This window comes from Lucilia sericata, unplaced genomic scaffold, assembly GCF_015586225.1.
Source record: "Lucilia sericata isolate MDLA Ls3-8-SP2 unplaced genomic scaffold, ASM1558622v1 Contig000718F_arrow, whole genome shotgun sequence".
NCBI lineage: Eukaryota > Metazoa > Arthropoda > Insecta > Diptera > Calliphoridae > Lucilia > Lucilia sericata.
The window spans coordinates 172,501-234,625 of record NW_023994719.1 but is presented as its reverse complement, the minus strand read 5'-3'; the positions used below and the strand labels follow the sequence as shown (position 1 = coordinate 234,625).

General features: G+C 32.2%; 1 protein-coding gene across 1 annotated transcript; it reads left to right on the top strand.

The window, feature by feature from the left end:
* Positions 1 to 15,863: 15,863 nt before the first annotated feature.
* On the top strand, positions 15,864 to 34,138 carry LOC119607612. Its single transcript, XM_037961599.1, has 2 exons — positions 15,864 to 18,383; positions 32,390 to 34,138. Exons 1-2 carry the CDS (start codon positions 16,355 to 16,357, stop codon positions 33,316 to 33,318), a joined length of 2,958 nt encoding a protein of 985 aa, XP_037817527.1. The 5' UTR covers positions 15,864 to 16,354; the 3' UTR covers positions 33,319 to 34,138.
* Positions 34,139 to 62,125: the final 27,987 nt, after the last annotated feature.

Sequence of the window (62,125 nt, the reverse complement as noted above, 5' to 3'; positions counted from 1 at the left end):
GTCTAGTCTATAGTCCAGTCTATAGTCAGTCTATAGTCTAATCCAATAGTCTAGTCTATAGTCTAGTCTATAGTCTAGTCTATAGTCTAGTCTATAGTCTAGTCTATAGTCTAGTCTATATAGTCTAGTCTATAGTCTAGTCTATAGTAGTCTATAGTCTAGTCTATAGTCTAGTCTGTAGTCTAGTCTATAGTCTAGTCTATAGTCTAGTCTATAGTCTAGTCTATAGTCTAGTCTATAGTCTAGTCTATAGTCTAGTCTGTAGTCTAGTCTATAGTCTAGTCTATAGTCTAGTCTGTAGTCTAGTCTATAGTCTAGTCTATAGTCTATCTATAGTCTATCTATAGTCTAGTCTATAGTCTAGTCTATAGTCTAGTCTATAGTCTAGTCTATAGTCTAGTCTGTAGTCTAGTCTATAGTCTAGTCTATAGTCTAGTCTATAGTCTAGTCTATAGTCTAGTCTATAGTCTAGTCTATAGTCTAGTCTATAGTCTAGTCTATAGTCTAGTCTATAGTCTAGTCTATAGTCTAGTCTATAGTCTAGTCTATAGTCTAGTCTATAGTCTAGTCTATAGTCTAGTCTATAGTCTAGTCTATAGTCTAGTCTATAGTCTAGTCTATAGTCTAGTTATAGTCTAGTCTATAGTCTAGTCTAGTCTATAGTCTAGTCTATAGTCTAGTCTATAGTCTAGTCTATAGTCTAGTCTATAGTCTAGTCTATAGTCTAGTCTATAGTCTAGTCTATTGTCTAGTCTATAATCTAGTCTATAGTCTAGTCTATAGTTTAGTATAGTCTAGATTATAGTCTAGACTATAGTCAAGTCTATAGTTTAGTCTAGTATAGTCTAGTCTATATTATAGTGTATAGTCTAGTCTATAGTCAAGTCTATAGTTTAGTCTAGTATAGTCTAGTCTATATTCTAGTGTATAGTCTAGTGTATAGTCTAGTCTATAGTCTAGTCTATAGTCTAGTCTATAGTCAAGTCTATAGTCAAGTCTATAGTCAAGTCTATAGTCTAGTCTAGTCTAGTCTAGTCTAGTTTAGTCTAGTCTAGTCTAGTCTAGTCTAGTCTAGTCTAGTCTAGTCTAGTCTAGTCTAGTCTAGTCTAGTCTAGTCTAGTCTAGTCTAGTCTAGTCTAGTCTAGTCTAGTCTAGTATAGTATAGTCTAGTCTAGTCTAGTCTAGTCTAGTCTAGTCTAGTCTACAGTCTAGTCTATAGTCTAGTCTATAGTCTAGGCTATAGTCTAGTCTATAGTCTAGTTTATAGTCTAGTCTACAGTCTAGTCTATAGTCTAGTCTATAGTCTATAGTCTAGTCTATAGTCTATAGTCTAGTCTATAGTCTAGTCTATAGTCTGGTCTATAGTCTAGTCTATAGTCTAGTCTATAGTCTAGTCTATAGTCTAGTCTATAGTCTTATCTATAGTCTAGTCTATAGTCTGGCTAGGTAAGCTGTTCCAAATATTACATCCTTAACGCATATTTAACACAAAATGGTAAGGTGCCACGCTCAGGATACTTAGTTTCTCATCATCATCATAATGATTCCACATTCATAAAATATACTATATAAGGTTTTTGTCACCAAAATTTTCCAAGTAAAGTAGGGCACAATATGTATGATAATGGCCAGTTTCTCCTAACCGTAACATTAGTTCACCTTTACGTATGATTATTGTAATATTTATCATACGCTATGCTATAAAGAATACTATCTTTGTAAGAAATCATAGATTAGAGAGTTACATTCGGCTTTGCGTAGTCTTAAATAATCTTCGCATTTAGTCTACAGTCTAGTATATAGTGAAGTCTATATTGGCTCGAAATTAGATCTAAGTGTTTTGGAAATTGCACACATATGTATAATGTTATATTATATTTCATTGAGCTCTATAGAAGGGTTTTCTGTCAATGTTTTCCATAAAGTATGCATTCCCTTTTCAACCTTTCCTAAACTCAGAGGTACATTCATTCTAGGTATAATGAAGTTACATATTTATATATACTAGAGTTCGCCCAGCGGTCGAAATTCGACCAGAACTTATGCTGGAAAAAATGCATAAATATGCTAAAATAAAACCCTTTTTTATAGTTCAAATCTGCGGTAAAAAATTTACTTTATTGATATCAAAGTGTATAATATGCTATTATTAATGTTTTCTTTTAGAAAATGTGATGGGTTTTTGGTAAAAGTCCCATCAGAAGTTTAAAACCTCAATTGTCAAAATTAGTTATAAAACTTGTTTTACAAAAGTATTTCAACTATTTTAAAAATAATAAATAACGAACATTTCTTCTATCGACTTATTATCCCCTACATTTTTACGCTACGTTCACAATGCTGGATTACTCTACTGTACACACCATTAAAGATATGTTAGCTGTTCAAAATACAGAGTGGAAATGTTCTAAATAATTTGTCAAAACAATAAAAATATTTAAAATAAATAATGTCTTATCTAATTATAAATAAATTTTATTTAGATGTCATTAGTAGTCCTTCCATCAAGTATATGCTGTATAAATTCTCCTTTATAACACTCGACAAAGACTTCAGCAGACCTACATTTATTAAATAAACGATAAATTGCTAAGTACGGTTAAACACTCTTCATCCCAAAAGACATGATTTATATTTAGCAGTTTTATCTATTTGTATATAGCATATAACCATCACCTATTCAACTTACAGTTTTCACTTTACACTACTATTTCCTAATTGGTTAGAATAACCCAAAAAAGAAGAATATCATCAAATCCACGCTGTGCTAAACCTGCATATAAGCGATATACCTATCCATTTATTGCGGTGTATCATGTACCGGCATGACGAACTAAACTTTACTTACATATATTTTATACAGGCTTTTTTATTACTTACTGACACTGAATCAATTCGTTAATCCATCATTTAAATCTTCCAAATCAAAACTAATAATTATGTATCAATACATAACTTTTGACATTCTTATAGTTTTCCGATCTTTGTTTTTAAAATATTCTACGGTCGTTAAAAAGTTAGGGAATTGAAAATTCGTTAATGTAACCGATATTTGTCATTACTTTACGATATCAATACTTAAAATTAAAACAATTACTGAATTCCGGTACTGATGTCCTACCAATATTTTTCCAGGTCAAACACCAATATCAGTACATTTTTTGGCATATCTTGAGGTGTCCCCAAGCATTATTTACACATGTTTTTATATTCGCAGTTCGTTGTTTCCTCAGGAAAGTCCTTCAATTTAATTATTTTGAAAAGTTTAAATAACGAAAAACCTTCAATCGAAAACTCTAAATATAAAACTGAAGTCCTACTTCTTATAAAAATATTCGATTTGGTAACAATCGTAACGATGTTATAACAAAATAGATCATTATCTCATTCACAATTTAGCACTTTACACAAAAATATAAAACAATAAAATCCTGTTTTCGCATTGCCTGAGCCTGTTTACATACTTATTTGTTTACAAAAATCTTATTAAAAGCAACAAAAACAAATATCATGCAAAATATAAAAAGAAAACAGCAACAGAGAAGTTAAACGTTTCTGCACTCTCCTCTCTTTTTTTCAAAAAGCCGTGTTGTTTACTTTTTTGTTTTGTTTCATGCTTTGTTTGTTTGTTTTTAATTTCAAGAATACGTACGTGTGACTATTGTTTCTATGTATTAGTAACAACTTTAAACGCTTATAGCTCCTAAAATTCTGAACCGATCTCATTAATATATATATTGTGCACATCTGTGAACAAATACCTTTAAAATGATATATTTTTTGCCAAGATCAGATGTATACGGTAAGAGTAAAAGGGGTCACAAAAAATCGTCTTGCCTATTAATTATATAGATATTATTATTAAATTCCCCACTATAATATGTTAACTGTAATTCACTATAGAAAATAAAATTTAGATATTTAATTTAAATCTAATATTATAGATAATACAATTTTTATATATGTATCTTCCTCCATATCATTTCCTGTATCATAAAGCTCTATATTTATTAGCAATTATTTGTTAAAATATGCCATTTTATTTATTCCCTAATAAAAAATCATAAAAATAAACTTTTAAAATCCATTTTTCTGACAGCATTAAAATAAAATCAACAAATTTATGTGTACTTTACACAAACAAAAAGTAAACATAAACAATAATCAAATTAATATAAAATAAAAATTTACTCCTCAATAAATGGTGTCATTTACACTATATTTGAGCTAAAAGGCAAATACTTCCTTGTAATAGAAACAAAATGGAAAAACTCATACAATAAATTTTAAAATTAATTTTAAATGAAAATTCTTTTTATTTTATTTTTGTTTTTGTTTACTTCTATCAACAAACAATTTATTTGTATTATGTACAATACATTTGTAAGTGAACAATGATATATCAAAAACATACACATACATGCTTATACATATATTTTAAAAAAGCACTTATATCCTACAACACATAGAGAAAGCCCTGCGGTTTGTGCTAACTGTTCTGATATATGTAACTAAGAATTAGGGTCAAATATTTCAGTTCAAAAACCTAGCAAGCGATTTTGCAATATATTTCATATGAAAGTTAAACAAGTGCTATATTAACTCTTTAAGGTTCAGTATAAAAAAAATGGTTTAAAATTACATCTTTCTAGTTTACTAAAGAACACTAAAATAACTACTGACATGTCCTTATATTATTTACTAGAAGATCTTACAGTATGCATAAGGTAGATTACAAACTATTTGAATGGGATACACTGTCAAACCGAAAAACTGCAAGAATTTCTATCTCCACATCCTTATAAATACAATTATATTTCTATAAATAAGAAAAATAAACAAACACACACAAAGCAGCATTCACATACAATTTACACACTTATATACAGAAAAGAATTCAAATGCAAGAATAAACTTTTTAAATAAAAAGAAAGAAAATAAAGAACAAAATATAAAGCAAATATACAACAGAACTCAAGAATCAAGTTAGATATGAAAAAAAAAACATTGCAAGAAAAATTTACAACAGCAGCAACAAACAACAACCACAATAACAGCAACAATGATGACAACAATAAGTTTACAAGGAAGCAAACACACATAGAGAATTCTATAAGTACAACTCATGCTGGCTGATGACAATGATAATAGATACAAACTTCAAGAGGAAGTCTAATGGAAACTGAATTCACCAAAAAGAAAAGTGAAGAAATGTTAAAGAAAATTAAGAGGAAGAAAAAAACATATATTTACACTCACAGAGCAAAGGAACAAAAGGAATGAAAGGAACAACAGGAACAAAAAAGATGACAAACAAATAAATAAAAACCAGCTAAGAAACAAAAAAGACGAAGCCAAAAAATCACAATTACAACAATGAAGATGATGAAGACACAAGAGCAATATCAGTACTCGAAGAACAATTGCAAAACCAACAAATAGACAAATACTCTTAAGAGTAATAGTAAGAGGTTGAGGAAATAGGAACGTTAAATGAAATTTGATATATTCATTATTTTATAAACGGGAATTCAGCAGGAATCTGACTATAGTTCAGACTATGGTTAAACTATATTTTAGAAATATTTCAAACTGTAGTACAGATGTAGGCAAGCTCTGGCTAATTCAGACTATTATTAGACTAGACTATAGACTAGACTATAGACTAGACTATAGACTAGACTATAGACTAGACTATAGACTAGACTATAGACTAGACTATAGACTAGACTATAGACTAGACTATAGACTAGACTATAGACTAGACTATAGACTAGACTATAGACTAGACTATAGACTAGACTATAGACTAGACTATAGACTAGACTATAGACTAGACTATAGACTAGACTATAGACTAGACTATAGACTAGACTATAGACTAGACTATAGACTATAGACTAGACTATAACTAGACTATAGACTAGACTATAGACTAGACTATAGACTAGACTATAGACTAGACTATAGACTAGACTATAGACTAGACTATAGACTAGACTATAGACTAGACTATAGACTAGACTATAGACTAGACTATAGACTAGACTATAGACTAGACTATAGACTAGACTATAGACTAGACTATAGACTAGACTATAGACTAGACTATAGACTAGACTATAGACTAGACTATAGACTAGACTATAGACTAGACTATAGACTAGACTATAGACTAGACTATAAACTAGACTATAGACTAGACTATAGACTAGACTATAGACTAGACTATAGACTAGACTATAGACTAGACTATAGACTAGACTATAGACTAGACTAGGCTAGACTAGGCTAGACTATAGTCTAGTCTATAGTCTATAGTCTATATACTATAGTCTAGTCTATAGTCTATATACTATAGTCTAGTCTATAGTCTATAGACTATAGACTATATACTATATACTAATACTATATACTATATACTATATACTATATACTATATACTATATACTATATACTATATACTATATACTATATACTATATACTATATACTATATACTATATACTATATACTATATACTATATACTATATACTATATACTATACTATAACTATATACTATATACTATATACTATATACTATATACTATATACTATATACTATATACTATATACTATATACTATACTATATACTATATACATATACTATATACTATATATATACTATATACTATATACTATATACTATATACATATACTATCATACTATACACTATATACTATATACTATATACCATATACTACATACTATATACTATAGACTATTGACTATAGACCATAGACTAGACTAGACTGTAGACTAGTCTAGTCTGTTGATTGTATAGTACTGTTCATAATAAATTGTTCAGCTACTGTTTCTAAGGACTTCAAGAGAGTTTTGTTGAATTTTCTTAGAAAAGAAAAATAGCTACACAAAACACAGACATAGACATACTATGTATGTGTATTTATAGCATGGGTACGTTTGCAACTTTTAATTTGAGAAATAATAAGAAAAGTTAAAAATTGTTTATCATTTTACCCTGACACAAATACTTTTACAACTGGCAAAAGACAGTTCTTTCAAAAAAATTACATATACATAGATATACACACGTATGAACTTTTATATGTAGATGCATACATATACATACATTTATCCTAAACAATTTAGTATAGACTTAAAGCTGCTGGCAACACTGATTTCGATTAAGAAACAAACATTAAATGCTCCAAATTATTTTATGATCTTTATCAGGAAATTCAAAGAGTGATTTCATTTCAATGCAATAGAAATGTTAACAATGTGGTTTAATTTTCTACTTCATTGAATATCTAAAATTGTTTTTAAATCATTTTTTTTTTCTTGCTTTTCTTCTCAAGCCAATAATTGGCATAAGTTTAGAAGTATTCTTTGTAAATAGGATGTCAATTTTAGATATCGACTGAGGAATTCAACTTAAATTAAATAATAATTAAAGTGTATAATCTGGAAATATAAATACAATAAAGATGTTGTGTAACATTAAGAGATTTGTTTAGAAATTTTGTAAAAAAATTATTAAAATTATTTTTGATGATGAAGAATTCATTAAATATGGTGAATTTTGTATTAGAATATAAATAGATTAGACTATATATAGGACTAAACTACAGACTTGATAATGGTCCAGACTATAGAATATTTATATAATCACTAGGCTATAGCTGCTATATCAGTCTATGACCTAGGCTATATTCTAGTTTATAGTCTGCACTATGTTCTAGTTCGTTGTTTGGACTATATTCCATACTACATCTTGGATTATAGGTTAATCTATAGCCTAGTTAATATTCTAATCTATACTCGAGTTTAAAGATTAGTCTATGGATCAGATTATAGACTGGACTATAGTGAGGACTATAAACTAGACGAGTATATATTCCAAACGATAGACAAGACTTTGCTCGAGTTCATAAACAAGACAATAGTTTCGTACATTAACATATCTGTTCATTATTAAAATCACAAAAAGATATCAGAATCAAGCCGTCATTCGTGCACTTCCACATGTATGAACATAACACTGCTGTTGTTCTTTCCATTCCATACAAAATCAAATTCAAGTCTATAGAAAAGCATATAAATGTGTTGTTTTTTGTGTATATGTATGTATATGTATATAAAAAATGCAACGTCATAAACTTAATTTTTTTATGATTTTCATTAGAATATAAGATTGTATTGTGTATGTATTCACTTTTCGTCATCATCATTGTTTTTGTAACCATAAAATTTTTGTTATTTTTACATTATTCCTTCTTCTTTTTGTTCGTTCACTGAAAATAAAATTTTATGCGTTCCTGACATAATGATAGTTAATGTTAGATTGTTTGAATTTTTCCGTTATTCTAGCTGCAGAAACTCGTACAACAAAAAAAACTAAAGCAAGAATTTTTTCCGCATACTAAAGGGGAAATAGACTAGCAGATATGTGGTGTTAAAGGGTGTTTTTGTTAGGAGATACAATTTGTAATCAAAGTTTTGATTTTTATAAAATTTTGTTAAATTTGTAAATTTTGACAAAAAAAATTAAATTACGGTGTAATTATTATTACACTTATTAATAGTTCTTCTAACCCAACATTAACTATTCTATATAATCAAAATAGTTCTTTATCCAGTTTAATTTTAAAGTTTTTATACCAAAAACTTTATTTTCTTTAGAACAGCTGCCACAAAAAATACCCCCATGCTTATAATATTTGCGTACATACTTACAACTTACACTGTAGTTTTACATATAGCTTTTATGCATAATTTCCTTTCAAATAAAAACAAGAAACTATTTTGTTTTAGTTATTTTTTCTCAATTTCTTATACATTTTCTAACTCATGCATGAACAAATACAGACACACCCCAAAAGCAACTTTTACGAAGATCTCTTCAAAAGCTGTATAAACCCAGCAAAATTTTCTTGAATTAGTATGTTTCCACTGGTTTCCAATATTACTTTCTGGCTTACCAGTTATGTAAAAATTTTGCTGGGAAATGTTAGTCTGAAGACTATACATAAAATTATATATAGAGCGTAGTCCATACTTTAAACAATTCTATAGATCAGATAGTAGACAATACTGTAGATCAATATATAATATATAGATATTATGTAGGACTATATTATAAGTTTGGAATAGAGTGCAGAAAGTATTCTCTGGTCACAAACATATTTCAAGGAACACAGGAGATTATAGTTCAGACTATAAATTGATCTACAGTTTGAACTACAGAATAGGCCAGAGTATAGTCCAGACTATAGTCAAGACTACGTATTGTCTAGTGGTAATTCTATATGCAAAAAAAAAAAAAAAACACGGCAGACAATAGGTCGGTGCGAAGGTCATGGATTCTATATAGAATATAATCCAGTCTATAGATAAGACTTTATTCTAGACAATAGATAAAAATATAGTTCAAAACATATACGAAATACTATAGTGAAGACTATCCAATGTCTAGTGATGTAGACCCACAAAAGAATGTATTTAAATTCTAAGACTATCTTGCAATGTTTGTCCGCCTATTCGTTCATACGTCTGTCAGCTCTGTTGAAATCAAGATAGATACCACAAGGGAGTAGCTAGACATTTATGTCGAGTGCTTTACGTGAACACCTGCCATGTTGCCCTATTTCACGTTGGCCTTTTTTAATCACTGGGTAAGCTTCTGTGACGACTCACTACCGCCCCATTGTGCTTCTTACACGTAGGTGGCAATTTACGTATATGGAATTTCCGGTCCAGTATACATGCACTTTGCTCAAGTACTTGAGCTATCTAATCTCTGATCATTGCTGCCCCATTGCTTAACTTCCAAGATGCAAAAACATCACTTACGTTTACAAGCAAATGGAATGGCCTCTGTTGAGTCGGCAACACTGTTCTGTTATGAACAGTGTTTACTCTGAACATACCTGGACAAGTAAGGAAAATTCACTTGCATAAGACACCTTTCATCCATCACCACTCAACCCCGCACACTTCTCATTTATCCGACACACTTATAAGCGAAACACAGACTCACTCTAGGTATACGGGCGGATGAGTTCAGTATACCCCTAAATGTGTGTGAGTTAGACAGTTGAAAATTTGCATAAATATTCTCTATCGATAAGGTTTGTTCGGTATGGAAAATAAGCAATATCGGTCTATGATTTTACCTAGCCTCCTTCGTGACAAAATTTTGCACAACTTAGTTTTATGCAACCAAATATTAAATGCATGGTGAAGACCGGATCATAGTACACCCTACCTCCCATATAAGGTCCCTTTCAGAAAATCACTTTAATTCTCATAACTAGCTTAATTATCTCCCATATAAGGCCCCTCAGAAAATCACTTTACCGTTCATAATTGACCCATGCTCCCATATAAGGCCGACCTCACTCGCATAATAATACGAAATTTGATATGACAAAATTTGTCATAATTGATCTAACCACCCAATTATGGTATTAAAATAAAATTCGACAAAAAGTTAATTTTGAAAACATTATTCACTCTTTTAAATTTTTTAGAGATTGCTTCATAACTGAATCAAGCTTCCATTAAACTTCTAAGTTCTAAGATCATCCCGATATTAGGGGATATATATATATATATATATATATATATATATATATATATATATATATAGGAACAAAATAACAAAATTAACCCTTTAAGGCACTTGGAACTTGGAGCTCTCAGCTGCATAATTTTCGATCAGTTTCCAATAATAAACAAGTATGAATTTATAGTAGCTCATGGCCATATGAACATATGATACCCTACACCAGTGCTTATGTTACATATCCGATCATTACAAAAATCAGCAGTATCATTGAGACTTATATAAAACTAAGTTTTGCTGATTTTTGGAGTGATACGTGGACATTTAACATATTTATGAGCTCAAAAGCCATGTCTGACAAACAGACAGACAGACAGATAGACAGACGGACAAACATCAGCACAAATGCATTATACCCTACCCACTATACTAGTGTAGGGTATAAACTTTTTATGTTAATCATAAATACACTCAAATAACTATTGCAGACCGAAAACAAAAATAGACAGACGTTTTATGTAAGTAAAATTCTATCAGGGCATAACTAAATACTTGATATTAAGAAAATGTTCATTGAAAAAGAAAGTGTAATCGAAATTTACAACTTCCTACAATGATATACTCGATACATATTCTCGATTTATCCCCAGCGAATTCTACAATAACTTTTCAGTCTACTGACGTTCATATCCATATACTTAAAGCACTAATACAATCAAATATTTTGCCATACCTTATTTCTAAACTCATGTAATAATTCCCCAAACCTCTAATTTATACACAAGAGTAATACCAGCGAAAAGAATGTAAGAGTACACACATACTTATACATGAATTTGTTTACTTTATGTATGTGTGTATTTTAGTAACGTTAAAATAATAAAGTGAAGATCTAACAAATACAACAACAAAGTTTTGTTTTAACTTTTTTTTCCTTCAAAACAAACAACAACTAAAATCTACTCATAGTTTCTTTTACTACTAATCAAACGCATGCAAAAGCATATTTCGAACGAAAACTTTTAATGGCATTTAAATGTTGCGAAGAAATAAAAAATACTTTATACAAAACGAAATGTTTTGAATTTCTTCTTTATCTACTGCCATTGCTGTTTTGGCTTGTATATATGTCTGGATTGCTACGTACATACATTTCATATTTTGTATATAGATATTACTGCAACCTTTTCCTCAACTTCTTTAAAAGTTGTTAATGTTGCAAGTTTTCTTGCATGAGCAACTTTTTCTATGGTTCTGTAAATAAAAAATAAAACTAGAAAATTATATACTTATGTAAGTATGTAGGTATATGAAACAACAATGTAACTGCGTAGCATTTGTTATTTGTTAACTAAATAAAAAAAAGGTTGTTAAACATTTTGTTCTTACTTTAATGTTGAAACGTACAAAATAATGCGTTTACATTTACAATAATCTGAAATAAAAATGTTAAGTACTAATTATTGATTTTCTTTAAGACCCTATAAGTAGTTAGTAATTTTTTTCTAACATTTACCTTGCCAGTTGACCTTATTATAGAGAGGGTGAAAAAGTTTAGTAAAATTTTATGTACAGTAAGGTGTATGTTACAATAGGAAAAATGTTGGGTTAGGTTGTTGAGTTTAGAGGCCATTTGGCTGTGAAGAGATTAAATTTAATATTAAAGGTACATATGTACTTATTAATTATAGCAAAAAGACCTAGAAAAAAACACGATAATGACTAGTACTTATATCACTACTTACTTTTCAATGACCACTACTAATAGGTTTTCTTCTATTTGGCGCACAATAAAAAAACTTAGTAGTGGTGTTGTAAGACAGTGAACTAACGAAGAGGAAGCCTAGATTCGTACTCTGTGTGATCGATTTTGTTTGTTTTTAAAACAAAGCAAAACTATTTTTTAACTCCCTTTTTGTAAGTACTTATTTAAGTAGTGATTTGTAAGCGTGCGTGTTAAGTACTTGACTCCAATGTCATTACCGTATTAAAATAATGAGTTAAAATACTAATGAATAAGTAGTCAAAAGCGGTTTTCTAGTTTTTAAACATATTATATAGACAGACAGAAAGACAGACAGACAGACAGACAGACAGACAGACAGACAGACAGGCAGACATACAGACAGATAGACAGATAGACAGATAGACAGAAAGACAGACAGACAGACAGACAGACAGACAGACAGACAGACAGACAGACAGACAAACAGACAAACAGACAGACAGACAGACAAACAGACAGACAGACAGACAGACAGATAGACAGACAGATAGACACACAGTTTTTGCTGAGATGTTGTGAATAAGACACCTAACTAACGAACAAGAGGCCCAGGTTCATATTCTGTGGGAACAATTTATTTGTATGTATGTACATACTGACAGACATACAGATTACATACAGGCAGACAGACAGACAGACAGACAGACTGCTTTTTTAACATATTACTTTTCAATATAAGTTTTTGCTGGGATGTTGTGAGTAAGACACCTAACTAACAAACAAGAGGTCCAGGTTCATATTCTGTGGGAACAATTTATTTGTGCGTAATACAAACTCCCTATTAGTAAGTACTTATTTAAGTTCGCTTAGGTAAGTGAATTAACTCCAATGTCATTACTGGGTTAAAATGCTAATAAAGAAATAGTTCAAAAGGTTTTTAGGCTTTTTAAATCTATTAGAAGTTCCATTGTGTTATACTTTTTTCAAAAGTAAAAATTAAACTTGTTTTTATAACATAAAACAACATGAATCCCATTGGCCTAGGTAATTGCTAATAACAATATTTTTCAAATAATAAAAACTAACCAACCACCATGTTTAAAAAAGTTTAAAAATATTATTTTATATTAATTTAAGATATAGAAGTTTAAAGTCTACTTGTTCTTTCTACCAATATTTGGCAGCTTAAATTGCCTTGGAGCGTATTAAAGTGTTGGTTGGTGTCGTTGTTAAAGTTGCTTAGAAAGTTTTGTCAAATTTCCCCCAGGATAGTTGACGGACTTTCATAATGTTATTGTCGTTCACTTAAAAAAGTTTCTATTTAGCACACGTTTCAATTGTTCTTGAAAGTAAATGTATATACAATATTACATTTTGTGCCAGCACTGCTCTCTGTAGCCAGTAAGACTCATAGAATTCTCGTTTACTAAAAGTTTAAACATTGACAAACAATTTTTCAACAAAAAAATTTTGTTTTCTTTATTGAGCACTTAAGCATAAAGTGACATTATATCTTAATTGTATCAATAGAAATTAAAATTGTTTCTCAAAAAGCAGGAAAAGTATGTATAAAAGTGCTTTAGTGTTAAAAAGACAATTTTTCGTAAAGAAAAATAAATAATTAGGTGTTAAATTTGTCTCATTATATTTAACTTATATTTTGTTTAAAAAAAATTATCAGCAATTTCAAAAGTTTAAGATTTTCTACAGCATTTATCTCTTAGAGGCAAACAAAATTCTTGGAAATTCTAATTACATGTCACTTGTTGTACAAAGTTTCATTGCGGGGTATAAGTTTAGTTTAAGAATAAAATATATATGTAAGTTAGTGATAATATTTTAGAGAATAAAATTAGCTTTATTTATGATGTAAAAGTAAAATTAAAGTAAATTTTAACATTACAAACATATAATAAAGCAACTGTACATAACTGTTGCTATTTCCTTTGACTATTCAAACAGGGAGCTGTGACTAATGTATTATCAGCAAAAGCTTGGTAATAACTTATACTTAATCAAAAACCATCAACTTCTAGTAATAATATATAATCTGATATATACACAGCAAAATTGTAGCAATGATTTGTACTTAAATAAGAACTTAACTTTCAATGACTACAACATACAGTTTGCATTACTTTCAAGTGCTTTAGACATGACTTACGCTGTTGAGAGTACGACAGCGGACCAATGAACGCAATACCAAATTTATTATACTTGTCTGCTATCTCTTTTTATATTAAACAAGTAAGAATTTATAGTGGGCATGGTCGACCATATGATACCCTACACCAGCATAGCGTGCGTACAAGGTTTATATGGACATACAGACAGACAAACGAACATAGCTAAATCGTCTCGGAAAGAGATTCTGAGCCGATTGCTGTAGTATAAGGTGGGTGTAGGATCAATATTTTTGGGTGTTACAATCATCATCACTAACGCTTTATACCCTCCGCACTATAATAGTGTAGGGTATAAAAACAATATAGTTATGTACATGTAATGACTTATTTAAGCACTTATTTGGACCTAGAGTGTTGAAAATAAATTAGACTGTACTATAGTGTATACTATATTCTGGATTATAGTATATCCTATAGTATAGTCCATAATGTAGACTTTCACCTGGACTATAGTCTAGTCTGTAGTGTAGACTGTCGTCTGGAGTTTACTATAAGCTGGACTATAGTGGAGTATAGGGTAGTCTTTTGTCTGGACTATAATATAGTATATAGTATAGACTACAATCTGGAATAAAGTCTAGTCTATAGAGTCGACTATAGTCTATGGACTATAACTTATATCTATAGATTGTAGTTTGGACTATAGTCTTGTAGTCTGTAGTCTCTACTATAGTGTAGACTATAGTCTGAACTATATTATAGTACATATTCAAGTATATAGTCTAGTGTAAAGTTCAGACCACTTTCTGAACTATACAACTGACTATAATTTACTCTATAGGGCACTATAGTCTGCGATATAGTCCATAGTATAGACTACAGTCGGGACTATAGTCTATATTGTATACTGTAGTCTGGAGAATAGACTTGCAGACTATAGTCAGGATTATAGTCTTATTAGTCTGGGCTATTGTTTAGTCTATATTGTAGACTGTCTCTAGTATTAATGAACTATAGTATAGTCAATAGTCCAAAAAAAAAAGAAAAAAAAATTTATACGATTTTCAACTTTTTTCTACTTTTAAACGCTTAAAAAGTTTTTGAGAATTCTCTATAGCTTTTTCCAACCTGACTTAAGCCAAAATTTTAATTAAATCTTTCAAATTTATTAAAAGCTAGCAACAAAACAAGCAATTTATGTACATTAGGGTTAACCTTACAATGTCCAACGAAAATTAAATTTGACAGCTTTCCAAAAGAAGTAACCTAAAACTGCCCATTCTTCCTAACAAGACTTTCTATTTTAACAAGACTTCCTATTTTAATCCAAAACCTTTAATATACATATCTTGTGAACCAGCCTAATAAATATGTATTCACACAAAACAATAAACCAACAACCATAAACTAACAAAAGCTCATATTTTAATTTCATTTTAGCCTGGTGATATGTGTGTTGTGCTTCTGTCATTGTGCCAACAATAAACTTGGAAAAGAAAACGACCCACAAAAAAAGCCAGAGCAACACACTGTGGAAGCCACTAGTGCGACAATATAAAATTGTGTGCAATTTGTAATAAGTGGGAGAAATCACAAAAAAATATCAACCAGTACAAAACAACGCAACATAACTTGCAGCGACAAAATTTCTATGAAGCGAATAACAAATCAACCTAGAAAATATATAGCAACAGCAACAACTGCAAGGGACAGAAACAAGATACAACGATTAAATGAAAATACAGCAGCAGCAGCAGACGACAAAAATATTGCTAACACAACAACATCAACTTCTACAACAGTTAACAGGAGCAGTTGCCAGAGTCAGAGCAGCTACTCTACAAGTCCAATTACGTGTCGTGCAACGGTGGCCAAAATTGTCAACGTGACTGATGTGAGCATAGAAGTGATAAAGGCTCAGAGGAAAACATGAAAAACAAGAGCAATAAAATACAGCTTAAACAACAACAACAACGGCAACATCAACAACCTCAACTACAGCAAACAAGAACTAAAACGGAACAATTTGAAAGCATAGGACGTAGAAAGAAAAGAAAAATCATCACTAAAGAGCGATACGGTCAGCAGCGTCAGCAGGAAAAACAGTCGTGCAGAATATTTGTCAAAAGAAAACAGCAGCAGCAGCAGCAGGAAGAGAAAGAGGAACAGCAACGACAATATACATTAGAATTATTTCGATTTGTACAGTTTTTACCATTTTTCAAATATAATTCCACGTTATTGTTGTTGTGCCAGTTAATACTTTTCACTTTCCTCAGCAATATGCCCGCGCAAGCCTCCGCTGATTGGCTAATGGATTGCGGTGACTGTCACTGCAAATGGAATTCGGGCAAAAAGACAGCAGATTGCAAGAACTTAACACTTACCGGTGTGCCGGAAAACCTTAGTAATGAGGTGCAAGTACTGGACTTATCACTCAATCGTATTGTATATCTGGAGGAGAATTCATTTCTCAATGCTGACCTCACCAATCTTCATAAATTGTATATACGCAATAGTTCTTTACAGCACATTGATCCGCGCAGTTTTACCCAACTAGAAATACTAATTGAACTCGATGTCTCAAATAATTTGTTGCGCTTGTTGCAGGCCAATTTGTTTGCCCGTTTGGTCAAGGTGAGAGCCATAATCTTGAATGGCAATCAACTGGAGTCTTTGGGCGATGGCATATTTCAAAATCTCAAATATCTGCATAAAGTGGAACTGAAAGACAATCGTTTAGTCAAGATTGCCACTCAGGTGTTTGTGAATGTGCCGCTGCTGTCGCAGATCTATTTGAACAATAATCGTTTGAGTTTTTTACGCAAAGAGAGCTTTGAGTCTGTTAAGCGTTTGACGGCTTTGTCGTTGGATGGTAATCCCTGGAACTGCACCTGCGAGTTGCAAATCTTTCGTGATTTTGTGCTGCGACGTAATCTCTATACCCCACCCACCGCCTGCTACTATCCCAGTTCTTTGCGCGGTATGCTTTGGATAGAAGATCAACCCGAAGCCTTTGCCTGTAAGCCACGCATCATTTTCCCCGCCAAAGGAGCTTCCATAAATACCTCCAAAGAAAATGTTACTTTAGTGTGTAGGGTGCATGCTTCGGCCAATACACACATCTCCTGGGATTATGGCAGTAAACCCGTGTATAAAACCGGTACCAGTCAATTGGCTCCACCGCCTCAACAACAACTGCAACAGCGCGTACATATACAAATTATTCAGGACGATTTATCCAAAGAAAAGGAGTTTGGTCGCAATGTCTATATATCACGCCTCACCATCATGGGTGCTGAAAAGTCAGATGAAGGCACTTACACTTGTATTGCTGAAAACGCCGGTGGTAAAGATAGTGTACAAATGACTTTACTCATACAAAAGGCTGGAGCACGCGACATGTTGCAGGGTAACTTAGCAGCCGTTATATCCCTAATGGCTTTGGGTTTACTCAGTGTATCCGTGTTTCTGGCCATGGTTACCTGTTGCATATACAAACGTTTTATAGCCTCTGCCTCGGCACATCAGCATCGTCATCATCATCTTGACTTAAGTGGCACTGATCCCCTGACCGCCCATGGCACTGTAGTGGCTAATCATGGTACAACCACAATGGCCGGCAATACAGATGTAATGTTGGGTGTTGTCGATGATACGTTGAAGTATAAGAAACATCATCATCATCATCTGCAACAGACTACAATAAATGGGGGCACAACTTTGATTAAGGATAAATATAGTGAACTTATAAAACATAATGGTGGTGGAGGTGTGGGAATTGGTAGCGTTGGTGATGATAGCATGGGTTCAGGCAATTCACCTTTAATGGAGCAAGATGGTAGTAGTGGTGGTGGTGGCGGTGGCAATGGTGGTAGTGGGATTGTGGGTGGCAAAATAAACTGTGATGTACAAATGGGTCATATGGAAAAGAAATATTACGAGCAGAGTAATGATGGTAAGTTAAATATACATAAGTAGATGTTTTATATATACATATATATACACGCATATATATGTATGCATGATTGTAAGGATATATTTGAATATGATATTGAAATAAATTGTTAAAGTTGAGATTTTTATATTTTTTACACTCTGCTTAATAATACAGAGGTACATACATAAGTAGTTTAGACCCTCCATTTGCCGTTCTAAGTGTACTTATGTCAACAGAGAGGTGAAATTATCAATTAAAGATTTTTTAAAGGAAAAATGAAATCTTTATCTAATTGACCCAATCTTGTGTATCCTCTGGTACCATACAGAACTAATCTGTAATTGTAAAAAATTTTATTAAATCTTTAGTGACACCTCTTTAAGCAGACTGTCTAAATGTCTATGTATATATATTTGGGGACTTCATGTCAAGGGATCCAACTTTTGAATCCGATGTCTTCCAATCTGGATGAAATTTACTAGTTTAGTTAGTAGTTTTTAACAAGATCTGTGAGAGTTACAATGGGTCAAAGTTACAATGGGTCAAAGTTTGCCTATTTATACCCACCATCAAAAAGATGGGGGTATATTGATTTTGTCAACCCTTTTGTAACACTTTGAAATATTTTTCATGGATCCACAAAAGTATATATATTCTGAGTTCTTATTAAATTCTAAGACGATCTAGCCATGTCCGTCCGTCTGTCTGTTGACACAAATATTCTCTATAGGTAAGGGGTGTTTGGTATTGAAAATGGGCCATATCGGACTACGTTTTCGGATAGTTCCCATACAAGTGGACCCCCGAAAAACAGCCTTAACGGGTATATATGATTTAAAAGTGTTACTATAGCGATGAAATTCAACATAAATTAATTTCATATGAGCCAAAATCTCCTTAAAAAACTTTTTGATGATCGGTCCATAATTGACGCTACCCTCAATATAAGCTCCCCGAACGCTATTGAAAATGTTTGAAATCGGTCCATTATTTCACCTAGCCCCAAACAATCGGACCCCCCGAATAAGGCTTTTTACCTCATAATTATGTTAAATGATCTACTATCCCTACAAAAATTGGCAAAATTTAGTTTTATATATATCATAATAATTCTAGTGATTTTCGTAAAGATCGGGCATTATTTGACCCTAGCCTCCATATAAAGTCCCCTTCTGAAAATGACTTGAATGTACACAATTCACTTATAAACACTAGTAAATCTATGAAATTTGGCTCAAATAAGTTTCATATAAACATAAATTCTGACAATAAATTTTATAAGGATCGGCCCAAGTTTTGTAATAACCCCCTTCCGATTTGGGCCTTTTAGCTCATAACTTTTTCAAATATACTACTATCACTCCAAAAATCAGCACAACAAAGTTTGATATAATTATAAATAACACTGTCGATTTTTATAATGATCGGGCATTATTTGAGCCCATCCCCCATGCAAAGTCCCCTTCAGAAAATGACTTAAATGTCTACAATTCACTTATAAACACTAGTATCACGATGAAATTTAGCACAAATAAGTTTTATATAACGATAAATCTTATGCTTATGTTTGTAACACTCAAAAATATTTGTCTTTAAGTATACCAGTCGGTTCAGAATCACTTTCACTTCGATTAAACTATGTCCGCCTTTGTGGCCGTGTAAACCTTGTGTGCATGCAACAGCTCGCAATTTTGAATATAATTTGTTAAAATGGGTCACATACTATTCTCTGGATCCAATGACGAAGGCTGTTGATAATGTTTGAAATCGGTCTTTTATTTCTCTTAGTCAGCATACAATCGTACATGAACAGACATTATTTCGAACCTATATAAGATTCAACATAAATGCTTCATTATTGAAATGAATCACATATAATATTCGCAATTGGTGTAGGGTATCATATGGTCTGCCAAGCCCAACTATAATTTCTTATTTGTTTTTTTAACTCTCGTACTTTAACATTTCTTTAACAAAGCAATCCAAAGTACTCAACCACTTTAATAATATCCCATTAATCCGTACATAACCGACCAACCTAGTTATGTCTACGTAAACAAAATCTTTATTAATAACTTTAATTTAAAAAGAAACAGAAAAAAACAAAAAAAGAAAAAAATATTTTCCTTACAGATACAATGATAACAACCATTTATTTTCCTTAAAGCTTTCATAAAAATGCCTCCAAAAGAATGGCAGGCAACTGAAGCAGCAGCAAAATCAACGCCAGGTATGTCTGGCTGTTGTGTTAAATACTGCAATTAATTTTTACCCATGAACAATTATTGAAATGGAAACAGTTTTTATGTTGCTGCTACTTTAACGTCTTTTTTTTTCAGCAATGTATTGTTTTTTATTTCCCATTAATTTTGTTTCCCTTGTCTTGTATTGTATATTTTCTGCGGCGCAAAAAAAAAGAGAAAAACTGTTAAATGTCGAGAACATTAATATTGCTCGTCATTGTCGTTTTTTTCTTTTCATATATCAAACAATTTTCTTTCGTTGTGTTTTACTTTTCGAAATATTAAGACAAAGAAGGAAGACCTTTTCGGGAAATTTCATTTAAGCCATGGGCAGAGCACTCAATGAGTTTCTTTTTGTTTCAATTTTGTTTTCCATTTTTTTGCAATTGCCTCACGGCCATCAATGATGTTAAATATTTATTGTTTTCCATTTTAAGAGCCTAGCCCGAGTACTTGTTCAATGAAATGTGTATTGCCTTTATGTTATTATTATCTTTTTGTTTCCAGCTACCAACTCCCACTTGGTTTTATCGAAAAATATTATCAAAGTCATTGTATGAAGAGCTAGATTTTCTCTTATCTTATTGGTAACGATGGCTTTTTCTTGACATGTGATATGCTTCTTTTTAGATCTTAGAAGTAATTGTATGAAAGAGATTTTTATAATTTGCATTTTTTACTTCTGGCTGTTTTGTAAACAAACATTTTAAGGAAGTATTGTGTGATTTTATATATGTGGGATACATAGGTATAAGTGATTGGAATGCATATTATAAGTTCAGTAATTATTCTTGATTTTTTCTCATACAAAAACCGTGTGTGTCTAATTTATTAATAAGATACACACATACATATGTATATTAGGGTGTCCCGTGTACCACTTTTTTTAAGAAATATGTACCTCTCAAACTATGCATATTGATGTACTAAACGAGAACGAGAAAAATACAAAAATTTTTTGATAAGATCCTTAAATCCTGATCTTAGTACAATATGGTCTTTTTCAACCACTGGGTGAGCTCTTGCAACGACTCAGTACCAGAGTAAGTAATTTTTGCACTCGTGAATATTATTTTATTTATTTCTCTCGTTATACAGCTCATTTTCACGAGAATTTATTTTATACTCGCGAGAAGTATTTTTATTTCAACTCTTAATTTTTTATGTTCACTTCAAGAGCGATATCTATGTATTTTGATTTTTTAATTCATCTCACGAGAGATATCAAAATGAATAGAATTTGAGTGAAACTTACATACAAAAAATGTGTGTAAAAAACAAAAAATGTATGAAAGAAATGTGCATGTGTGTGAGGTCGTAAAAAACGAAAAAAGATGAGCGTGTGTGTGTGCATGCTTGTGCGAAGAACTTTATATACAGTATTATAAAACTCCCGATAAATTCATTTGTACTCGTTTCATAAGAGAAATGTATTTTCCGCTCTATAAATTTAAATATTTCTCGTGAGATTTAAATTTAAACTGAAGAGAAAAACAGATATATTCACAATAAAGTAAATAATTTATTTCGCTCGAAATAATATCTCTCTCGAGAGAGATCAATTTGAACGCTCTCCTTACTCTGCTCAGTACAGTATACATATGTACACTTTGCTCGAGCTATCTAATCTGTTGCCATAGTAGTTCCGTTGGGGAATTACAGGTGTCATGAGCAAGCTCAATCTAACCCCGACAAAGGAAAATGCAATCACTGGTTAGAGTCAATAGAAGGGGCATCCTGTTGGGGAATTGTGGGGGTCATGAGCGAGCTCAATCTAACCGCGACAAAGGAAAAGGCAATCACTGGTTTGAGTCAATAGAAGGGGCGGACCCAACATCAGATAAAAATGACCTATTGATGTTATGAGGAATGCTCTGTCCCTACAAACATTCTCATCATCTAAAGACTCACACCAGTGCATTCCTGGAGCTTATATGTCGTTCAACTACACTACTGAGATGGCTTTTGTTGATTCGGCAACATCACATAGGGGACGAAATTGGTAGTTCGAAAACTTGGATCTATATTTAATTAACAGACCTAGTTTAGCATGTTTAGAGTAAACTCCAACACACTCAATCATGAAGGAAAATCAACTCCACAAGGCATCAACCTGATTCAAACGACACTTCAATCATCACTACATTCCTCCTTCCGACATATCAATAGATACAACTCAGCATCCCTCTCGTCCGTCAGATACAAGTATCCGATGGTACATCTCATTCCAACACATACCAATCTTTGCATTATCAGCACAATTCCAACATTTTATTAATCCACAGCCTTACTCTGTGGTAACAGAAACTTATCCCGAAAATTTATATTTCACCGTGCATCAATCTTTTAACCATGCATCCCCTTCCTGCGAGTTTAGGTTTAAACCACAGCCACTACGTGGATCCCGAAGAAACCTCAACCAACTGACCAGCCAGAACACTGTTATGCGGGCAACTGGCCACCTGTAGTACCAGATTATGTGGTGCTTTGGTTAGTCCCCATGTTAAATCATGCCAAGGACTAGCCGAGGAGTGAAGTGACATCACCAGACTGCAGACTAGAGGTACTGGTATCATCTCTTTACTCCGGGATTGTAATACACCAAGATAAGGGTCTTTCATCAAGGAAACATACACCGGGGGGACTGTGTTTCTCGGGACACTCTAATGAACATATATTTAATTAATATTTTAGAAGGTGTTGAAACGATTCCTCTTCTGCCTCGTCCAAAGAACTGCTTTAGTAGCTATAACGTAGGTAGCCCACACGTTCCGACATATCTCCCATCATACATTCTCCAGTAATTATACCCGTGAAAAGCCTTATCGTGTTTATACTAAAAGACAAGAGTGCCCTAGTCCTATCCTTTGTCAGAGTGGGCCAGAGCAGTCCCGATTATAATCAAATTACGACAAGTGGTGATATTTCACCACCTGGGAGTGTTAATATCCCTTTATTCAAGATCTAAGTCTAGGGGCGACCCTTTGGTTAAGCATTCATTAGATATTTAATTGCCCCGAATGCACTCATATTCTGGAACCCATATCAACTCAACGTTATGTAGTGTCAGTTGTGCCAATGATTGCGTACCATTGAGATGACATTTCGACCTTATATTGCAGTTAAGAGCCTTGATTGATACAAAGGTCTTAACTCGAACTTGTCGGTATTCTGGTCTTAAATGACCTATTTAGTGCACATAATATGTAGTCCGTTTCATGCCCCATGATTGGCCTGCCTATCTTTTGTAGGATGGCGATAAAGATTCAGTCCGTTCGACTATTTAAGTCGTAGAACAGATTTAGCAGAAATACATTTGACTCTAGACTAGCCTGAGAGGTGGAGCTCACAGAATCAGTGATTGCAAGACATGCTAATATTTGTACCTTGTTTATAATAGATAACTAAGTCTTGGTATTCACCGCTCTCCACCAAACAACATCCACGTAGGTCATAATTGGTCTTATAACTTCTGTGTGCATCCTATGTACAATATATGGTTTAAGACCCCATCTTTTCCCAAAGGTTTTCTTACATATATAGAATGCTTTCTTCATTCGACTCTCAGCATTACCTTCCCACGTGAGCTTAGAGTCTAAAATAACTCCAAAATATTTGGCTTCGCTTGAGGTATTCAGAATGGTGCCATCTAAACGTAGAGGTCTAAATTCTTGGATTTTATACCTCCTGGTAAAAAGAATCAGTTCGGTTTTGGCAGGGTTAACACCTAGATCGTTTTCCCTGGCCCAACCACAGACTAACTTGTTTTAATAAAAACCTAAAACAAAATTACCCACCAAATTTTGTTTTTTTCTTGGAAATCAGCTAAGTTAAAGTTAAACTTCAATAAACTCTCAATATTTGCCCTCTGTGATTCTGTTTATATTTCCGTCAAAATATTGATTGATTACATTTACATATTTCCTTTTTAATGACTACGCAACTCATAAATTTTTATTGTTGAGATAAAAAAAAAACAATTTCCAAGAAAAATATTATGCTCATATACACTTCCTATCTTGTGATTACATGCCTTAAAGGCCTGCATATAAAAAAAAAACGCAAAATTTTGTCAGAGAATAAAAAAAAAGAAGAAAACAAAAACATAAATCCTGTTATTTAAGCCATTTATTACCTGATATTTATTATTTGCTTTACTTATTTACGTGCCTTTCATTGACTTTTTTACTCAGTTATATGTATTTTCTTTATACCCTACACAACATTGTAGGGTATATACCCTGTCCGTCCGTCTAACCGTTCCTGCATGTAAACCTTATAACCAAACTACGGGTGGCACTTTTGAAGATGATACAATGAAATTTAGTACATGATCTTTTATTGTACCAGGGACGAAACTTATTGATAATGGTTAAAATCGGTCCATTATTTCACCTAGTTCCTATACAGCTAAAGCCTCCGAAAAGGATTTTTAAGCATATAATTATGTTTAATATACATTTATGGCGACAAAAGCTTTACAACTAAGTCGACCATGCCGGACTATAATTTCTTACTTGTTTTTGTGTGTGTGTTTGTTTAAGAGAAGAATTAAATTTAATGCCATAAATAAAATTTACTGCCATTAAGTAATTTTTATTAAATGTTTGAAAAAGTGCGTTGATAACTTCCGCATGTTTGTTTTTACACAAGTCTGTTAAAGCAGACATGTATGTATGTATGTGTATAAAGGAAACGGTAGGCCCATCGCAATGCTTACTAATAATGAGGCCAAAACATTTGTATGTATTACAACAATAAACGCACTTTAAGCATAAAAAAGCAGTAAAAAAACAACAAATTTAAATCACTACATCAATCATTGTCTGTTGCTGGCACCCATAATAACTTTGCTTTAGTTTCTTTTTTTTTTCCTTTTGCACTTTTTTCTCTTCATTACATCAATTTTTTTTTTCGTTCCTTTATACATTATTCTATTTGTTCGGTTTTATTCCCATTTAATTTTATACTTTTTTTTTGCTTAATGGCCAGATAATGACTTCTTCCCTTTTAATGCTTTTGTTACATTTTGTTCCTTACAGTTTTTTTTTTCTTACAGCCCGCCCCGCTTATCACTTCATTTCAAGTTTCGTATTAATTAATATGTTTTCCCAGAAATGTGGTTGATTAATGTCCGCTTTTATTCGCTGTAAATTAAGTTAAAACAAAACTTTTTGTTAAAAATCATTAAAAATGTATGCGTTTACCAAGCGCTATTCTTTCTTTGAAAGGGTACATACGTATTTACGAGAAGTACTGTAATTTATTTGAATTGTATAATTAACGCTACTGACTGACAACTTTTAAAACCTTCTGGTTTGTGATTTTTGTTGATATATGGGTGTTATTGTGATTTAAGGGTGACACTTTTGTCTAGAAAGTTTTCCCACATGTGGTTTTTAATTAATTGTACTTTTCTCGTTAAGGTGGGTTTTTATTAAAATTATTTAAGGGATTTAAGGTAAATTATATTAGTTTTTTCATAGGGACACCTTAAAAGTTTTAAAAATTGCTTTTATATTATCGAGTTGATTAGCCATATCTACATCTACTTATGTATGTATGTATATACCCAACAAAAACCTGGTAATGACTTATAAGTTCTTTTATAACCAGTTACTTTTAATGATTACTACATCGCGTTTGTATTACATTTAAGCACTTTTATAATGACTTACATATAATCAGATACGTAAGTACTTTATTTTGAGTTTCGCCGTCTTATTTGCACATTTTATTGGATTGCGCCCTAGCAACTGTTTTTTACACATAGAAATATCGCTCACAGACCCCATAAAGTATATATATTCTGTGTCCTTGTAAAATTCTAAGACGACGTGTCCGTCTGTCTGTCCGTCCGTCTGTCTGTTGAAGGCACGATAGTGCCCAGAGGAGTGGACCTAGGAGGAGTTTTCCAAAATATTCCACATTGATCAAAAATGTTTGGTATTGAAAATGGGAAATATTGATCCACGCCTTCACATAGCCCCCATATAAGTGACCCCCGGAATATTGTTTAAATCGTCGTAAAAATGTTAATTGTTAAATGTAATGAAATTTCGCACAAAAACTATTCTGTAATGCATGGCTGACATTCCCCTATAACTGACACTACCCCCCAATAGAAGCCCCCCCTTCAGAAAATGATCACAATTGACCTAAAAGTACCAGTAGAGCAATGAAATTCAACGGAAGCAAGTTTTATAGGAACAAAAATCTTTCTACTTAATTTGATTAGGACCGGACCATGCCCTATGCCCCATATAAGGTCCCCTTCTGAAATTGACTTTAAATCTCATTATGACATAAAAAAAGGAGTACAGCGATAAAATTCGACATCAACAAGTTTTGTATGAAACAAAGTCACTCTATAACATTTTATGAAGATCGGTCCATAATCGACTTTACCCCCATATAAGGTTCCCTTCAGAAAAATACTTTAACACTCATTACTGGCTTAAAAAGCGATGAAATTTGATATAAATAAGTCTCATATGAGCCAAATTCTCTCTACTAAATTTTGTGTTGATGGGTTCATAATTGACCCTACCCTACTATGAGGTTCCCTTCAGAAAATGCTTTTAACGCTCATTACTGGCTTAAAAATATGAGTATAGCGATTAAATTTGACACAAGTAAGTCTCTTAGAAGCCAAAACCTCGTTATAAAACATTATATGGATCGGACCATAATGGACCTTTCCCCCCTATAAAGTTCCCTTCAGAAAATGACTTTAACGTTCATTATTGGCTTAAAAGTACTAGTATAGAGATGAAATTTGACATAAATAAGTTTCTTACGAGCCAAAACTTCTCTACTGGCTCTCTAGCAAATTTATTGATGATCGGTCCATAATTGACCCTATCCTACTTTATTGGAAACCAATAAAGTAATTTTTGCGCTTTTAGCAAAAAAATTTTTAGTATGTTACCTATAAAGTAACCACATACCAACTTCTTTTATAAATCCTGCTGTCATAAACATTGCTCATAATACTATTTGCAGTTTTTTACAAAAAGTATGTATGTAGTAGTTTAAAAAAATCTTTACAAATTAAATTTATGTTTAAAATTTTAATACAAGCTAAATCCCACAATAAATATATTAGAATATTTTATAATACATAATTTGAAGTCATGAAAAAAATTTACATATGTATGTATTTACATTGTTCATATACTTACATACATATAGAATGTGTATAGAATAAAAAATTTACTATAGGGGATACTTTTTTTTAAAGCCATAAACAATAATTAGTATTCTTGCTTTAGCAAATAAGAGAATTTTGTTTAAATAACATCAATTTTTCACAATTAGTTTAAGTTACATTACAATAACATTTCTTTTGCATATAAGTCAGATAGATAAAGATCAGGGGAAATGGCAAAGGAGAAAAGTAAATAACTATATCATACACAGGCCAACGAACGAGTGATTGTTCCAATTTTTGGAGATAAAGTAGTATATTTGACGTAGTTATTATTTTCAAAATATCTTGAAAATTACAGTCTGTAGCTTGCGTACAAAGTTTACATAGACAGTCAGCCAGCTATGGGGTTAGGGTCAAATGAGGACCTATCTTTATGAAGTTTGGCAAGGTCATCAAGGCTTGTATAAAACCTAGTAGTGATACAAGTATATTTAAATAATTTTAAACTCAAAAGCTCTTTTCGGGGGGTCATGTAAAATAAGGTAAAATAATTGACCGATTTTAACCATTTTCAATAGGCTTCGTCCAAAAAGCGAATGCGCCAGATTTCTTTCAATTGTATTGAAAATTGCGACACAGCCTGATGGACGGACAAGGCATACTTTAAAGTATAGGACGAATATTATTGTGCGTTACATACATCACCACAAACACAATATAGCCTCCTCAATAATGTGGTGTAGGGTATAAATAGAGATTTCTGCCTTAGTTCCTACACACCTCAAGGAGATTTAGTTTAGAATTCAACCTAGATTAGGTTGAATTCAACTAAACATAAAATATACATCCGAATTGGATTCAAAATTTACTCTGATTAAGTTGACTAGGAACCAATTTTATTGACTGGACAGTATTGAACATTCTTAGTGAATTTGGATGATTTTTTTTTGTCATTCCATTTGTAACACATCGAAATATTGGTCACAGACTCACAAAAGTATATATATTCTGGGTCCTTCTAAAATTCTAATAATAATCTAGCCATGTCTGTTCGTTGAAAGCACGATAGAGTCCGAACGAGAGGAGCTAAGAAGCTGAAATTTTGCATAAATATTTGCAGTTTGTTTGCTATTGAAAATGAGTCATATCGGTCCATGTTTTCGCATAGCCCCCATACAAGTGGCTCCCTGAAAAACTGTGTAAACAGTCATAGATGATTTAAAAACATAAGTATGTCAATGAAATTCTACAAAATTTAGTTTTATATGAGTCCTACCCTACCAAATTTTACGAGAATCGGCCCATAATTGACTCTACCCACCATATAAGATCCCCTTCAGAAAATTAATTTAACGCTCATCACTCTTTACCAACTTTTATGTGGATCGGCCCATAAATGACCCTACACTCATTCGAGTATAGCGATGAAATTCGGTACTCTAATATTTTTTTTTTTGGGATCGGCCCATAAATGACCCAAACCCCCATATTAGGTCCTCTTCTGAAAATGTCTATAACGCTCATTACTGGCTTAAAAATATGAAAATAGTGACGAAATTCGACAGACATAAGTTTTATGCCAGCTAAAATCTCTCTACCAAATTTAGTGAGGATCGGTCCATAATTGACCTTACCGCCCATACAAGATCCCCTTCAGTAAATTACTTTAACGCTCTTTACTCGATAAAAAATGTGAGCAATAAAATTTCACACAAGTAAGTTTCTCACAAGATCAAATCTATCTACCAAATTGTATGTGAATAGGTCCATAATTGATCGTACAACCCATATAAGGTCCCCTTCAGAAAATTACTTAAACGATCATTGCTGGCTTAGAAATACGAGTTATGAAATTCGACATAAGAAAGAAAAATGTTATAATAGGTCAATAACTGACCGTGTTCTTCAAATAAGGTCCTCTTCAGAAAATTTGATAGGAGGATTCAGAAAATTACGTGTACAGCAATGAAAATGGACATAAACAAGTTTATACTTAGGAATATAATTCTTCATTCTAAATTGAATGAGTACTGATCTATAACTGACCCACAGTGGTATAGGAAAAAAAAAAGGGGGAAATAATTCGGTAACTTCTAAATGGTTAATCCGATTTTGAAATTTGGTATGCACAAAGAGGAGGTGTTGTCGAGTTTAGGTTTTGAATTTGGACCTTATAGGGTCCTCAAATTAGGATACCTCGGCTATGTTAAATTTTTAAAACGATCCTATGCTAGGTAAATTTTCTAAAAGATCTTTTTTGATGGTGGGTATAAAAAATCCCAAAAATGGGATTTTTTGGTTTTTTGCCTATTATATCCATACCAGGGGCGGGGTTATCGAAACCCGTTACAAAATGATTAAGAACATATTGGGTCATATAAAACAGGTCACTATAATTTGATATCGACTATGCGATTTGAGAATTTTTGCTCAAAATTTAATTTTCCATAAAAAATAGGATTTTTTTGGATGGACCTGGTCCCCTTGGTATCAAAAATGTTTAGGTTTTGTTTCATTTATCGTATATTATGTAAAGTCAGCTTTCCAAAAAGTATAAATTCTATATACATCTTCTTAGAAACTTTTTAGATAACTTAAAAAGAAAAAGATACTTATTTTCCCAAAAAAATTACAAAAAATCGCCTTTTTTTAAATTAAAATGCCTATAACTTTGGACTCAGTCATGATTTTTACACTGCTGGATATATAAACTTGTTGTTAAGCGAATAAAAAAAAATGGCGAAAATCGGGAATATTTGGACCCGCTATTATCAAAAAACTAAAGTAAGGACGGTAAAAATTTTAAAATTTTAATTTTCTAATGCGAATATCTCCTAAACTATAAGAGATAATTTACTGCTACGACGACATTTTTATAGTGCTCGATGAGGAGATTCTATATACGATTTTTTTTAAATCGGAACTCAAATGAAGAAATAGGATCGTTTTAAAAATTTAACATAGCCGAGGTGTCCTAATTTGAGAACCCCCCGCCGGGCCCCTGGTTAGCCTATAAGGTCCAAATTCAAAACCTAAACTCGACGATACCTCTTCTTTGTGCATACCAAATTTCATCAAAATCGGATTAACCGTTTAGACGTTACCGAATTATTTCCCTCTTTTTTTTCCTATACCACTGTGTGACCCTAGCTCCTATAAAAGGTTCCATTCAGGAAGAAGTTTTGGTTATTAAAATACCAGTTTTAGTTAATTAAAAATACGAGTATAGCGATTAGTTCTATACAAAACATCATCCATGTAAGTATCGGTTCATAATTGACGCATATAAAGGTCCTCTTCAGCAAATTACTCATACGCTTAGGGTTGAAAAATTGAAAAAAAAATATTTTGTTTTTAAAAATTAATATTTTGTTAGTTTAAAAGAGCTCGGTCCACAATTGACTTAAGCCATATTACAAATATCTCCTTGATATTTATAGGGGAGCATTCCTTTTACGACATATGGTTTCATGGTGGGTATATGAGATTCGTCACAGCCGAATATAACACTCTCACTTGTTATTATCTAGTATGAGAGATGTACTACATGTATTTAAATTTTATCTCACTATTTGATAACAGTCTTTGTGGAGTAATTCATTTCAATTACTTTTGAAAATTCAATTAAATAAATGTCATATCTATTTTGACCTCAATAGACTATTAGATTTTTCTTGTTTAAATAATATAAACTCTGTACTAATTTTACATAAATCTAGATTTTTAATTATTTAGAAGAGCTTTCATTTTTTTTTATTAAAAATAAAAATATTAAAAAACTAACATGAGTTTCTTTGTACATTGTTTTAATATTTTTATTTACATTGTTTATTTATTCTAATATTTAGTATGATTATTTATTATTATTATTTCTTTTTTAACAACCCCAAAGGTAATTTTTATGTTGATTAGTTGGGGAATAAATTGCAAATATATGTTTATTTATTTGTCGACAACAAGAGAGTGATATTCTAATTTGTAAATATTTTAGAAGTTTATAAAAGAAATTAGTTTTGTTTTTTTTGTCAAAATAACTAAAAGCTGGTTTACTTCTTCTTGTTTTTTGGTAATTTTTCCAAATAGTTTTTGTTATTGCTCTTTTTCTCAGTCTTTTGTTATAATCCCCCTACTTTGGTTATTTGTCAGAAATATTAGAACAAATGTTAAAATTTATTTAGTACAATTTCAAAGTATCTTAAAATAATACTACTATTTATTTGCTTGAGTAACTAAAAGAATAATAGTAGTAATTTAAATAATAAATCATGTTTATACAAAAAACTGTTTCATATTTGCTGGTAAAAGTTTAGATGGAAACAAATATTTTTCAAAGCAATTTGTTGACAGACAAATATATGAGGTTTTAATTAATATTAATGGAATGTCTGGAATAATTTAAGAGAAATGTTATAATTTAAGGGGATTTTGAAAAAAAAGTTAGTTATTTTCTATTGTTTTTAGGGTTTGCAAGTATAATTTTTTAACAAGAAGTCCAATGTTCAGAAATTCACTACTTTATTCAGCTTTAATAAAGCTTAATATTAATAAATATAAATTGAGGTCAACACCAAACAAAAAATAATAATAATTTTGATATTTTTCATTTTCTCTTTTAATAATTGTTGCAGACATGCTCCATATAAAATATCCACATGGTCGAGCACAAGCGGAAGTCAATACAATGGCAGTAACGACAACAGGTCAACACACCAAAGGCCGTAACAGCAACAATATAAATGGCACAACTGTGGAGTTTCAGCCAGATTTGTTGCCAGCTTATGCAGGAAATAAAATCAACAGCAAACAGCAGCAGCAGTCACATCAGGGAGATCAACTGTATAGTCCGGTTATAACACCAGGTTCCACAACAATCAACAAGACAATAAATATGATGGAGGACCAACAACAACAGCAGCAACAACAACAAAACCATATAGTTACGGCCAATGCAACATTGCCAGTAAATGCAAGTAGTCGCAGCAAATACAATACCAGTGCTCAAGAGTATTTACAGGCCAGATTTGGTACGATTACTAAAAAACAAACAAAAAGTCAAGAAAAACTAAATACCATCAAACGCGAAACTCCTACCATAGCAGCCTTGGCCACGGGCACAAGTTCATTGACTGTAACACGATCTTCCCCCAGTGCGGAGGTGCTACAACAGGCGGCCAGTCGTCAAACTAAATCTTTATTTTTACCCCAGCGCACCGTTTGTAGTGCCACCACCACTGTCACACCCACCGATACAACCAACTCCTATGAATATCGTCAACCTCCACCACCACCCTACAATGCCACACATCGTACGGCTGGGAATTTGCTGTTGACAAGACGTACCAGCATAAATCAACATGACAACAACGAGGACAACAACAAGAACAGTAATACCAAGGATCAAGGCTATCGGGAATTGGGTGGGAGTAGTGCCGTCGGCATACCGCTCTATGAAACAGCTAGACAAACTATTGTTACTGCCTCACCTTCAATGAATTTTCCTACCACTATAACGGGCTACAATATGAATACTGCTTCACCAAGACGACAACTGCTGTGATAAATTTAAAAACAAAGTTTAAACACAAAATTAAAGAGAAAAGCAAAAACAAAAACGAAACTTGAATGAAAGAAATAAAGACTATAATTAGGTATGAATAGGAATACTTGATTATTATTTTTTTTGTTTTCATCTCATAGAAAGCCATAGGCAGACTAAGGACATAAAGTCACAGAGTCACTAAACCATACAAAACCAACAAACAGTCCTACAGCAACTGTTAATACAAAATAGTAGCAAAAAAAAAAAAAAAACTAGCAACTCCGAACTGAAAGTCAATAATTTAGTGACATTTATGGGCATATTTAGTAAAGCATCCTTTACAAATGTTGTTCTGTTTTATGTCATTCCAAATATACAACTACATGCCCCAGAGCATATCTCAGAGTAAGGGATTTAAAGTCATCTAAAAGCTACTGTTGTATGTATGACTGACTGTTGGTTGTTTCGTTAAATGGTTTTTTATTTAAATTTTTTTTTCTTCGGACACATGGTGTCCTGTAATATAATTTGTAAAGACAAAAATCCCATAATTGGATATTTACCATGTTACCATAGCGTTAACATGCCACATATCATGTGCAGTCTGTGTTGCTGTGGTAAATGTTTGCGGATAAAATAAAAATGGGCAGCTGGAAACTAATTGGTGATCTTTTTAGTATTGTATGTAGAACAAATAATATGTAATAAAAGATAACTGAAAAACCAACAGGAATGTAATGAAAATGAATATTTAAATAATTATATTAATAAAGAAACAAATAAAAAAATAAATAAATAATACAGTGTTGCATTATAAGCGATTCTTATTTAGTTAATATAATAAATATAGTAAACACAAAAAAAGTATATTATAAAAAATTAAATATTAATTGTTTTTACTTTCATCAGAAGGGTGTAAAGGTAAGATATTGTTTCCTGCATCGAATGTTTGCCAGAAACCAGTTTTGTTCATCAGTTTGGCCACAGAATGGAAATTGCTCATGCACGCGCCAAAAATGCAAATCTAGTTCTTTCTAATGCACCATGTCTCCTTTTTCTTTTCCTAACGTCAATAATAATTCTTCCATGTTCCTACAAAGAAAATAAAGGCAATTTTCATATCAAAAGGCGCTTTCATATCACACAGTTATGTACGACTAAAAAGAGTATAACAAATTTTAAATTTTTCGGAAACATTTTTAGATTTTGCAAAATTCAATAGAATTATACAATTTTACCGAAATATTTTTCTGTTATTCAAAAACTAGTAAGAGGCCTATGCGAGAACGTAGACCGATATTTCCATTTTCAATACTACAGTGACTTTACCTTAGAAACGGAATGGCAAAACAGAAAACATATTTTTTGCTGGTGCGCATATATAAGCAATACACTACGGCGTATGATGAATATTCCGACATTTATAATAAGTATGCGCTACCAGCAATACCTTCGGAATAAAACAAATACATAGTACGGTTTACACATTGTCCAAAAATCTCTGTAGGCCGTAGTATAGTCCGAATAGACCACATTAACTAACTAACTAACTAACTAACTAACTAACTAACTACTAACTACTAACTAACTAACTAACTAACTAACTAACTAACTAACTAACTAACTAACTAACTAACTAACTACTAACTAACTAACTAACTAACTAACTAACTAACTAACTAACTAACTAACTAACTAACTAACTAACTAACTAACTAACTAACTAACTAACTACTAACTAACTAACTAACTAACTAACTAACTAACTAACTAACTAACTAACTAACTAACTAACTACTAACTAACTAACTAACTAACTACTAACTAACTAACTAACTAACTAACTAACTAACTAACTAACTAACTAACTAACTAACTAACTAACTACTACTAACTAACTAACTAACTAACTAACTAACTAACTAACTAACTAACTAACTAACTAACTAACTAACTAACTAACTAACTAACTAACTACTAACTAACTACTAACTAACTAACTAACTAACTAACTACTAACTACTAACTAACTAACTAACTAACTAACTAACTAACTAACTAACTAACTAACTAACTAACTAACTAACTAACTAACTAACTAACTAACTAACTAACTAACTAACTAACTACTAACTAACTAACTAACTAACTAACTAACTAACTAACTAACTAACTAACTAACTAACTAAACTAACTAACTAACTAACTAACTAACTAACTAACTAACTAACTAACTAACGAACTACTAACTAACTAACTAACTACTACTAACTAACTACTAACTAACTAACTAACTAACTAACTAACTAACTAACTAACTAACTAACTACTACTAACTAACTAACTACTACTAACTAACTAACTAACTACTAACTACTACTAACTAACTAACTACTAACTAACTAACTAACTAACTAACTACTAACTAACTAACTAACTAAAGCTAACTAACTACCTAACTAACTAACTAACTAACTAACTAACTAACTACTAACTAACTACTAACTAACTAACTAACTAACTAACTAACTAACTAACTAACTACTAACTAACTAACTAACTAACTAACTAACTACTAACTAACTAACTAACTAACTAACTAACTAACTAACTAACCATCGTGTAATAAAAGGGCCAAATTTTTATTATACATACCCCTATTCTGTATAAAAGTGTGCCGAGGGACAGCCTTTTTAAAAATTTCATATAGGAATACCACTCAATCGATTTTTTGGGAATGGTCCTCAGTTCCCTAGCGATTGAAACTCCTGGTCTCAGTACCGCCATCAGAAAGGATGGTGGGTATAAACATAAATATTGGTCTAAGACTCAGATTATTATATATTATATATTCTTGATTCTCATTAGATTCTTAGACGACTTAGCCATGTCCGTCCGTTGGAAATACGATAGAGTCCGAACGGAAAAAGCTAGAAGGTTGAAATTTTCCACAAATACATTTTATTGATGCAAGTTATTTGGTATTGAAAAAGGGGAGTATCGGTGCACATTTTCACATAACCCCCATACAAGTGGCCCCGCCGTAAAACAGTTTTAACAGCCAAAATTGGATTAAAAATACACGTATAGCAATAAAATTCCACAAAAACAAGTCTTATACAATCTCTTTACCAAATTCTATGAGGTTCGGTCCATAATTGACCCTGCCCCCATATAAGGTCCCCTTCAGAAAATTACTTTAAAGCTCATTAGTGGCTTAAAGATACGAGTACAGCGATGAAATTCGACATGAACAAGTTTTGACCCTACCCTCCCATTAGAAAAAGGCTTTAACGCTCATTACTGGTTTAAAAATAGGAGTACAGCGACGATCTTCGACATACACAAGTTTTGTATAAACGAAAATCGTGCTGGAAAATTGTACAAAGATCGCGACATAATTGACCCTACTCCCCAAATAAAAGATTTATGAATTATAAAGTTATACACCAAATAAAAATTCAATATTAAATATTAAGCTAATTTAATTTTTTAAATTTAATTATATTATATAATGTCATACATATTTTCCTTATAAGCCGAAACACGAGAGAAGAATTAAAATGTTAAACCTTTTATTGTTTCCCGTCTTCTTTCAATGTTGATTATGCAAATTTCCATTATGAAATAATCATTTCTGTTGCTCTAGCTGAAATAATTTGAAATAAATTTAGCAATATTATGATAAGTATTGCAGGTATAACGAGTAAGAGTACTGAAATAAAATATCCTGATAGAAAGTAGAAGAAATATAATAAAAATAATATTTTTTAAATTCATATAAATTGTAGATTGAATGTAGAAGAAGTTGGTTGATTGCATGAGAATCAGATTGCAAAGAAAAGTAAATCTTTATGAAAGCAATTGTTTTCCACACAGTCACAGCAAAAGTTCAATGTGCAGAGAAGGAAATATTGCGCTGCTGTAGATGCCATACCGAACAATAGGCATGTATGGATGGCATGAATACTGAATTCTACACATTTCCTGTGTTTACTTTACAAACTAGATCAACGAAGCATTTGAGCACAAGAACATAATAATAGACATCATAGCAATGATGTCGTTTGAGACTTGAAGGTATTTATTCTATTAATTTAAAATAATGTTTGTTGTATAAGGAAAAATATATTATTTCTACGAATAAGGAATTAAATTTAAATAGAAGACAAATTAAGCTTATTTCTAAAGGATTTTGTTGTTTTATAATGAATTTCATTTAATTGATTTGACTATTGAACGAATTGAGCTCGAGAGGAAGTGGGATATTTTTCTAAATTATGTTTTATTGTTATTATATACGGATGTGTTTATAAGGATATTTTCATCTGGTTTAATTCTATAATAAAACAGCTTTGTAATTTCTTGTTGTTTTTTTTTTGGGGAAAAAAAGTTATTGACCAGTGTAACACATTTCCATGACATGAATAAGTTTTAATTAATTATAATTCATTCTTTTACCAACATGATTTTTTTTAATCAGAAAAACAAACAAATTTAAAGGAAAAAAGTCACAACTAAAGCTTTAACATACACACCATCAACTTTCATCAGCTGCAAGGCATTTGGCATACAACAAAAGGAAATCTACAACTTGAGAGGATTCTGAGGGAAAAAAAATTACAAACAAAAAACACAAATCAAATAGAAGAAGATGAATAGAGGAAAAGTAAAAACCTCAGTAACGCAGAGAAACACATTCATTTATACTCTTATTTGACTGAATAGAAACAAACGAACGAGCAAATGAATGAACGACTCGAATGAATGAAACTGACTGAAGGCCATCATGAATATTTGTATATATGTGTGAATCGTTGTTGTTCTTGCTGCAGGATTTTTCATGACAACCAACACTACCTGTCCTTGACATTCTGTCATTTAAGTTGATTGTCAATTCAACAACTGTATTAGAAGAAAATCATGTTTCATGCTATTCATTTTAACGAATACAATTTACTTAACATAAATAGTTAGGTATTTCGCTATAATGAGTATGGATTGATTTATTATGACATTTGTAACAAAATACTTAAATTCATCAACTTTGAATGATGTCGAGTTTAAATATTATTTCATTGAAATTGAAATATTACTCATACGTTTGGTGATTTCTTCCTTTAAATTTCATAGGAAAATACGAATTTAGACTTTTTAAATTGAAATGTTATTGGTGAAACTCTGCTGACTTACTATTGACACAGTCAACAGTACTGGTGACTGTTTATACCCCGGATAATGCTATTTATTGTCCGCATTTAACATTTGTATGTTATTGGAAATCTACTTCTGACGCTAATGTATTGACCACTTGTAGACATACTAATCACAAAAATAGCTTCAGACAGAAGCCAAATAAGATTTAATCTAAGACCGTATTGGACTTTAAGAGATCCATAACAGAAGCTCCTGGGCTAAGCTCTGTGTCATATAGATACCAGGTATTTTGGAGATAATTTACAATAAAACGTACTTGCTGTGAGGGGAAGAGAGCCTGAGGAAATTTATATGATGAATACAAGAACGTTCCAAGCAACGAAGTAGGATAACAAAAATCCTATAAGATGACCTCAACATGAGCTGAATAAGAAGGCTCCTCAGAATGAATAAGTCCATGATTAATATGATAGTACATATTCAAGGTGGACACGCAGGTTTGTGGAGACAAGAAGTCAAAGTGCTTTACAGGGTGAGCTTATTAGACAACTCACTACCGTTCTGCCGATCCATGTCATGCACTTTGCTCAAGTACTCTATCTATCTAATCTCTTGCCACAATAGCCCCTTAGCGAAATGACAGGCAATCACTAGTTTAAAGCCAATAGAAGAGGTGTACCCAACCTCAGGTGAATCGATGCTAAGAGGAATGCTCCATCCTTTAAACATTCTTATCATTTAAATACTCACCCCACTGCATTCATTAACCTCTAAAAGCCGCGCTATAAAACTGTTACCGAAACAAAAGAGCCGAGATAAAGTTAAAGCCGCAGCATGTATCCATATTTAATTGACAAGACTTATTTCAGTGGTCACAAGGACTTACTGTGTTACTGCCCAAGTATGGGGACATACTTGGGTCCAGTATATTGATCCCTTTGTGATACCTGAAACGAGAGAAAACGGTCTGCGTATTAGTACACTTCGACCTATTTACTTTGGTTTCCTAAAGCCTGGTTCGCTTTAGGAAACCAAAGTCGCACGAATATAGGAATCTATCGCACGAATATAGGAATCTATCTTTCGGATGTCGACCTCCGATAGATCCTTCGTGCAAGAAGGAGCTAGCTAGCAAATTAATTCTGTGATCTGCTAGGGCGGGGCAATGACAGAGAAAGTGAGTTATACTCTCTTCTTCTTCTTCCTGGCAGCTCCTGCAGAAGTCATTACTTGGTAAGTTTAGTCCTCTTTGCATGGAGCCCGAAAGGCCAGTGGACCACCGCCGTTAAGTTTCGTAGATTGACTCTCGGAATATGAGGAAGAGGAGCTTAGGATCTTTGTGGGTTGAATGATGGCCACATGATCCTTGCCTGTCTGCAGGTGGCCTCAGTCGAACATCTGCAATGAGCAAGCTCATATAGTTTTTCACGTGAGCAGCGTATGTTTAGTCCTCTTTGCATGGAGGACTGACCGAAAGGCCAGTGAACAGTCACCATCCCCGTTAAGTTCCGTAGATTGACTCTCGGAATATGAAGAAGGGCTTGGGATCTTTGTGGGTTGAATGATGGCCACATGATCCTCGCCTGTCTGCAGGTGGCCTCAGTCGAACATCTGCATTGCGCAAGCTCATATAGCGCGAAAGGGTCGGTGTGCTCTCTTGCAAGTGAGGAACCCAACTTCGCAAAAGAGTGCGCAATGGTATTTGTTGATGTCCCCGAATTCAGTACAGTCCTATTGTGGAATGTTTCGCCAAATGATTAAGGGATGCCCGACATTCTAGGACTAAGTTAGATGTTGTGTAGACACCACTTAGAATCTTAAGGGCTGCCTGGCTATCGGAATATATTCGAATATTAACACCGTATATTCGGTAAAACCTGACCCAGTTTGCAACCCGTTTTATGGCTGACAGTTCAGACTGAAGAACGCTACATTGGTTAGGTTGAAGGAAACTTCCGTTCCAGAGTGTGCTATGCATGGTGGTTTGGTTTGATTTTAAGCCATCGGTGAAGACCTTATACGATCCGTCATGGAGGATTATTTCTATCACATTTGGATCGTGTTGGATAGTCACTGAAAAGCTTCTGTCAAAATATGGTTTGGCGATGCAATAGTCAATTTTGTCAGGGATTTCTCTTAGACAACTGAGTATGGTAGAGTGTCGTGACTGAATCATATGCCAGATGCCAGTTTTGTTGAGTCTAATAGCCGCATGGAGGGCAACCTCTTGGGCCATAAGATCAATAGGTAGCCATCCCTTCATGACAAAGAGAGCCTTTGATGAGGTGGAGCGAGGGGCCCCCGTTATCAACAAACTTCCATCAAACGAGTTCATCATATAATAGTACTGTGTTAAGTTGAGAATCATCCTCATTTATCGGATACTTATATTCGAGAGTCCCTTCCCGCGATTTTGGGTTTAAACCTCATCCAGTACGTGGATCGTGAAGGAACCTCAACCATCTGACCAGCCTGGTCAAAGTTCTGCTGCTAACTCGACACTCATTCCAAGGAAAGACCGAGGTTACACTTGACCATCAACAGTTTATAGTTCCGGCGGACCTCTTTTCTGCGGTATTGCTATAACACTAAGATGGAGATTTCATTATTTCATAATTCCGGTATATTTATATCTCAAGCCATTGATTAATAAAACAATACTTTTGACAAAACTTTTCTCTTAAATCATAAGGCTAAAATATAAAAGAAACAATTTCTACTCCTTAAAAATGTCACTAAGTACGTCAATGAAATTTCTTTGTCTACAGAAGAGAAAAAAAAAACCAAACAAACGTATAGAATATATAGCAGAAGTGTATATAAATATCTATCCAAAAATAAAAGACAAATGAATATTGTTAAGCAGTAGATGACATTACAAATATTGAGCTGCGTTAACAAAAATTTGGAAAATTATTTTCTTTTAACATTCTTTGGCTTACTCTGCCAAAGGGGAAATGTGTATTTATTTATATTTTGTTTTTTTCCTTTAAGTATGAGTTGTGTTATAAATGAATACAAAAATTCGAACAGGGTCAAAAACCTAAAGAAAAAACTTCCGTTTAAGTTAAACCAAGGTATTTTTTTTTTTGTCAAAACTAATAAGTTTCATTAATTTTAATAAATTGTGTGAGGAATAAAGAACTACAATACTACAAAAAGTTGGAGGAAAAATTATTTATTTTTGCTTTGTAATAAATTTATAAATTGACTATTTATTATTAATATCTATATATGTATACATATATATAAAAATTAATATGTGTTTGTTTGTATGTTTGAACGTTATAGACTACTAAACGGCTGAAGCGATTTTCCTGCGTATTCCTGTATGTCTGGAATAGATAATCAGCTACTTTTTATTTTGAAATTTCAAGCAGGCGAGCAGCCACGCCTATATTAAGAAAAAAATAAATCTGTATCTTTGAGATAATATAACAGTTAGAGTCCTCAAATTTTGTCGGAGTCACTTTAGTGTCAATATGATTATTTAGCATTAGGGGGCGTGGCACCTCCCATATAAATTATATACAAAAAATCGTTTATCATGGAAACTATTACAGTTAAAATCTTAAAATTTTGCATGAATAACTTTAAAATTCATGTAAACATTTTGGGTAATAAACTGGCGGACTATCCATGAGGGGAGCGGCACCTCCCATATTAATTAAATTCGTATATCTGGAAAACTAATAGAACTAAATTCTATAATTAATAATATTCATCTGAACATTTAGGAGGAATAGAAGTGGACTTTCATCTGGGGGGCTTGGAGCCCCCATATGAATAACATAGACAAATTCGTATATCTGAGAAACTATTTGAGCTAGAATCTTCAAAATTTACTTGATGAACTTTGACATTCATCTGAAGATTTAAAGTATAACAAGTGGACTTTCAATGGGGGATTTGGCACCTCCCACATGAATTAAATACAAAATTTCGTTTATCTGAGAAACTAATAGAAATAGATTCTTCAAAATTTGCACAAATTACTTTAATATTCATTTGCACATTTAAGAGGAAAAGAGCGGACTTTCATCTATGAATAAAAAAGAAAAATTCGTATATCTAAGAAACTATTAGAGCTAGAATCTTCAAATTTTACTTGAAGAACTCTGACATTAATCTGAACATTTAGAGAATAACGGGCGGACTTTCAATGAGGGGCTTGGCACCACATATATGAATTAAATACAAAATTTCGTATATCTTGAAAACTGTTAGATTATTCAAATTTTTCATAGATAGATAGAACTTGCAATAATTTGCTTGGCATCTCTCATATGTAACATATTGTAAATCTGGAAAACTATTGTAGTTAGAATCTTCAAAATCGTTAAGTGGGTTCTTATACCCTACACCACTTTAGTGGGAGGGTATATTGAGTTTGTACTGATGTTTGTAATCAAACTACAGGTAGCAAGTTTGAAGATAATTAAATTTCACCTAGCCCCCATACAACTGAACCGGACTAATAGGGCTTTTAAGTTCATAATTATGTTTAATATACTCGTATCTTGACAAAAAGCTGCAAAACCAAGTTGTATACTAGCCTTGATGACCCTCATGAATTTTTTAATTATAGGGTCTCATTTGACCATAGCTCCTATTCAAAGCCCTCTTCAAAATTCGACTTAAATGTCCACAATTTTATTCAACAATAAATGGCTTAAGTATATCTGAGGCAAGGTACAATTCAACGTAAATGCTTTTATATGGTTGGCCTCGCCCGACTATAGTTTCTTACTTGTTTTTATTTATATTGCTTTTAAGGGTAGCAAAGCACACTGGGTATAGCTAGTTTATTAAAAAAATATAATACAAAACTGTTGAATCATGTTGGCCTTTTATTTTAATAATAAGTATGAAATTGCTTAAAATAAATTGTATAAATACTTTTTTCCCAATTATTGATTTTAATTACCATAAAATTATTCGATTGGTTTTGTTAAAATAATTTATACTATAATTTTATTAACTTTTCTACGAATATTATAATGATATATGAACAATTATCACAAATTTTATACTCACCATTAAAAAAGATGGGGGTATTTGTTTATGTCATTCCGTTTGTGGCTATAGACCCACAAAAGTATGTATATTCTGGGTCGACATGTTTGTCTGTCTGTCTGTCTGTCTGTCTGTCTGTCCGTCTGTCTGTTGAAATCACGATAGAGATCACACGGGAGGAGCTAGACAGTTGAAATTTTGCACAAATATTCTCTAGTGTCTTTACAAACAAATTAGTTTATAGATGAATGGTATTTATTTTCGTCATAACCGAATATAGTACTATTATATGTTTTCAACTCCAAAATCCGAAAAGTTTGAGAATTGCCCAGCAAAAACTGGGTAATGGCTTTCAATTGTAATTACTTACCTATCAATGTACTTTTCAATGACTACTACATATCGTTTGGATTACATAAAAGTAGTCTGATAATGTCTTACTAATAATATGTTATATAACTAATTTATAATTCATTAGTAAACTTGCCAGTAAAGATGTAGAAGCTGTATACGTATTTTCATGCGATTTATAATGACTACTTTTTCTAATTACTTGTAATCGTTTGTGGTAAGTACTTGCCTCCAATGACATCACCATGTTAAAATAATGACTTAAAATGCTATTGTGTAAGTGAATTTTAGCATTTTAATCCCTTACATGGTAATGAAAGTTTTTACTGGGTGCTTACATGTGCTTATATATACTATTCAAATATTTAAAAAAAATTTAAATATTTATTTATATTAAAATTCTTCATTACTGTATTACGCAGTTATAAACTTAACCACATTAATTCATTTCAATATACAATAATATAAATTTTTCACATTTTCCCCATTATTGACTTAAATTAGTAAAAGTAGCTTTAATACAGAACGTTGGCAAATAAATTGTGCTAAGTAGAATACAATTATAATTATTTTTTTATTTATATTATAATAACCTTTAATAGCTATTGATTGATGTGTTTTTTTTTAAATTGTTTGTTTATTTTTTTTGCAAATATATTAAGTCGTACTATTAAATTTGCAAAAATATTAAATTCAATATAGCGAAAAAATTCAATTCAATATTTAATGTAAATAAGAAGTAAAAACTAAAAACAAATCCAACCAAAACCTCACATTTTATTGGTAAATATAAACTTTTAATTGGAATTGTAGGTTTTCATTAAAAAAAAAATAACAACACATTGTTTGTGTGAGTAAATGTATATTTATTTTACATGCAAATAAATTTATTTTTATACATAAATTTAAAAAATGTTGATGAAGCAGTGATAGAGCAATTTGTAAACCAAAACACATAAGTGATGATTGTTCGGTTGTATAAAACACAGTGACATATTTGTGCTATATTTGACTATGTGGAATCTTAAACACCCTATATTCTGTTTGTAATATTCATAACTCTACATTAATAATAAACATTTTTGGTTAATTTTGTTAAGTTGCATTGTTTTCTTTTAACGCGAGTGTACTTTAAATACAGACATTCGGACATATAAATAAAAAACTACTCAGAATATAACCAGATTTTAAGATAATGGAGTTTAGTTGAATACTTGTCAAATGTTACATACAGAATGATAAACTTATATATTGTCCGTATATATATACACGTATCCTCTCTCACCACTAATGGTGGTAAAAACAATATTTTCATTATAATTTTTTACAACCTCCACCACAATTATAGGTGACACATATGTATTTTCATATTTCATACATATGTATGTATCCTTGAGACCTAATGAAGAATATATATATCGATTATCGATGTTAGAGTGCTTCATAATAATGAAGTTGCGAATTTTGACTATCTCCTCTATAATTTTTCTGTGGCTTGTAAAAATATGTCATGTAAAAAAATAACTGACAGAATAACCTTAACGAGTACCGAAATGGCTCTGAAGTTTTGATATGCATTTTCAAGGGCAAATATGGGTTTTTTCTCTTGCATATACATACAAATGAAATCCAGAATATAGTTTAAAAAGTCATAATTGTAATGAAATTTTGTAAAAGTTAGTTCATGTACCCAGAAATAATTTTGCAAAGTATGATGGCCATAGATCCCTGAATGATCCTACCCCCATAGAAAGAAACTTTCATAATATGAATTTTACGCGCTTTGCTGACTTAAAAATACTATTATATTAATGAAACAAACAGAAGAACAGAAATCTTCCTACCGAATTTCATGAGGATTGGCCTATATCCTACACCTACAGAAATGGCTCATTACTGATTTGAAAGATGGAAATAGTTCTGTGTATATATAAATCACTCAGCTACATTTTTTTTGCGTGTCAGACAATAATTGGCCATTATTTCCATATAAGATCCAAAAGTCAAGAAAATATATATATTTCATTATAATATAAAGATATCGTCAAGAATGTGTTTGATATTTAATTCACCCTGCTAAAGTTTTTCCGGATCGTTCCATAATTGGATATACCTTCTTAAACGCACATATATTCAGATCATTCCGCTGTTTTTTGGGGTCCACTTGTATGGGATGAAAACATAGACTTAGACTGATATTGTCCATTTTCAATACCAAACAAATCTCATCAATACGGAATACTCCTTGGCTTGCCATTTAGGTTAGGTTATGGTTGATCGTTAGCAAGCGAGTTCACTCGGAGGCCTTGTGGCCCATTGTGAGAGAGAATGGTTTCGCTTGATAATTTCGTTGACTACTTGGTTCGTTCGTTCTCCGTGAAAACCAGCCGATACTTCTAATAAAACCGATCATATTTATTAGTGACGCATCTCTGAGACAGCCCAGATCATGGAAAAGAGCTCTACCAAGAAAGAGTAGTCTATGCTCTTGATGCAAGGCTGTCCAAGTATATATGTATAGTCGAATTTTCGAGATTTAGTTCTCGGATTCTTCTCGCAGCCGTATAAATGGCAAATATCTCTGCCTGAAGGACCGTGCAGCTGTCAGCTAGTCGAAGAGACAGTAGAAGATTTCGTTTTTCGGAGAAGATTCCCGATCCCGTGCCCCTTTCTGTCTTTGAGCCATCAGTATAGATTGAGATAACGTCGTCTCTAACGACAGTGTTCGTGGCCCAATCATCCCTTGTCGGTATTCTGGTATTGAATGACATATTAAAATTCAGTGTATATAGAAGATAGTCTATTTCCTGCCCCATGATTGGCCTGCCTATCTTTCTGAGGGGAGGGGAGCTCAAACAGCCAGTGATTGCAAGACATGCTAATCTTTGTACCTTGTTTAGAATGGAGAGGTAAGTCTCCAGCTTTCCACCAAACAAGAGCTCTGTAGATTAAAATAGATCTTATCACCGCGGTGTACATCCAGAGCACAATGTATGGTTTAAGACCCAATCTTTTCCCAAAGCTTTTTCTACATATATAGAAGGCACATAATGCTTTCTTCATTCGACTCTCAGCATTACGTTTTCACGTAGGCTCTGCTTCATCTGAGAACCTTTCCACTATATTGTAACTGAAAGAGAGCTTGAGGTAGTGACGTATTCAATACAGTTGAAGTAGTACATAATTTGACGAATAAAGAGCATGGAAGAATAGGAAGAATATAATATTAGAATTCTTGCGAGGTTATATTGTACTATAAATAACAACTCTCAGTGAAATATCCTACATATCTGGTATATATAACTTGATTGAGTATTTTATAACATATCTGTTTTGCAGTCTTTGTTTTCAATATATTATTTTTGGGGAAGCATAAAATTAAATAATAAACCATTGTTTAAACATAATATGTCCACCCGTTGATCTGGCCAACAAATAGCTATATTTGGTTTGCTTCAAAGTACATATGTTAAAATATTTTATATCCTTCCTTTATTGAAACGACATGTTACGCATAAAAAACAGCATGTGGTAAAATGTGTAATGCGAATCTGCCCTTATCTGCCCTGTAGAACGCAATAGAGATTGAGAAAAGGTAATTTCGTTTTCGATTGTCCAGTGATTATTTGAAGGATTAGTTTTGGTTACTCTCTAAACTACTTGGGGATACATACATAATGATATTGCAATGAAACTCAAACAATTAAACTTATTAAATATTAATTTTATTGAAATGATATTACACATATTGACTGATAAGGCTGCTGGGTATTTTTTTATATACTCACTGCACTTTTTTAGCATATTTAAGTTTTTTTTTTCGCTGCAGAAAAAGGGATAATATTTATTTCGTTTTCATTTTATTATACTTTTTTTATGTACAACAATTTCATATAAATTTTTTATATAATACTTTACTATTCAATATTTATGTATATGCGTTCATGTTTTACAACATAATAAATGTTGAAATATTTTATACACATTTTGTACACACTTTTTTCTATATTAATAAAAGTTCTTTTTTTGTTGTACTATATAGTAAAGTAATTTTTTATGAATACAAGTAATGCAAGAGAGACACATATTTTGCTATAAATTTTTATGTATTTTTTACAGAAAATTAAATTTACAATAATATGTTTAAATTTTCAATTCAATTTCAAATAACTTACAAGTTTTGTTAGTTATGTTTTATTAACAGTTTTCGAATGAAAATTTTTGAAAAACAGCAATGGATCGACAAAAAAAAGTGTTAAATTTTTGGGCATTACTGTAATTATTTATTTAAAACAATACCAAATTTTCTTGCGGAAATTAAAAAAAAAAAAAACAAGTAAGAGTGCTATATTCGGCTATGCCGAATCTTATATACCCACCATCAAATCACTGCCATATAAATAAACATTGATATTTTTAATATTTTATTATTATGTATCGATATTAATGAGAACATCATTGTAATATTTTGAAGAGGTCCATTAATGGGGGTTTAACTATTTAACTATTTTCTCAGGGGAAATTTATATGGGGTGGTTATAATGGACTGATCCGCATACAAATTGGTAGAGAGATTTCGGTTCCTATAGTTCTTATCAGTGTCGAATTTCATTTACGCCAGTAATGAGCGTTTAAGTGATTTACTGATGGGGATCTTAAATGAAGGGTAGGGTCAATTATGGACCGATCCCCACAAAATTTTGTAGAGAGATGTTAGCTCATACAAAACTATATCGAATTTCATCGCTATAGTATCGGAGTAGGGTCAATTATGGACCGATCCACATAAAATTAGCTGGAAAAGTTTTGGCTCCTAAGGTACTTACTTACGTCAAATTTCTTCACTATACTCGTATTTTTACACCAATAATAAACGATAAGGTCATTTTCTGAAGGGGAACCTTATATGGGCGGGTAGGGGCAATTATGGACCGATCCACATAAAATTTGGTAGAGAGATTTTGGCTCATATAAAACTTACTTCTGTGAAATTTCATCGCTATACTCGTATTTTTAAGCCAGTAATGAGCGTTAAAGTAATTTTATGGAGAGGACCTTATATGGGCGGGTAGGATCAATTACGGACCGATCCAACATATAGTTGGTGGAGAGATATTGGCTTGCATGAAACCTACGTGTGTCAAATTTCATCGCTATGTTCGTATGTTTAAGCCAGTAATCAGCATTATAGTCATTTTCCAAAGGGGACCTTATACGGGGGGTAGGGCCAATTATGGACCAATCCACATAAAATTTGGTAGAGAGATTTTTGCTCATATAAAACTTACTTCTGTGAAATTTCATTGCTCTATTCTTATTTTTAAGCCAGTACTGATCGTTAAAGTAATTTTATGGAGGGGACCTTATATGGGGGGTAGGGTCAATTATAAACCGATTCACATGAAATTTGTTGGAGAGATTTTCACTCGCATGAAACTAACTTATGTCAAATTTCATCGCTATACTCGTATTTTTACGCCAATAATGAGCGTTAAAGTCATTTTCTGAAGGGGACTTTATATGGGGGGGTAGGGTCAATTATGGACCGATCCACATATAGTTTGGTGGAGAGATATTGGCTTGCATGAAACTTATGTGTGTCGAATTCCATCGCTATATTCGTATGTTTAAGCCAGTAATCAGAATTATAGTAATTTTCAAAATTGTGGTCCTATGTCCGACATAATTCAGAATTTTATTTCGGAGGTAAAAAAACTGACTTATGCGAAGTTTTGTGCCATTTGCTTCATAAACAACGAATTTGTGAATGTTTGAAGCTCTTTATACAATATTCCGGGGGGTACATTTGTATTGGGGCTATGTGAAATCGTTGATCGATTTTGCCCATTTTCAATACCAAATATTTCTGATCAATAAAAAATATTTTGGGAAAATTTCATCTCAATATCTCTTTTTTTGTGGACGCTATCGTGCCAACAACAGACAGACGGACAGACGGACGGACATAGCTAGATCGTCTTAGAATCTTACGAGGTCCCAGAATATATATACTTTATAGGGTCTGTGAACAATATTTCGATGTGTTACACACGTAAGGACAAAATCAATATACCCCCCATCTTTTTGATGGTGGGTATAAAAATATTTAAATAAAATTATTTTAAGTGTTTAATGATGTTGTATAGTCAATTAGTTTTTAATTAAAAATGTAAAAGGAAATAAATAAAAAACAAGTAAGAAATTATAGTCGGGCGAGGCCGACCATATAATACCCTACACCTTTGACAAAAATATAATGTGATTTAGTTGCCATAATAAAGCATTTAAGTTGAATTGTACCTTGCCGTAGATATACATACTTAAGCCGTTTATTGTTGAATAAAATTGTGGACATTTAAGTGAAATTTTGATGGGGGCTTTTCATAGGGGCTAGGGTCATATGAGAACCTATTATTATGGAATTCGTGGGGTCATCAAGTCTTGTATACAACTTGGTTATTGCAGCTTTTTGTCGAGATATGAGTATATTAAACATAATTATGAACTTAAAAGCCCTATTCGGCGGATTCAGTTGTATAAGGGCTAGGTGAAATAATGGACCGATGTAAACCATTTTCAACAGGCTTCATCTACGGTACCACAAAAGATCATGTGCCAAATTTCATTGAATTATCTCCAAAATTGCGACCTGTAGTTTGATTACAAGTTTTAAAAGCCCTACTCGGGGGTTCAGTTGTATGGGGGCTAGGTGAAATAATGGACCGATGGTAACCATTTTCAATAGGCTTCGTCTACGGTACCATAAAAGATCATGTGCCAAATTTCAATGAATTATCTCCAAAATTGCGACCTGTAGTTTGAATACAAGTTTTAAAAGCCCTTTTCGGGGGTTCAGTTGTATGGGGGCTAGGTGAAATAAAGGACCGATGGTAACCATTTTCAATAGGTTTCGTCTACGGTACCATAAAAAATCATGTGCCAAATTTCATTGAATTATCTCCAAAATTGCGACCTGTAGTTTGATTACAAGTTTTAAAAGCCCTATTCGAGGGGTTCAGTTGTATGGGGGCTAGGTGAAATAATGGACCGATGTAAACCATTTTCAACAAGCTTCATCTACGGTACCATAAAATATCATGTGCCAAATTTCATTGAATTATCTCCAAAATTGCGACCTGTAGTTTGAATACAAGTTTTAAAAGCCCTATTCGAGGGGTTCAGTTGTATGGGGGCTAGGTGAAATAATGGACCGATCTTAACCATTTTCAATAGGCTTCGTCCCTGGTACAATAGAAGATCATGTACCAAATTTCATTGAATTATCTTCAAAATTGCGACCTGTAGTTTGATTACAAGGTTTACATGGTCGGACGGACGGACGGACAGACGGACGGACATAGCTAAATCGACTCAGAAAATGATTCTGAGCCGATTGGTATACTTTAAGGTGGGTATAGGACCAATATTATTGTGCGTTACAAACATCAGCACAAACCCAATATACCCTCCCCACTAAAGTGGTGTAGGACCATCTTTTTGATGGTGGGTATAAAAATATTTAAATAAAATTATTTTAAGTGTTTAATGATGTTGTATAGTCAATTAGTTTTTAATTAAAAATGTAAAAGGAAATAAATAAAAAACAAGTAAGAAATTATAGTCGGGCGAGGCCGACCATATAATACCCTACACCTTTGACAAAAATATAATGTGATTTAGTTGCCATAATAAAGCATTTAAGTTGAATTGTACCTTGCCGTAGATATACATACTTAAGCCGTTTATTGTTGAATAAAATTGTGGACATTTAAGTGAAATTTTGATGGGGGCTTTTCATAGGGGCTAGGGTCATATGAGAACCTATTATTATGGAATTCGTGGGGTCATCAAGTCTTGTATACAACTTGGTTATTGCAGCTTTTTGTCGAGATATGAGTATATTAAACATAATTATGAACTTAAAAGCCCTATTCGGCGGATTCAGTTGTATAAGGGCTAGGTGAAATAATGGACCGATGTAAACCATTTTCAACAGGCTTCATCTACGGTACCACAAAAGATCATGTGCCAAATTTCATTGAATTATCTCCAAAATTGCGACCTGTAGTTTGATTACAAGTTTTAAAAGCCCTACTCGGGGGTTCAGTTGTATGGGGGCTAGGTGAAATAATGGACCGATGGTAACCATTTTCAATAGGCTTCGTCTACGGTACCATAAAAGATCATGTGCCAAATTTCAATGAATTATCTCCAAAATTGCGACCTGTAGTTTGAATACAAGTTTTAAAAGCCCTTTTCGGGGGTTCAGTTGTATGGGGGCTAGGTGAAATAAAGGACCGATGGTAACCATTTTCAATAGGTTTCGTCTACGGTACCATAAAAAATCATGTGCCAAATTTCATTGAATTATCTCCAAAATTGCGACCTGTAGTTTGATTACAAGTTTTAAAAGCCCTATTCGAGGGGTTCAGTTGTATGGGGGCTAGGTGAAATAATGGACCGATGTAAACCATTTTCAACAAGCTTCATCTACGGTACCATAAAATATCATGTGCCAAATTTCATTGAATTATCTCCAAAATTGCGACCTGTAGTTTGAATACAAGTTTTAAAAGCCCTATTCGAGGGGTTCAGTTGTATGGGGGCTAGGTGAAATAATGGACCGATCTTAACCATTTTCAATAGGCTTCGTCCCTGGTACAATAGAAGATCATGTACCAAATTTCATTGAATTATCTTCAAAATTGCGACCTGTAGTTTGATTACAAGGTTTACATGGTCGGACGGACGGACGGACAGACGGACGGACATAGCTAAATCGACTCAGAAAATGATTCTGAGCCGATTGGTATACTTTAAGGTGGGTATAGGACCAATATTATTGTGCGTTACAAACATCAGCACAAACCCAATATACCCTCCCCACTAAAGTGGTGTAGGGTATAACAAGTTAGAGTGCTATATTCGGCTATGCCGAATCTTAAATACCATCCAATTTTTGTTTCCGGAGTGAGGGTACTAACATTTATACATATATCGAAGTAATTTTGCTAAGGTCCAGAAACATATATATTAATAGGACAGTTCGAAAATATTTTTTAATGTCGAATTTTATTCGGATATAATCATTTAATAACAAATTAAGTGGTATTAAGTTAGTATTTTTCAGAAGTAAATCTTACATGGAAGCTAGGACAACTTATGGACCGATACGGAAAAAAATCCGTATAATGATTTATATATACAAAATACACATTTATGTCGAATTTTATACCGTTAATTTTGATTGTCAATGTACATATATGTATTTTTCGGAAATGGTCCTTATATGGAAGTTTTGATCAATTATGGAACAATCAGGAAAAAATTTCGTGGAGTGATTCATATGTACACAAAACATATTTGTGTCAAATTTTATCAAGATAGCTTTATTTAATAATGCTGCACATATGTGTGATTTTTCGAAGGGGACCTTAAATGGGAGCTACTACCAAGTATGGACCGATACGGAAAAAATTTTGTGGAATAATTTATATGCACACAAAACATATTCAAGGCATACCTTATCCCGATAGCTTTATTATTCAAAGAAATATATGCGTTTAAGTTTTCGTAAGTGGACCGTATATGGTAGCTATGACCAGTTACGGGCCTATCGTATAATGATTCATATATAAACAAAACAAATTTGTGTCGAGTTTTATCAAGATAGCTTTATTTGACAATGAAATATGTGCGTTAAAGTGATTTTCGGAAGTGGGTCTTATATGGGAACTTGACCAATAATACACCGATTCGAAAAAAATTTCGTAGAATGATTTGTATGTACACAAAACATATTCAACTCAAATTTTATTACGTTTATGCGTTTAGGTGATTTTCGGAAGTGGACCTTATATGGAGCTATGACCAATTGCGGACCGACTGAGATCTACGTTGGTAGCATGATTTCTGCTTATATTATATTTCCATGTACACAATTTTGTGTTGATACCGATTTATTTAAGGGAGTTATCAACGATAAACTGATACCTTTGTATGGGGGCTATGAAAATATTGGATCGATTGTAAAGATTTTGAACATAATTGATCACTGCCCTGAAAAAATAATGTGTGACAAATTCCATCGATATACCTTCGGTAGTTTCTGAGAAAACTTCAAAAGAATTAGGAAGAAAATATAATTTTTTTTGAGGTAGTCTGAAATTTTTACTCATAACTTTTTACGTTGTGAACCGATTTTACTGATTTTCAACACCAAACTGCTTAAGATAATAATAAATATTTTAGGTGAATTTGGTTGATTTTCTTTGCTTAGTTTTAACGTGAGCGTGTTTTACACAGACAGACGGACTTAGCTAAATCGACTCAGAATTTCATAAGGACCCAGAATATATATACTTTGTTGAGTCTTAGATAAATACTTCTTGGTGTTACATAAGGAACGACAAATTTATATATACCCTCTATCACTACTGATGTTGGTGGAGGGTATAACAAGTAAGAAAGTATAGTTTGGCGAGGACGACCATACACCACTGGATACACCAGTTCTAAATATTAAATTTGATTTATTTTTCATAATAAAGTATTTATATTGAATATCAGCTTGATTTCGATTTATTTAAGCAATTTGTTGACCAAAAACTAATTTTCTGAAGGATGCTTCATATGGGGGATAGGAGCAAATATGGACCGATCGCGTTAAAATACGCTGTATAGATTTATATTTATATAATATTTATCTGTGCTAAGTTTCATTGCAATATTAGTGTTAATAAGTGAATAGTGGATATTCATTCAAGTTACTTTCTGTAGGGGACTTTGTATGGGGGCTAGGGTTAAATAAGGCCTTGTCATTTCAAAATTCGACAAGGTCATCAAGGCTTGTATAAAACTTAGTTGTGCCACCTTTTATCGACATACATTTATATTTTACATAATTATGAGTCCATAAGCGCTTTTCGGGTGGTTCAGTTGTATGGGGGCTAGAGCCGATGTTTACCATTTTCAATAAGCTTCATCCTTGGGGCAAAAGAAACGTCGTATATGCCAAATTTCTTCAAATCTATCCTGAAAATTGCGATCTGTACTTTGATTATAACGTTTACATGGACACATGGACGGACGGTCGGACGTCGTTAAATCTACTCAGAAAGTGATTCTGAGTCAATCGGTATACCTTAAGGTGTGTATAATAAAAAATAAACTCCCATATTCATGAACAACATTTTATTTTATAAAAGGTTTATAAAACAAAATTTTCTTAAAAGTATAAATTTCGACATAAACAAGCTTTGTATAAACCAAAATATTTGTACAACATTTTATGAAGATCGGTTCATAGTTGACTTCAACCCCATATTAGGTCCTCTTCAGAAAATTACTTTAACGCTCAATGCTGGCTTAAAAATACGAGTACAACGATGATATTTGACATAAAGATGTTTGTATGAACCAAAATTGCTGTACAAAATTTGATAAGGATCGGCCCATAATTGGGCCTACACTCCATATACGGTTCCCTTCGGAAATCGGTCCCTAATTGACCTTTCCCCCATAAAACGTCACAGAAAATGGTCATCTTCTGAAAACAGTCTAAGTCTTCGAATATAACCCAGCTAGCATTTGGAAGATTGTTTGATGAATAATCAGTAAACTGAGTCATTTTTGACTCCTTTTGATGACCTAAAAGTGATTAATAAGTTGAAAAAAATGACTCGAAAATGATCCAGATATATGATTGAAATCTGATTTATTTGAATAACAATAACAAAATGTATGCCAAAAACTGTTTTCTGTTGTATTGTATTTATCTGTAACAAACATAAAAATTACTCAGAAAAGACTCAAAAATGACTATAATATGATTCGGAAATGACTCAAAAACGATCAGTTATTTGGCTCATTAAAGACTCAAAAAAGATTAAAAAAATGAGTCATAATTGATCAGAAGTGGGGCTCATAAATGACTAATTTAGAAGAGTCGCGGGTAGGGTACCATTTTCTCCCGACGAATGTATCATTTATGATCAGAAAATGAGCGCATATATTTTTCATTTTAATCGTGCAGAAGAGTCATATATAACTCGAATGTGATCAAAAATTTCAAAAAATGCTAGCTGGGAAGTGAAATGTATTGTGCAGTTCTCTGCTGTAGTTGTATTTGTAATGATGAAATGGAATAAATATTTCTTACTTCATGCCCCATTAATTTCAATTTATGTACAAATAATATGAAAAATTTCATTTTAAATATACTCATTACGAAGTTAGCCACTTCATACAAAAAAAAAAAAAATTAAATCAGAATCAATAATTAAATTAACGAAAACATTCTCAATTCAACTTATTTAACTTTAAGTTTTGTAAGCAATTGGAACTTTTATTATTGTATTTCTTATATGAGTAAAAGAAGGAAAAATATTAAAACTTTTCTTATTCACTTACTTTACGAGCACCTTTACCTTTCCAATATTTTCTCTTTTTTAATTCTTTGTTGCCGTTGCAAATATTTATGCATAATTTTCTTAACTTTATGCAATTAGCCATGCTTAAAAGATTTTATGCTACTGCTGCTGTTCGAGCCATCCTTGTCGCTGCTCGTAATAATGTTTGTCAACCACCTTAATTTTTCTTGGCTTATTATTGGTTAAATTACAGCAAAAACGAAAACTGAATGGCAGCTAAAGGAAACTGAGGAAAAAAGTTTTCTTTACTATTTTCTCTTCGTGTTTTTTGATTTTTGCATTAATTTAATGCAAAGTGCAAACATGGCCACGAAAGTGTTCAAGCACAAATGAAGTAGTTTTTTCGCCATTCACCTAGCAGAATTATCTGAGGAAACTTATGTACGCTACGATTGGAATGGGGTTGAACATTTTTTTTAATAGATGTTAATTTCATGACCTTCAGCTGTTTAAAAAGGAAAAATAGAAATGCAAAAATACTTTTATTATTTTACGTAAAATTTTGATTGCAATTAAGTAGAAAGTATTTTTTAGTTTGTCAAACATTTCAAATCAGTCATTTCAGAGAAAAGATTGAAGCAGAAAATTCTTAATATAATTTAAAACAAACATCTGACTATAGACAAACTGCAGATAATTTGTTTGAAACTTGCACCATAGATAATTTCAAACTAAAGACTGAACTGCAGAATACAGTATTTTCTGGACTGATAATTTTCTATACTATAGACTCGACTATAGTCTGGACTATAGACTCGACTATAGTCTGGACTATAGACTCGACTATAGTCTGGACTATGGAATCGACTGTAGTCTGGACTATAGAATCGACTATAAACTCGACCATAGTCTGGACTATAAATTTGACCATAGTCTGGACTATAGACTCGATTATAGTCTGTATTATAGACTCGACTATAGTCTGGACTTTAGACTCGACTATAGTCTGGACTTTAGACTCGACTATAGTCTGGACTATAGACTCGACTATAGTCTGGACTATAGACTCGACTATAGTCTGGACTATAGACTCGACTATAGTCTGGACTATAGACTCGACTATAGTCTGGACTATAGACTCGACTATAGTCTGGACTATAGACTCGACTATAGTCTGGACTATAGACTCGACTAAAGTCTGGACTATAGACTCGACTAAGTCTGGACTATAGACTCGACTATAGTCTGGACTATAGACTCGACTATAGTCTGGACTATAGACTCGACTATAGTCTGGACTATAGACTCGACTATAGTCTGGACTATAGACTCGACTATAGTCTGGACTATAGACTCGACTATAGTCTGGACTATAGACTCGACTATAGTCTGGACTATAGACTCGACTATAGTCTGGACTATAGACTCGACTATAGTCTGGACTATAGACTCGACTATAGTCTGGACTATAGACTCGACTATAGTCTGGACTATAGACTCGACTATAGTCTGGACTATAGACTCGACTATAGTCTGGACTATAGACTCGACTATAGTCTGGACTATAGACTCGACTATAGTCTGGACTATAGACTCGACTATAGTCTGGACTATAGACTCGACTATAGTCTGGACTATAGACTCGACTATAGTCTGGACTATAGACTCGACTATAGTCTGGACTATAGACTCGACTATAGTCTGGACTATAGACTCGACTATAGTCTGGACTATAGACTCGACTATAGTCTGGACTATAGACTCGACTATAGTCTGGACTATAGACTCGACTATAGTCTGGACTATAGACTCGACTATAGTCCGGACTATAGACTATAGACTCGACTATAGTCTGGACTATAGACTCGACTTTAGTATGGACTATAGACCCGACTATAGTCTGGACTGTAGACTCTATTATAGCTTGGACTCTAAACTCGAATATAGTTTGAGTATGGTCTGGACTATAGTGTGAACTATGGTCTGGACTATATGATATTTTCCTGTATTTCGTTGTAGTGGCTCATTCTGCACTAAAAATTTTAAAACATTATTTTCGTCTTTATTTCCTTATTACACTTGTTTTTGTATTTTTCTTCAAACTTTTACTTTTTAATATTTTTTTGTTAGTCATGCAGAGTGCAAGAAAAAGAAAAAAATTCTTTATAATTGAATTTCAGGGCAAATTCTATAATATTTTCTTTTTCTGAGCCAAATAAAAAGTTTTTTTTTTTTGTCTTGTTGCAACAGTTCTGGTCCTGCCACTATTTCCCCCAATTCGTTTATCTGTGTTTGTTACCTTATTTATTCATTCTTTATATTTTACAATTTAACAAGAAGAAATGAATTTACTTCCTTTGGTAGATGGTGTGGCCAACAGTATTCATCGTCGCCATCTTCATCATTCATATCACACCATTACGGCAATTGTTGAAGCGAAATCTGATGCAGCAACTGCAGAACAAACAATTTGCATCGTTATAGACTACAAAATGTATATGTGGGTGTTTGTCTTGCAGTGTATGATGACCAGGTTTGTTGCAGGGCCAAAGATTTTCCTGATTGTTGGCAGTTGTACAGTGGTTGATGCAAGTCTCCTATGGTATGTTGTTGCTTTAACAGTATTTTCGTTGAATTCCTGATATGGTATCACTGAAAAGATGTTTAAATTTTATGTTGTTGAGTACGATGTTGTTTAACAAAGCTATAAATATGTATGTATATATTTTTAAACCCTACAGCACTATAAGATAGTGCTGTACTCTGTACTGATGTTTGTAATATTAGAAAAATACTGACCTCGACTTCAAAGTAGTATGTATGCCAATTGGCTCATCGATGTTAACTTGTGGTCAAAAATATTAGGGTATTATATGGTCGATCATATACCATTACATTTTAATATTTGTAGTAGCTATTGCATTTGGCACAGTAAGAGGTAAAAACATATAAATGAGAAAATACTTTTTGAAATTCTTAAGTGCATACAAAGTATTTTTTATTTGCAATTAAATGACATTCACTAGTAGTAGCGCCAAGCTGTGACATAACGTGGAGGTTCAAGTGTAGAAAGTTTAAGCCAATTGTTCAATTCACAGTAAGTAATAATTTGTGTACAATATTCATTAGGGTGGTAACCAAATTTCCCTAAAACTTAAATATAAAATCCATGTATATGCTGTGATATGATAAGTTCAATTTAGAAGCTTTTTAAAGGTCGCGAAAAAACTTACTTTTTAATGTGATAAATCCTACTTCAAATCATAGTATTTGTTTTAAATTCTTCCCCTAATATTCATACATAATTTACTTTCATACTATTTTTCTGTTTTCCATTAAAGTTTTTACTTCTTTTTTTGTTGGTTCTTTGTTCGTGGCTCTTTTTTTCCCCCTTGTTTTTGGTGAAATGATTATAATGATGAGGCAAATAATTACTTTTTGTTTTAATAGTTTTCTGGTGTAGTTTGACACTTTGAGTTTTTTGGAATGACATTTGTAAGTGTATTGAGAGGTAGGGAATACATACAAACATATATTGCGCAGGTCTGTGGTTATAGAATTCATCCCTGAGGTATTAACACATGAGCTGTTAATTGTCAATCAATATTTTGAAAAAAACATAATATTAATTTACAAAGCTTTAAGCTTCTTGTGTTTCAAAACTGATATGTTTTCAACTTAAAATATCAATAAGTTAACAACAAGTCTTACCAAATACATCTGGCCAAATTATTTTCCAATCCATTACATATTTTTTGTAATTTGTTAGTCCCTGCTCTAAATTTTGAATAGATTTATAAAAAAACACCCCATATTTTTATACCATTTAAAAATAAATAAGTATTTTCTTAAACTTTATTTAACAAAAGTTTGTTATTTAATTTTGCAATATCATGCAGCGAGATGGAAAAAGAATTCAAAAGGAAATGTTGTAAGTGCAACCTCAAATGATAATGTATTGTATTATGGAGATTAATGTAACTTAATTTCTGTGTTTTAAATAAAATGAAAATCAATAGTATATTAAATTGAAAACAATCACTAATTTCTGCATTTAACTTATCTTTAACAAATTTTTTTCAGTCTCACATCTCAATGATACACAAGGAATGACAAATTTATATATACTCTCTATCTCCACTGATGGTGATAAAGGGTATAACAATCCAATAAAATTTAGCCTCTTTTACACATTCTGATCGAACTTTTTAAGAGAAAGTAAAAAAAAAAAACGATCTCTGCCGAAAATTTTAAGAATCTATCCAGAATTTTCTATAACCCCTCATAAAAATGTACATAAATATATATAGTAAATTGTAGTAATTTCATCCAGTTTCTTTACAAAAGTGTATTCCGAGATGTTTATAATTATTTCTATTGCCGTAAGAAAATCACTCGAACGTACATAAATACTTATGAGATAATTCTATCGATACAAAATTAACACAAATATTGCATTTTAATATAAACTTAAAGTAATAAGATACAGTACCCAGATCAGGTTTATTTTTGAAAATCGTCTAATATCGGTTACAATGAAAAATCCAAGTGATTACAGATTTTCATTATTTTTGCTATATCTCTTATAGTTTCTGATAAAAATGGGCTTTTATGTTTTCACTCAAAAAACCGATTTTCTGGGAGAAATCAAAGTCATTACAGGTTTTCATTGCTTTAGCTCTATCTCTTATAGTTTCTGAGGCTCCTATATTAAAAAAACCCCGCTTTTTAGCGAGAAATCCAAGTGACCACAGGTTTTCATAGTTTCAGTGAAAAATGGACTTTTATGTTTTCACTCAAAAACCGGTTTTCAGGGAGAAATCGAAGTGATCACAGATTTTCATTGCTCTTTCTCTATCTCTTATGGTTTCTGAGAAAAATGGACTTTTATGTTTTCACCCAATAAACCGATTTTCAGGGAGAAATCCAAGTGATCACAGATTTCCATTGCTCTTTCTCTATCTCTTATGGTTTCTGAGAAAAATGGACTTTTATGATTTCGCCCAAAAAACGATTTTCTGCGAGAAATCCAAGTGATCACAGATTTTCATTGGTTTTGCTCTATCTCTTATATTTTCGGAGAAAAATGGACTTTTATGTTTTCACTCAAAAAACCTGCTTTTCAGGGAGAAATTCAGGTATTTTTGCTAAGCCAAATATCTAAAAGAATTAAAAAAATTCACTTTAACTTAAATTTCTTTATCAATGATTTGAAGTTCATTAGCTTATATGAAGGTGGAGGATTTTTAAGTAGGCCTTCTATATGATTTATAGCACAAAGTTTAATTTTTCTAAATAGTTGCACTTTAAATTTTATTTAAGCAGTTTTTAGTTTTTTCTAAGCCAATTTAATCTATATAAATAATTAAAACCACTATTTAATGTTCATGCAATTTTAATTTATTATTCAAATAAAGTTTTTCCAAGTACATTTCCTCTAGGAATAAAAACACAAAAGAGTATATGTTAATTATTGTGGCTAATTTTATATAACATATTGTTTTATTTAATGTGATTAATTAAGCTGTGAATGATTTGATTGAATTAGTTTTTTTAAATTGCATATTTTTTGCTACTCACTAATTAGTATGTGCATTTTAAATTAGTCTCAGCTGGAAAAAATGATTGGCATATTAAGGGATATTATACACATGTATGTGTTATAAAAACCGACCTTATAAACTATATAATTAAAAATATTAAATATTGGTTGATATTTTAATTTAATAAAAACTAGTTTATGGTAGTTTTACCTCACTTAAAACTATAAATAAAATATAAACCATTTTTCATAATGTAAACAATATAAGAAAACTAAATATTTCATTGAAAATATCATAAATAATTTATTGAAAAAATATTACTTACAATTTGCACATTAATTTCTTTAAAGCTTTTCAATACCAAGAAAATACAGCAGTACTTTTATG

What these genes read in the sequence shown, in the direction of transcription:
- LOC119607612 (XM_037961599.1), top strand. Translation starts at nt 16,355, where the DNA reads ATGAAAAACAAGAGCAATAAAATACAGCTTAAACAACAACAACAACGG. An exon ending in TTACGAGCAGAGTAATGATG is followed by an intron (nt 18,384 to 32,389) that starts GTAAGTTAAATA and finishes TAATTGTTGCAG; the next exon opens with ACATGCTCCATATAAAATAT.